This window comes from Rhineura floridana, chromosome 1, assembly GCF_030035675.1.
Source record: "Rhineura floridana isolate rRhiFlo1 chromosome 1, rRhiFlo1.hap2, whole genome shotgun sequence".
Lineage (NCBI taxonomy): Eukaryota > Metazoa > Chordata > Lepidosauria > Squamata > Rhineuridae > Rhineura > Rhineura floridana.
The window spans coordinates 219,690,128-219,751,075 of NC_084480.1; the positions used below are offsets into that span (position 1 = coordinate 219,690,128).

At 41.9% G+C, this 60,948-nt stretch overlaps 1 protein-coding gene across 9 annotated transcripts; it reads left to right on the forward strand.

Moving 5' to 3' along the window:
* Nucleotides 1-42,793: 42,793 nt before the first annotated feature.
* Nucleotides 42,794-54,786, forward strand: NRSN1 (neurensin 1). Of its 9 annotated transcripts, none has more exons than XM_061589168.1 (6): nt 43,210-43,416; nt 43,636-43,674; nt 44,418-44,462; nt 48,536-48,679; nt 51,439-51,639; nt 53,072-54,786. In XM_061589168.1, exons 5-6 carry the CDS (start codon nt 51,448-51,450, stop codon nt 53,468-53,470), a joined length of 591 nt encoding a protein of 196 aa, XP_061445152.1. In that variant the 5' UTR covers nt 43,210-43,416; nt 43,636-43,674; nt 44,418-44,462; nt 48,536-48,679; nt 51,439-51,447; the 3' UTR covers nt 53,471-54,786. The 9 variants fall into 9 exon arrangements, with proteins under 9 accessions (XP_061445324.1, XP_061445483.1, XP_061445152.1 ...); XM_061589255.1 differs by having other exon boundaries at nt 43,639-43,674; XM_061589340.1 differs by lacking the exons at nt 43,210-43,416; nt 43,636-43,674 and adding an exon at nt 42,794-43,078.
* The last annotated feature ends 6,162 nt before the right edge of the window (nt 54,787-60,948 follow it).

Sequence of the window (60,948 nt, forward strand, 5' to 3'; positions counted from 1 at the left end):
TAGCCCTAATCTGCACCCTCCTTGTCCTTTTGCATGGCTGGAATGTGTCCTTGAAATGGGATGATGCCTCCTGCATGCCTGGATGAAAACTGAAGAGAGGTGTGCATGGCTGTGTGTATAGGAGCATTTGACTTTTGCATGGCTTGGAATGTAGCCTACTGTACAAAGGTATGTTTTACTGTACATCTCTTCTTCCAACCACCTTTTTGCCTCTGACCCCACCCATTTTTGCATCTGCTTCCCGCCGGCATGTGGAGCCCAGAAAGTCACCCTCTAGTGATTATGGCCCTTGGACTGAAAAAGGTTCCTACCTGCATTGATTACATTGGGAAAAGCGTATAAATTGTTTTGTTGTATAAGAATGGTTTAGACAAAGAGATTGGAGTATCTGGTTTCAGGTATAAACTTTTGTTCACCTCTGACGGTTAGAAGGTCCTACTGCATGCCTACTGTAGGTTTGATTTTATATATGAAGATTCATGTATTGTATTTCATGATGCCTACTGAACATTTGAATCCTGCAGCATCACCCATTAGCACCTCAGGACTTTCAAACTGTGCATCTGAGTAGGAGGGGCAGAGGAAGAGGATTGATATTATGATTGATTAAAATTGTTTATAGACTGCTTCCCATCCAAGGATCCCAAAAATACTTGGGGGACTCTCTCCCAAGCAAAACAACAACGCCAGAGTTTCTCGAAGTACAGTATGATACTTTATGGCCCTTCTGAATAGGGGTACCAATTCTGCTGAGAAAATTCCTGAAGATTTTTTTCCAAACTGAAATCGAATTTCTACATGTTGCTTTAAATGTCTAAATTCACGGACCCAGTTTCACTTCTTTAATTCACTGTTACTGTTCAAAACCAAACTTGGAAAACCAGACCTTTAGAGGCCAGGGAGCACACCCTTAAGTTTGTTCATTTTATATTATTTTTGGGGTTTGGGGGTTTTCTTCTCTCAGTGTACCCTTGTTTTCTTTCCGCCTGTCATTTTGTTGTCATTCTGTAAAAAGAAAAAAGGAAAACCTTTAAAATAGAGTATTTTTTTTAAAAAGTAAACCCTGTGGAGAGTCTCCAAAGCCAACCACTAGTGGCAGCCATTTCTGTCACCCTCTTAAGTTTGTTCTATCTTCCCTCTATGCAACTAAGTAGCCAGCATGACACCTTCATACTAAATTATTTGACATGTAATATGATGCTTTTACCTTACAGCTGAGCTGGCTTGTCCTCAGCTTCCTGCTTTTTAAATTTATATTTGGGCTGGTCTCTTGCTGTTTTTGACAGATCCAGATTCTTTAAGACGTCTAGAAACTCTGCACAGGTCATGTTAAAGTTCAGTTTCTCCTGCAGCTCAGCCTTCACAATGCTATCAGTCAGCCTGTTTCTGTCCTTGATCCACGGTTGTGTCATTAAGCTAAAAACTCTCCCACAGTAAGCACTAGACACCGGAATTTTTTGTTGTTATGTGCCTCCAAGTCGACTACGACTTATGGCTACCCTATGAATTAGTGACCTCCAAGAGCATCTGTCATGAACCACCCTGTTCAGATCTTGTAAGTTCAGGTCTGTGGCTTCCTTTATGGAATCAATTCATCTCTTGTTTGGCCTTCCTCTTTTTCTACTCCCTTCTGTTGTTCCCAGCATTATTATCTTTTCTAATGAATCATGTCTTTAGAAACTGTGAAAGAGACCAGATTCTTCATTTGGCTGCCACTACCCTTTGGCATTTGTCTGAATACCTCTACCCATCTTTGATCGCTGCCCACACAATTTTCACACATTGTTCTCCCCCCTCTGAAAACAAGTATGCTGTCACTACAGGCCAACACTGTAGTATGCATTCAATAGCAGGTACAAGTTACATCCACTTGTTGGTACATGCCACAGCACATCTTTGTATTCCATTTCAAAAAACTAAAAAAAGGCCAAAAAAGACTCTGCCTTCTTGGCTAAGAAGCTAAACTCACTATATACCCTGAGGATAAGTTTTTCTATATCAAAACTCAAAGCCTTCATCCCATATTTGAGGCAATTGTGGATAATATGACATTTGCATCCCACTTGTATCAAGTGATTATTAAACTGTTTTTATTTCTGACACACTGACTTGTGTTTTCCATAATTTACAGAGACATTGTCAGCCACATAAGATGATACACTGATAATGCTAAGACCATTCTGCAGAACACTGGAGATCTGTGTCGCAAGTGCCTCACTTGTGTCATCATTGTCACTGTAAGAATCAAGCAAGCCATGCTTAATTCCCTCTGTCACAGAATAGTAATATACAGTTAACGGGAAGAATTCCCTGTGGCCTTTGTTGGAGGTGTCAACTGGAAAAAACTGAGCATTATCCAAGTCCTTAAACAAAAGTTCTGGCAATTTTGGTGCCAAAATATCTTCTGCTAGGCTGGTTGCTTTTGTCCACCCACAGGAAATTTATTTGGCAATGTCAGAATCAGACAATATTCTTGGAAGCATTTTGTTTGCAGTCTTGGCTTGTGTAACTTGAATGGTGGGAAATACTGTGGTAAATGACCTTACTTCAGCTATTGTCACCTCATTTTCTTGGGACAAGTCTCTTTTGTTAAAAAAAAAAAGATAAGATTTGTGGCATTCTGTTCTGTTGCTCTAATTCCTTGTGTTTTATGCTTTCAATATGGCATCTCACTGCTTTTCTTCCCTCATACTTAACTCAAAACCCTTGATGGCACAGAATGCATTTTGCTATAAATGTATTGACTTTGTGAAGACAATTTTAAAATGCATCTTTCTTGCACTATTTATCATTAAACCACACAAACACTCTTTTTTACTGCACCACTTTCTGAATGCCCTTAACTATTACCATGTCATGATTTGAATGTTTTTGTTGAAATTTAAGAAAGAAAAATTGTATGACTAACCAGTATAGTTCAGAAAGGCCTTCTGGCTCAGCAGGCAGCTGCAACATGCTTAGCTACAGAGAGATATGGGGAACTGTTCTTGAATACACAGCTACTCTTCTCTGTCACTCCTGTCTCTGCACTTCTCCCAGCTTGCTTAGGTGTCACTGCTTTTATTTGGCAGGAAACTAATACTTTTTTTAAAAAAAAAAGTTCAGCAATGGCCAACTGGTTTTGACCATAAACTATTATATGGGGTGTATATATTTTTACATCTCAAGTGTGTATGTATATGGAATATTTCCAACAACCCTGTGAGGTAGGGTGGGAAACCAAGTCAGCTCACAACAAGAAATAAAGCCATTTAAAATCCAATAACCATAAAACAAGTATAAAACAGTTGCAAAACAGCTTAACGTGGCATGATTCTGAATTTTGGATTGGGTGAGTGAAGTTCCTTATCATTAAAATGCAGTCCTGTGCATGCTTCTCTGTCTGAGTAAGCCCCTGAATACATGGGGACTTGCTTCTGAGTAAACATGCATAGGACTGCACTATAAATAACTTTACATGTTGTGTAAATAATAAACATCTTTGACAGTTGTGCTTATGTAAATATTTCTTCATACTATGTCTTGATATGTATCTGATTTCTCACTATGGCTGTACAATATTATTTACAAAATATTATTTCCTCTGCATTTTGTGCCCTTCTTCCTTGGTGTGGTCATGGTCCCCCTCTGTTGTTTTCACCCTGAGGGCTGAGAGATGGTGTATATATGTAGGGAAAGTTTATGAAGTAGTGCAGATCCACATAATACATTCAAAGCCAATCCAACTCGCATTTAAAGTGCATGACTTCCCCCAAAGAATCCTGGGAAGTGTAGTTTCCCCCACCACCACATTTATAGCTCCCACCACCCTTAAACTACATTTCCCAGGATTCTGTGGTGGGATTCATGTGCTTTAAATGTATGTTGAATGTGCTTTAGATGTATGTTGAATGTGCTTTAAATGAATGGTGTGGATCTGCCCTAGTATGCTGTGCATTCATTAGTGAACTGAAAATAACAATTTTAAAAGAAACTTTTTTTAAACAGGGCTGTAGCTCAGTAGCTGTAGCTTTGCATGCAAAGGTCCAAATTCAGTCTCTGGAAGAGACTATTGCCTGAATCCTGGAGAGCCAATGCTAGTCCATGTCATCAGTACTGAGCTAGATGATATCAAATGGCTTGGCTTGGTATAAGGCAGATGCCTTTGTGGTTAAAAGAAGAAAGAGACCCAAGGGCCACAGTGACTCCAAAATTATGTATCTTATTTACAACATTTATATACTGCTTTATTGTAAAAAACCTCAAAGCGGTCTACAGAAGGAATTAAAACAAGAAAATTATTGGCAAAAACAGTTAAAGACATGTATTTAAAAATGTTCAAAATAATAAAACCAACAATGAGTTAAAAACAGATAAAAAGCATAATAGCTTCTACATGCTTGGGTAGGCTTGCCTAAACAAAAATGTTTTTAGCAGGTGCCAAAATGAGTACAATGAAGGAGCCTGCCTAATGTAAATAGGCAGGGAGTTCCAAAGTGTAGGTACTGCCACACTAAAGGACCGATTTCTTACAAGAGCAGAACAACTGCTATGTGGCACCTGTAACATGGAAAGCACACCTTGAACTTGGCCTGGTAGCAAATTGGCAACCAGTGCAGATTTCAAAGCAAAAGTATTATGTGCTGATAGGGTCTCAATCATGTCAGCGATTGTGCAGCAGCTTTCTGCACTAACTTCAGCCCCTAGGACAGGTTGTGCTCCATGGAGATTTCTGTGACCTTGGCTGGCTGCCAGGATTTTTGTAGTTTTAGTTAGGAACCCTAACTTATTACGGGATGCTGAGTTTTCTGTCTTACTCATAGGAATCTTGTTGCGGTTGGTATGGTATTGCATTTACTGTCTTTTGTTTTTGTTTTTCTATTTGTACTTCATTTACCTCCGACCTTACTCCCTTACATCCATAGAAGCAACAACAGTGGTTCCATGTTGTCAGCTCAACCACCTTAAGCCCACTGATGATGCACCTTGTTATTTGCATGATGGTTTGTTTCTTGCCCAATAGTGGTAAAAGAGAATTCACATACTGGGAAGTGTGGCTTCAATTGCTGTTGTTCCCAATCTACTGCCTGTGAAGGTAGACCAAACCGTGTGTGTTTTCTCTCTATCAGTTATTACTCACTAGAATTGGGTTGGCTGTCAAAGTGAGTTTATAGCAGCCCACAGGGTAGACAGGAAAGAGTAGAGAATCTTCTTATTCATTTCTCAAACCTCTCTCTGCAGTGAAGGGTCAAGTCTGTAAAGAAGTTTGGAGCAGCCATGTTAAAAGGCAGGCAGGGCATTCCACGCAAGGGGCTGCCAACCCTGCTCTGATATGGATATCTTTGCAGAGGATCCCTAGTCAAGCTTTACCAACAGCACAATCCTAACAATATCTACTCAGAAGTAAGTCCTGTTGAGTTCTGTGGAGCTTAGTCCCTTAGTAGTCCCTGTGTTTAGAATTGCAGCCTTCAGGGCATCCATCTTTTCTCCCAAGTGCTCCCATCTAAAATCTCCATAACATGAGGCTTTCTTTCTACAATGGCCTTCTGGTGACTGGCCTGGCCTGAGGGCACTTAAACCCTTCTTGTCAGAAGCAAGTAGGCTAGATTAAATGTTACTTACCCAGGTGCTCTAACCAGGTGAGAAGGAATGATCCCATGATTTCCGCTGGACCTGGAAACACCCTCATTTAGCTAAGATTTCTATCTTAATTTCCAATCAGAGATTTTTTGTTTGAGTGGTATGCTCCAATCAACTGTGGTTGGTGCTTAATGTATCATGTTTAATGACATCACTAGGGCCCGCCCCTGAAATCTCAGGGTTTGGGATGCTTCTGACCTAGCAACCCTAACACAGACCCCTTTGTATCTCCTGCACCTTCCCACTCAGGCCTTCTGAGATGCAGGCTGGTGTGAGACCACAGGGGTGGCTTGTCACACCTCTAGTACTGGCCTCAAGAGGTTCATGGAAATCAAAGGCGGGAACAGGCACCAAACTGAAGACAAAAAGGAGAGGCAAGTTCTGGTGCCAAGTAAGATTTATCGTAGTGCTCTATGCATTTCACAAATTCTTTCCTTCCTCAGGAGCTAAAAACATTCAAACAAACTCAAACTGATGTCGTGGAGACAACACCGTGGTCTTCAACATCAGCAGAGTACTTTTAGAGACCATATTCTATATAAATCACTTAAAAACATTTTTAAAAAATTCCATTATGGTATATCCTTGATCATTAACATCAGACTGGCATCTTATAAAACCATACTGTATGGCTCAAATTGAACAGAATCTTGTAATAGCCATTACAAAGCAGCTGAACCAAAAAACTCTCTGGTTCCCCCCAGAAAAACACAAAGACATTGCCCTGTACTGACCTGTGGAGCTATATTTCCTTAGCTCGTCAAAGCAATGCAAATTCTTTGTCCAAGCCCCACACGGAATACAAACCAAACTTACAGGCTGCTAGTATCCATACTAAGTATATAAATCAGCTCAGCTGCACAATCACTGCATTTGTGAATTTTACTAATCCAGCTGGTACTTATAGTGACTAACTAGCATATACAGTTAATACAGACAGTAAACCAAGTTTCATATAGAACCCTAGTTTCTTATTTTATTTAAACTCAGAAAAATCCAAATCCTCATTTAACCATAGAGGTCCCAGGCTTTTCAGAGAAATGATCCAGAATAACTCTGTCTTGCTGAGTAATCTATCATTACCCACAACTCTTTCAATGGCCCAAAATGTTATATCATTTGGCTTATGTTGTTTCTCAACAAAGCGTCTGACCAACAGAGCACCCATTCTTTGGTGTCTTAAATTGCAAAGATGTTCCCCAATTCTGGGTTTTAATGGTCTCGATTTCTTCCCAACATAAATCCGATTACAGGGACAAGAATTAATTAATTAATTTGAGTATGTTTGACATTAATTTGAATTTATTTGAATGTTTTTAGCTCCTGAGGAAGGAAAGTATTTCCGAAATGCATAGAGCACTACAATAAATCTTACTCGTCACCAGAGCTTGCCTCTCCTTTTTGTCTTCATAGAAATCAAGGTCAATTCCTGGACTCTAGGCTAGATCTGGCCGGTTGGCAATTCTCCTGTAGATAGAGCTCGATTCCTGGTCATTCCAGGCCAAACCTGGACGGTTAGCAACCCTACATTCTGAAATTTCTGAAAGCATCTCTTCTTTCTGCACTAGTGAAACAGTTCATCATAAAGTGATGAAGAGACAGATGGGTACTTGCAGACACTGGAGCATTATTACATCAGATGAGCATGATCAGAGAGAAAGAAAATTTGCAATGGTAGATGACTCTGGGACATCTCTCATTATGACTACAAATCAGCAACTGAATAAGGAGATAGCTCCGCTCCCTCTTAATATATTAAATATTGCAACAATTTGGTGCAGAGCCAGCAAAAGGCAATAACCAAGGAACATTCCATTTGCAAATTAAAGGAATCTCTCTTCCCAAGCTCCTGTAGTATAACTGTAGTTTTAGGTTAGATGCTTCTACACCAACATAACTAAGACTGCATTCTTATGCATACTTACCCAGGTTTAAGTCCCACTGAACAGAGTATGACGTACTTTTCGTTAAACTTTCCTAGCCCTGGGCTATATGATATTCTGCTCATTTAAATACAAACATAGGAAAAATGGAACACGCAGGCATATTAACTCTGTGTTAGTCATTTGCACCTACAATCCAGTTCCTTTTACAAGGAAGCAAGTTCTGACAGACATTCATTCTAGAGTCTGAAAAGATAATCTTGCTTGCCTGGATGAAGACTGAAAATCTCTCTCTCACACACACACACACACAAGCACACAGTATCATCTCTACTCAAAAGAGGTTTCAAAGCATAACAGGAGGGGTGTTATCCCATGACTACCACAGCCTAAGATATTTGTGAGAATAAGTGCTGGGTGCAGCCAATCCTACAGACACAGATCCTGGGGAAAGGTGAGAAGAGATCATTTCCAACAGGCTTGAACCCATATCAGTGGAGCATCTTTTCTACCCATCCTAAAGTAGGGTACAGTATGTTACTATTTTGTCTGAATGCACATAACACAGCACTGGGCCTAGAAATGAGGTCCTTGATCATTTCTCACTTTCTGATAAGTGATCTGTGTGGAAAAATGGCACACAAATTGAAATTATTATTATTGCTACTACAACAGGACAAATGCATTTCCCTCAAAGGATGTGCCTATCAGTATTTTGCCTTTGCCACAAAAGTAGCACCTCCCCTTCAATGTGCCACAGACTGGGTTATCAAGATTAGTCCACTTCCCCACACTGCCTCACCTTTTAAGTGCTCTGGTGTTCAGGGTTTATTTCTCTCCATCAGTGCCCATGGTAACATCCAGAGAGAAGGCAGCAGGTGCTAGATGGTGGCTCTGCAAACCTCTCCAGATGTGAAATCTTGCCAGCACAGCTATTGTGTTCTTCTGAGATTATATACAATGGCATGTTCCACACAGATAAGGCACTATGATTTTCCAGTTTTCAGTGAACCTCAGGTAGACGTGCATGATCCCTTTCCACACCAGTTATTTTTAAGCATATTATCTCCAACCACAGGTGTGTGAGGAAGTCATTTCCAGTAACAAAGAGCAAGATACCTACTGCCAATTAGCAGATGAGTGGCAGCTCTGTGCATTTTGCCAGAAATGATCCCCCTATATACTAAAAGGAAAATGGTATGCAAGAAAGAACAAAAAGTCATCTTATTTAGTATTTCTGTAGTGACATTTAGCATTCAAAGTGCCTCACATAAGTTAACAAATGTATCCTCACAACTACATTGTGTGGAAAATCATTGATACTCCCGTTTTACAGATGAGGAACCAAGACGGACGGTCTGGTCCTAAACATATGTACTTGTAAGCAAGTTCCACATAGTTCCTAGTGAGGATGCACATGATTGCTGCACAAGATCCTTATGCATCCAATAGAAGTAGAAGGGGAAAGCCCTCTACAAGCAATCAGTTCAGACTTTGACAAGAGTGGTCTCTCCCTCCTTTATTTTATTTATTTATTTATTTATTTATTCAGCTTGTATACCGCCCGACTAGCAATAGCTCTCTGGGCGGTGAACAAAGTATAATAAAATCACAAATACAATAAAATCGCAGAATACAATGTAACAAAGCATATAAAAACAACACAACTAAAATCAATACAACATAAAATTAACTTAAAATAAGATTAAAATGCCTCGGAGAAGAGGAAGGTTTTAACTTGGCGCCGAAAGGATAATAGTGTCGGCGCCAAGCACACCTCCTCGGGGAGACTATTCCACAGTTCGGGGGCCACCACTGAGAAGGCCCTAGATCGTGTCAGCACCCTCCGGGCCTCCTTATGAGTCGGGACCCGGAGGAGGGCCTTCGTAGAAGACCGTAGTGTACGGGCCGGTTCGTACCGGGAGAGGCGTTCCAACAGGTATCGTGGTCCCGTGCCGTATAGGGCTTTGTAGGTCAATACCAACACTTTGAATCTGGCCCGGAAGCATATTGGGAGCCAGTGCAGGCGAGCCAGAACAGGTGTTATATGCTCAAACCGCTTGGTCCTAGTTAGCAATCTGGCCGCCGCATTTTGCACTAGCTGTAGCTTCCGAACTGTCTTCAAAGGTAGCCCCACGTAGGGTGCGTTGCAGTAGTCCAAACACGAGGTTACCAGAGCATGAACCACTGATGTGAGGTCCTCCTTGCTCAAATAGGGACGTGTAGCTGGGCTACCAACCGAAGTTGGTAGAACGCATTCCGTGCCACCGAGGCTACATGAGCCTCGAATGAGAGGGAAGAGTCTAAGAGGACTCCCAGACTATGAACCTGTTCCTTTAGGGGGAGTGTAACCCCATCCAGGGCAGGATATGTATCCACCATCCGATCAGAGAAACCATCCACCAGCAGCATCTCAGTCTTGTCAGGATTGAGCCTCAGTTTGTTAGTTCTCATCCAGTCCATTGTTGCGGCCAGGCAACGGTTCAGCACATCGACAGCCTCACCTGTAGATGATGAAAAGGAGAAGTAGAGCTGCGTGTCATCAGCGTACTGATGGCAACGCACTCCAAAACTCCTGATGACCGCACCCAACAGCTTCATGTAGATGTTAAAAAGCATGGGAGACAAAACCGACCCCTGCGGAACCCCACATTGGAGAACCCACAGCGTTGAGCAATGTTCCCCAAGCACTACCTTCTGGAGACGGCCCACTAAGTAAGAGCAGAACCACTGCCAAGCAATGCCTCCAACTCCCAACTCCGCGAGCCTCTCCAGAAGGATACCATTGTCGATGGTATCAAAAGCCACTGAGAGATCAAGGAGGATCAACAGAGTTACACTCCCTCTGTCTCTCTCCCGACATAGGTCATCAAACAGGGCGACCAAGGCCGTCTCAGTGCCGAAACCAGGCCTGAAACCCGACTGAAATGGATCTAGATAATCGGTTTCATCCAATAGCGCCTGGAGCTGGCCGGCGACCACTCACTCCAAGATCTTGCCCAGTCTACCAGGCAAGGGGGAAGACAGAAAGGGGGTGACAGAAAGACTAAGGCTCCTTCTGTACTATACATTTAAAGCAGTGTCATGCTACTTTAAACAGTCATGGATTCCCCTTAAGAATCCTGGGAACTGTAGTTTGTTAAGGGTGCTGAAAGTTGTCTGGAGATCTCTATTCTCCTCACAAAGCTACAATTCCCAGAGTGGTTTAAACAATCAACCCATCTTCCCAAGGAACTCTGGAAACTATAATGCTGTGAGGGAAATAGGGGTCTCCTAGCAACTCTCAGCACTCTTAACAAACTACAGTTTCCAGGATGCTTTGGAGGAAGCCATGACTGTTTAAAGTGGTCTGATACTGCTTTAAATGTATAGCACGGATGAGGCCTAAATGATGCTGGTTCTCAACAGCAAGCAAAACTGTGGCTACCATAAGAGTGCAATAAGAGAAACTAAAATATGGACTCAAACCTGCTGCTGAAATTTTTAGAGTTGCATAAATGATAGAATGCATTTAGTCAACAGAACTGCATGATGGAGAGTACGAGGGCAGTGGCTGAGCAGCTGTGTGATAATTTTTATTCATTAGCACTGCAGAATAAATAAGAGATGATTAGCTTCCCATTGGAAGCATACCACCTCCTGTCAAAAGTGGCAGAGAACCACAAATTGAGTTGCAGCTCAACTAAATTGCATTCATGGCAGTTATAGATGAGCATTAGATGAGTGCAGCTGACCCAGCATCAGAGGCATTTTCTAATAGAAAATGTAAGAACAGAGAGAAAACAGAACAGATAACAAGTCTGGATGGTTCTGCCCAACTATGTCAGGAATGCAGAAAAAAAGCAACAACCGAGTGCTGCTACAGGAGCAAATAAGAAAATTGCATTTTGTTGCCATGGTTGTCTGCAAAAGTCTAAGGAAGCGTATAGGCTGGGAAACCATAAAGCACAGAAAGGTTAAATTTGATACATGAGCAGAAACAGCATGACATTATGCCAAGAATGAGATAGAAAAATCAAAGAAAAGAACCGCTGAAGTATAATCTGAAGTAGAAGTAATTCCTTTCTTCTTACTAGAAGATGAAACATAATGGAGAAAAATAGTGTTGAGGATGTGCTATAGCTAATGCCTGAATACCTTGAAGTAAGATGCAGAAGAGACAGGGCCGGCTCTGTTATTAGGCAGAGTGAGGCAACAATCTCAGGCAGCAGATCAGCGGGGGGGGGGGAGATGGACACCAGCAGCTCCATAGCTGTTCCTCCTGAGCTCTCAAACTGTACCCTTCTGTGCATGACCTGTCCTGCACCCCCATAACTACCCTGCTGCTCTCAGATGAGGTGGGGAACATTGTTTTAGTATCTACCTCCCTTTATCTGAGACATAGATACTACAATTCTTGAGGGGAACTTTATTAATCACATCCACATTCTTGACCTCATCTCTTCTGTCCTTTGCTCCCTCCTTCCTAGCTCCTCTCCTCATTTACCTGCCCCTGCTCAAGATAAACTTCTTAAAGTCACACATTATTAACAGAATACAACAATTGCCCCATTGCCAGTATTGAAATAATATGCAACTGCCTAAAGTACTGGAGGCACTCTCTTGTTCTTCCCCTCAGGCAGCAAAACATCTTTGGCCAGTCTTGAGAAGCAGCATCTGCATTTTGCCACCCCCAGAATTACATTGGGGTGGTTATCCTGTGCATACTTACTAGGGAGCAAGCCCCACCAGAGATGGGTGAATCTAGCCATGTCACTTTCTCATTTTTCCCATGTTCTGTTCTCCGCAGTTTGTGAATTTGTTAAGTCCTTGTGAAGATCAATCAGCATTTTAGTGCAACTTTATCCTGAAAGTGAATTAAATTGGGGGACACAACATAGGTTAACAGGCAAAACCACCCAGTTCTCTTTCCTGGTGGTAGCCATTGTTTATCAGATTGGCATCTTACAAAACTAATCTTTCTACAGCTGACAAAACAGGAAATTATTCCTACCGTCTCTGGAGAGAGAAAAGGGTTGAATGGTTGGGTTGCTAGGACAACCTTAAAATCAGCAGTCAGCTATAGCCCAAGTTCACGGAGGGGAATATGGGCAAGGGTCCAAGCTCAGAAAGTTCTCAATCTGTTCTACTGGTGTTTTAAATACCGTTAAATCCTATACCACTTGCCTTGGAGCTAGGGATGGAAAGATCTGTCAATTTTGGTTCTCTCAGTTTCTCACTTTTCTAATGTTAAATTCCATTCTCTACATTTCTGCAGCAATCTGCGATTTTTTTTAAAAAAAATCCTCATGAAAATCTCCAACATTTTAGTGCGAATTTCTCCAAATAAGCACATTTTTGTAGGCAGTTTTGACAAAGGTACCCATTTTGTAAGCCATTTCTCATCACATCATGCCTTTTTGTATGTTATTTTCACTCATATATTCATGTTTATGCACACTTTCGCCTAATATATGTATTTTTGTAAATATTGGTTAGTAACCCAAAATTCTAATAAATGTGAGTTTCGAAGGATGGCTGTGTTTTGGTTCTCATATTGTTTCGGAAAGAGTGAATTTGATAAATTCTGCTTGAAATGCAAACTGAATCACAATTCTCACCCAGCCCTACTTGGAGTGAGCTCCATTGAACTCAGTGGCTCTTATTTCTGAACAGACAAGCTAAGGATTGTGCAGTATATGTTTCACTGGGATAACTGTAGGAGTCCAAGCAGCCCTGTAGCCAGCCTTCCTTGTTAGGTGGAGCACCATATTTCTAGGTGGGGCATTGGGGGGGAGGTGCATAGAGCCAGCCAAGCCCCACCCCCACTGGTAGAGAAGATGTGAGGGCCAGGCAAGGGGAAGGCAAAGGCAGTGACCTTCCCCCTCACCCCCCCATCCAGAGAGTGTGTTAACTTACATGAATGAAGTTTAATCTATTGAATTGTCTCATCCTTTTTTGAGAGATCCACAAGAATATCAGACTCAAAATCTTGACTTTGCCTATAGCTACAGTCCCCTTTTGCCTGTGGTCTGTCCCTGTGGTCTGATTCTTCATGAACTGAACAACTTTGGTAAAGACTGAGCTCCTGAACTTGGCTTTGATGCTGGATTAGCAATCTCAGTTTTAGATTCCATCTGAAAACTAAATTTGTCCATACTACAAGTTTAGGGTGGGGCAGAGAGGAAACAAAAACTTTAGGGTGTGTTTGTTAACTCCTCCTTGAGAGTTTCTCCTTTGGTCCTGGCCTTTAGATTTTCTTTCCTATTGGACAGTCAAGGGAAAATATTTTAACTGGTTGCTATATAAAGGATGCACTAAGCAACTGGAAACAATATGAGCTGCACATATTTAAAAAATCCTGAGTTACAGCCTAGGTCTTCAGCCACCCAGCTAACTAACTGTAGTGTACACAGAAATACTTCTATTCCTCTAGGGCTTTTTTCGTTCTTTGCCGTCATGTAATCAAGAAAAAGAAGAGTGTTGGACTATGACCTGGGAGACCAGGGTTCGAATCCCCACACAGCCAAGAAGCTCACTGGGTGACCTTAGGCCTCTCAGCCTCAGAGGAAGGAAATGGTAAACCTCCTCTGAATACTGCTTACCATGAAATCCTTATTCATAGGGTGGCCATAAGTCGTGATTTACTTGAAGGCAGTCCATTTTTTTTCATGATTGTGAGTATAGTGAGTGCTTTAAAACAGTAGCCATTTTTCTAGATCACTTTAAGTTATTTCTTTATTTCACCCTTTAGTAATAAGCACCCAATCCTGCTCTACTCATTATAACAACTGCAGAAGAACAAACTCTTACTTCTTACTGTGGGCAAACAAACATGCTTCTTTATTGCTAGCTTAGTAGATAGCACAACTGAAACTGAAACTGAAAAACACAGCAAAGGAAAGTCTAAGGGGTGGAGTCTAGCTTCTAATACAAAGTTCTAATGTTTAACTCTTGTTACTTATACTGGCTGTTTTTTTTCTAGATTGCATAAGTAATTATGGAGTGATTGTGATCATGAAAAATCCACCCTCAGACAGGGAAAGTCTTCAGTGAGCAGACTTTTGGGGGCTCTTCCAAATGAGGCCTTTGTTGTCCACTTGCCCTGCCTTATTCACTGAATATTTGAGATGGTCCTATTCTTAAATTGCTCCTGTTCTTAAAATAAGCTATCATTCTTTAAATGGGAGTTGTCGTTGTCTGTCATGTCACAAATGAAAAATACAACATTTTTTTTAAAAAATCGGGGGGGGGAGGTACCTCCACCAGCCCCTCTAGCTACAGACCTGTGTCTGAGGAATCTTCTACAGTGACTGTCAAAAGGACCATGTGGTATAAATAAGTAAGATCAAATAATCAGAAAGTCTAATGGAAGATCAAGCAATGGTCAAAAGCAGCACAAGTTACATCTCCATCTTCATCTTGAACACATATGCACACAGGATGGTAGGTGAAAATTTGTTGTTTGTTGTTATGTGCCTTCAAGTCGATTACGACTTATGGTGACCCTATGAATCAGTGACCTCCAATAGCATCTGTCATGAACCACCCTGGTCAGATCTTGCAAGTTCAGGTCTGTGGCTTCCTTTATGGTGGTGAAAATAATGCAGTGTAATTAACTGGTATGGGGATATTTTCCTGCTTAATAAATGCATAATTAGACTGAAGCCCTGAGGTACTTTCTGTGGGTACAACCTACACAGGGATAGGGATCAAAGATAATTATTGACAGTCATTACACCTAAATTAAATTATGTAATGCTTTCTTTTCAGTGAGTATAGGATAATTACACATGATTTCAAATGGAAGTTGAAAAGTCCAACAGTACCATCAGCTCTCTCATTTGTTTGCTTATTACATTGATGTTTGCAATGTAAAATAACCTGTAAGAGCCCCAATACAGAAAGAAAAGGGGACAGTGAGGATGGGGGGGGGGAAGCAACTTCAAGGTACAAACTTTTTCATGATGTTAACAGCATAAGAGCCTGCTGGATTGGGCCAATGGCCCATCCAGTCCAGCATCCTATTCTCACATTGGCCACCCAGAGGCCTATAGCCAGCAAGCAGGACTTGTTCTATAATAAAATTGCATAGCGTAACTGCAGGAGGCATTCTGAGAGGGGAGGAGCCAAATGACAACTGGGCCCAGCTAAACCGATAGCATGGGCCTGGTTCATTGGCTAAGGCTTAGCAAGGGCAGCAGAGCAGGGAAAGTGTGACATCCAGAGTCTAAAAACCAGCAGAATTGTTTGTGTTGTCAGAGCCAGTGCCAAAGGGCGAGCAGGGCAAGCCCTGGCTAAGGGTGCCTGCCGCCCACAGGGGCCCATTGTTAGGGTGGGAGAGTAGCGCTCCCCTGCCACAGATTGCATGGACAGAGCTTCCAGGCCGCCCTCCCATTCGCTCACTCCACCTATCTCCTGTGTTCTGCTGCTGCATGCTCAGGGTTGCCATCAACCAAGATGGCAGCAGAGGCTTCTTTAAGGGGCTGATGCCCCTACCGCCATCTGGGTTGATGTCAGGCATGTAGCATACCGCACATGTGTGCCATCAACCCAGATGGCGGTGGGGGCATTAGCCTCTTAGAGAAACCTCCGCCGCCATCTTGGTTGATGGCAGCCCTGCGCGCACAACGCATGAAGCATCAGCATACAGGAGAGAGGTAGGTGGAACAGGCAGAAACTGCGTGCCTGGGGCAAGCTGGTGCCCAAGTCATGCCTGGTGCTGGCCCTGTGTGTTGTTGTATTGTATTTTTTGAACAATGGCTTTTGAGCAGGAGCAGGCTGAGCATTTAGAGCTTGGAATTTCAGCAGCAGACCACTTAAAGATCCACAACCCCTCACACCTTACTCTATTGGGCTGATGCTGGGAGGAAGGGCGGGATATAAATCAAATAATAAATAAATAAATAAATAAAATATTGTTTCTTTTTTATACAAGCATTTACATACCACCTTCTCATTAAATATCAGGGTAGCGGACAGCAATATAACATTAAAAACCATGCAAAGCAATACAGCACAATAATTAAAGTGACTGGCTACTCTAGCATTGGTTCCCAATGAAGATGAGGTAGCAGCATAGAACTGGAGGAGTGCTGCACCTAGGACTATAAGCAAACCATTGTACTAAAGCAAAACAGTCTGGAAGGAGGAATAGAGGCAGTGCACATAACTTGAACCCCATGGTAAGTTTTAAAGCAAAACATTTCAGGGGGACAGGATTGCAGGCAGTAGAGATGTAAAGGTCTGGGGGGAAACAAAAAAGTTAGGAATTTGTTTCTGTCTTTCCTATATAAACTGAAAAAAACACAGGAAAAGTGGGGAAATGCTGGCTTTTTCCTAATTTTTCCTGCTTCTGCCCCCCCCCTTCTTCACACCTCTAGGAGGCCGTGCAGGGCCCAAAGACCACCTCCGAATGGAATCCGCCAGACAGTGGATTCTGAAGTGGACTTTTCATCCAATCTGGATCATGATCCACCCATATTAGAGCAGGTGAGCATGCTTTAGAATCTGAGTAGGGTGGATTCATCCTCCATCCCTAGTTTGGATATTAGTAGACATCATTTACTTAATTTGATATGAAGTGCAATAAAAGTAATTCCATGTTTTGGTTTTAATTATCAGTTTGGGGTTGTATCCAACATACACTACATGAATGTTCCATCAGTACCAGGATTTCCACTTACGCAACAGAACATTGTCTCCCTCTCCTTCCCCCACATACCCCTTGAATCTGTTCCAGAGTTCCCCCAATCCTCTGGAGCAGATTTGGGGAGGGTGCAGGGAGAGGCAAATGGAAATCCTTGCACTGACAGCATGCGTTAGTTGAATACCACCCTATGTTTTTATTTATGAAATCTGGTATTTAAGATAAACTTGTTTTCTGTCTTGTTTTGTGGTTATTTATGGAGATACATTTTTATAAATATGTCTTTGACAATTCTATTTTATAGAATTGTGTTTTAACAATTTTATCTGATCACCTCATGCTGGTCATTGACCGTAACAATAAATATTATTATTATTATTATGAAGATACTATTGGAGTGGGGGGCTGGGGGGCAGCTCTATGAGATTAATCTAGATGAGAAATCTGTACAGAAAGATTGCACTAAAGAGCTGATGCCTCTGATGTATCATAGTGTGTTATTGTATTTAAGTTTTATTAGCAATATGGTATAATATTATCACTGGAAAATATTCTTAGGAGTAATTTCTTTGGGGAAAAATATTCTCAACATTCTTAAATGCATGCTATTAGGTTTAAGGTGTACTTTTATAAACCTTCAGATTGCCTCAGGAAAATCCACCAGCTCCTGACTTTTGCTCCCAGAGCAGCCTTTTGGTACCTGATGAGGTGTTAAAAGCTTGCCAGATGATCACCTCCTGTAATCCAATTACCTTGAAGAACTTAATTATCAGATCACAGCAGAAGACTGAATTAGATCATTAAAGAAATCCAAGGCTTCTTGGGTTTTTCTGAGTCAACAGCTGCCTTCTTCAAGCAGCCCTAAAACCTAAGTAGGAGGAACATAAAACTATATGAAAGGGTTTGACCAGGGATGGGGGATTGGATCCAGACTTCCCCCATCCCCTGCAGGCCAGGTAATGGGTGGGGTCACCCACCTGTCAATCACCTGACTCAAAGGGACTTACTGTCCACAGCAACTGGTGCACACTTTAATCTCCCAATTGTTCCTTTGCCACCACATCTTTACCTGCCCCGCATCTGACATTACATATGATGTCAGATGTGGGGCAGATGGGCATGGTTTGGGAAAAATAGTCTTGCAGGCCAAATTAAGACCCCTTCCATGGCTAATTACCAACAAGGCTGGCAACCTTCAGGTTGGATTACCACAATGCACTCTATGTGGTGTTGCCCTTGAGGTTGGTTGGGAAGTATAGCTAGTGCAAAATTCAGCAGCTCAACTGATCTCTTAGGCAGGATATTGCCATCATGTTATGCTGCTGTTGAAAGAATTGCACTGGCTGCTAATTAGCTACGGAGATAAATTCAAGGTGCTGGTTTTGGTGTATAAAGCCATATGCAACTTGGGACCAGGATACTTGAAATATTATCTCACCCTTTATACCCTTTAGAGGAGAGCATTGATATAGTGAGCATAACGGAGACCTGGTGGAATGGAGAAAACCAGTGGGATACGGTTATCCCTGGATATAAACTATATCGGAAGGACAGGGAAGGACGTATTGGTGGCGGAGTCACTCTATACGTGAAAGAAGGCATTGAATCCAGCAAGCTCGAAACCCCAAAAGAGGCAGACTCCTCCACAGAATCGTTGTGGGTGGTGATACCATGCCCCAGGAGGGACTTAATACTGGGAACGATCTATCGTCCCCCTGATCAAAATGCTCAGGGAGACCTTGAGATGAGATATGAAATTGAGGAAGCATCCAAACTAGGAAATGTGGTAGTAATGGGTGACTTCAACTACCCGGACATAGACTGGCTGCATATGTGTTCCAGTCATGACAAAGAAGCAAAGTTTCTAGATATTCTAAATGACTATTCCCTAGACCAGTTGGTCATGGAACCGACCAGAGGGACGGCAACCCTGGACTTAATCCTCAGTGGGGACCGGGACCTGGTGCGAGATGTAAGTGTTGTTGAACCGATTGGGAGCAGTGACCACAGTGCTATTAAATTAAACATACATGTAACTGGCCAATTGCCAAGAAAATCCAACACGGTCACATTTGACTTCAAAAGAGGAAACTTCACAAAAATGAGGGGATTGGTAAAAAGAAAGCTGAAAAACAAAGTCCAGAGGGTCACATCACTCAAAAATGCTTGGAAGTTGTTTAAAAACACTATATTAGAAGCTCAACTGGAGTACATACCGCAGATCAGAAAAGGTACCGCCAGGGCCAAGAAGATGCCAGCATGGTTAACGAGCAAAGTCAAGGAAGCTCTTAGAGGCAAAAAGTCTTCCTTCAAAAAATGGAAGTCTTGTCCAAATGAAGAAAATAAAAAAGAACACAAACTCTGGCAAAAGAAATGCAAGAAGACAATAAGGGATGCTAAAAAAGAATTTGAGGAGCACATTGCTAAGAACATAAAAACCAACAACAAAAAATTCTATAAATACATTCAAAGCAGGAGACCATCTAGGGAGACAATTGGACCCTTGGATGATAAGGGAGTCAAAGGTGTACTAAAGAACGATAAGGAGATTGCAGAGAAGCTAAATGAATTCTTTGCATCTGTCTTCACAGTGGAAGATATAGGGCAGATCCCTGAACCTGAACTAACATTTGCAGGAAGGGATTCTGAGGAACTGAGACAAATAGTGGTAACGAGAGAGGAAGTTCTAGGCTTAATGGACAATATAAAAACTGACAAATCACCGGGCCCGGATGGCATCCACCCGAGAGTTCTCAAAGAACTCAAATGTGAAATTGCTGATCTGCTAACTAAAATATGTAACTTGTCCCTCGGGTCCTCCTCCGTGCCTGAGGACTGGAAAGTGGCAAATGTAACGCCAAAAAGGGATCCAGAGGGGATCCCAGAAATTACAGGCCAGTTAGCTTAACTTCTGTCCCTGGGAAACTGGTAGAAAGTATTATTAAAGCTAGATTAACTAAGCACATAGAAGAACAAGCCTTGCTGAAGCAGAGCCAGCATGGCTTCTGCAAGGGAAAGTCCTGTCTCAGTAACCTATTAGAATTCTTTGAGAGTTTCAACAAGCATATAGATAGAGGTGATCCAGTGGACATAGTGTACTTAGACTTTCAAAAAGCGTTTGACAAGGTACCTCACCAAAGGCTTCTGAGGAAGCTTAGCAGTCATGGAATAAGAGGAGAGGTCCTCTTGTGGATAAGAAATTGGTTAAGAAGCAGAAAGCAGAGAGTAGGAATAAACGGACAGTTCTCCCAATGGAGGGCTGTAGAAAGTGGAGTCCCTCAAGGATCGGTATTGGGACCTGTACTTTTCAACTTGTTCATTAATGATCTAGAATTAGGAGTGAGCAGTGAAGTGGCCAAGTTTGCTGATGACACTAAATTGTTCAGGGTTGTTAAAACAAAAAGGGATTGTGAAGAGCTCCAAAAAGACCTCTCCAAACTGAGTGAATGGGCAGAAAAATGGCAAATGCAATTCAATATAAACAAGTGTAAAATTATGCATATTGGAGCAAAAAATCTTAATTTCACATATACACTCATGGGGTCTGAACTGGCGGTGACCGACCAGGAGAGAGACCTCGGGGTTGTAGTGGACAGCACGATGAAAATGTCGACCCAGTGTGCAGCAACTGTGAAAAAGGCAAATTCCATGCTAGCGATAATTAGGAAAGGTATTGAAAATAAAACAGCCGATATCATAATGCCATTGTATAAATCTATGGTGCGGCCGCATTTCGAATACTGTATACAGTTCTGGTCGCCTCATCTCAAAAAGGATATTATAGAGTTGGAAAAGGTTCAGAAGAGGGCAACCAGAATGATCAAGGGGATGGAGCGACTCCCTTACGAGGAAAGGTTGCAGCATTTGGGCCTTTTTAGTTTAGAGAAAAGGCGGGTCAGAGGAGACATGATAGAAGTGTATAAAATTATGCATGGCATTGAGAAAGTGGATAGAGAAAAGTTCTTCTCCCTCTCTCATAATACTAGAACTCGTGGACATTCAAAGAAGCTGAATGTTGGAAGATTCAAGACATACAAAAGGAAGTACTTCTTTACTCAGCGCATAGTTAAACTATGGCATTTGCTCCCACAAGATGCAGTAATGGCCACCAGCTTGGACGGCTTTAAAAGAAGATTAGACAAATTCATGGAGGACAGGGCTATCAATGGCTACTAGCCATGATGGCTGTGCTCTGCCACCCTAGTCAGAGGCAGCATGCTTCTGAAAACCAGTTGCCGGAAGCCTCAGGAGGGGAGAGTGTTCTTGCACTCGGGTCCTGCTTGCGGGCTTCCCCCAGGCACCTGGTTGGCCACTGTGAGAACAGGATGCTGGACTAGATGGGCCACTGGCCTGATCCAGCAGGCTCTTCTTATGTTCTTATGTTCTTATACACCCAGTTGATCACTGCACCCTGCATCTTCCCAGGAGGTCCGTTCCGCATAGTAGATGAATCAGGCCTTTAGTGTTGTGGCACCTATTCTTTGGAATTCCCTCTCATTAAATGTTAGACAGACACTGTCTGTTTTCTTTTTTGTGCTTACTGAAGACCTTCCTTTTCCAACAAGCCTTTTAATTAGAGATATCCCCCAGTCTAAATCTGTATTGGAATTGTTTTTAGATTTTTAATTGTTTTATTACTTGTGTGTTTGCCACCCTGGCCTCCTTTGGCAGGAAGTATGGAATACTATTATTATTAATAATGGACCAGCAGTTCCCAACCATTCAACATCTGCAAATAAATCAGTGCTGTCCTAGGATCTAGCCTGTGAGCTGCTTTTTCTAGTAAATTTCTGTAAACTTATGTTTTGATGTGCTATATATTTGAAAAAAAGCTACGATTGTGTTGTTAATTTCCAATCACAAGGACCACCTGAGCCTTTATAACCCAGTTTGGTCTCAGAGATAATCCAGAAGAGCAGTGTTAATTGTCCCCCATGTTACAGAGGCCCAGTTGGCCTCAGCCAGAAGTCAGTGTTGCCAGCCCCATGTTCTAATACACCTTTCCAGCAGAGATTCAGCAGGCATCCTCTTTGGAAAGGCTTTGGCAGTTTTTTTTTTTTAAAGAAGTGATTTATTAGACAGTAACATTAATGATTATTTGATTTTAATGATGTTTCTCACTATTTACCACCCTGATATTTTATGATATGGCAGTACAGAAGCAGTTTTATAGCTCCCTTGTACATAGTCAGACTTTTGGTTTACCTAGCTCAATATTCAACACTGTCTGCTGGCAGCTCTCCAGGGTTGCTACAAGGGTGTCAATTTGCTAGCTTATCATGATATTTATCATCCATCACTTTGTGCACCTTGTGTAAAGTGGTTTTAAGCAGTTTTTTTTTAAAAGTTGGCTCCAGACTAAGAGTAATCCTATGCATGTCTACTTAGGTATAATCCTTTAAAAATTCAGTGTAGCTTATTCTCAGGCAAATGTGTTTAGGGTTGCACCCAATCTGGAAGCAAGCCCCACTAAAAGATATTGAAAGGCAATCACCAACAGTTTCAGGGGATTATGGCTTCAAATGCTTGCTATGTGGATTAGTGAGTCGCACGATTACTGTGGACAACACTAATGTAGAGGGTTGGAGGACTGCAGTTTATATGCCGAGTCAGCGAAAAAGTATTAATCCTGATTCTGTGATAAATTCAACTTTTTTAAGAAAGAAAGGGGGGAAATTAAGTTTCCATGGCCTAGGGAAAAACATAGCACTCATTTTGTTTTGGAGATAGATGAGTCAGCAAATAGGAAATGGCTCCCAGTGGTTTCCGGTTACAGCCTCTGGGACTCAAGCAAAAGTCTGCATCGCAAAGGAATTTGTGTGCATTTCTCAACACTTTTGACAGATTGGGGAGGGGGGGAATAACTGATTCCTTTTAAGGTTTGGCTGGCTAAGAGAAAGCTTTGCAGTTCCATTTATTCATCTTTTTGAATCCCGTTGGGTAGAAGCATCTCAACAACAGAAAATACATCCTTGCATTTTTCATGGTTCATTAGAAGCAACTCATTTGTAAGGGTGAAATGTCCACAGGGCCAGCACTGCCATTAGGCAAAGTGAGGAGACTGCCTCAGGGGGCAGATGCTATGGGGCAGCTGCAGCCCTTGCCCTCTGATTCCTCTTAAACCCCCTGCCATTCCCTTCTGTTTAGAGGACAGAACACGGTCTGCTACCTGGCATATTCTAGCTCCTCTGAACTAGGCTGCTGCTGCCTCAGATATGGGAGATGGATACTATCCCATCACCAGTGTAAAGTGAAGATTCAACTGCCAGCTGAGTCAGCTTCTATATGTGGAACAGGGAGTGGCCCAATCTTATCCTTCACTGCATCACATTCCAGGGGGTTCCCCTCAAGGGCTAAGACCCAGCCCCAGAAATATCAGCCTCTCATCGAAGGACTTATCAGTACAGAGTGGGGTTTTGGTGCAAGACACACCAAACAAAGCAAGGTCACACTGACAGAACCCATATAAGTCAAAACATAACCCAGAAGCAATGTCAAGAAACAGTTGGAAGTCAATACCACAGGGTAGCCACAAGGTACACCACAGCAGGCACCATAGCTAGAGCCAGGAACCAGACTAAAACCGCCAAGGAGCCAGAGACCTGTGTTGCCTCCAGCAACTAGAAGGCCCAAGAAATAGGTCTTTTACAGTGGACTTCTAAGCTACACATTAACCCCAGCTGCTAGCAGTGAGGGAGTATGTGGGATTGCTTACTCATAAGCAGACTGCTGCGTCTGGAGCTGCTTTCACACATGGGGCTAATAGCGCTAGTTTAATGGATTTAAAAAGTAGCGCTTCTGTCCCGATTTCTAAAATCCCTTTCACACTGCAGTACCTCTTGCGATAAGGAACAGTACTTTTTCAGCCGATATAGCGGCATTTCGCACAACTGTTTTTCACACAGCTTGTTTTCGTCCCTCACCCATGTGCACTGTTCCCCACTGTATAGGAGGTCGAAGACCTTGTCCCGTCGCCATGCAAGCCCTCTCCCTTTAGGATCTGACTTTTTAAATTGTTTTAGTTGTATCAAGACGGGTGTGTGTGTGAAATGCTGCTGCTTTCTGCGCCGATGCCAGAATACCAGTACAACGTTCATCAGGAAAGGGCGCACTGCATGCTGGGATGCCTGTCACATGAGTGGCAGCAGCTAGCAAAACACTCCCGCGATCTTCCGGGTTCCCAGCCTTGCTAACAGATTATTTCTGGTATCATTTATTGTGGAAATTAGCGCTACACTTGCACTACATTCCACCAGAATTCTGGTGCTACCCAGTATGTCATGTGAAAGCTCAAATATAATGCGCAAATTACCAGGTAAGAAATTGTCAGAATAATGGAATAAAGTGCAGGGTGAAAGCACACTGGGTCCGTAGGTGTGTACTGTGATGTCATTCTTCAGCCTGGACCTGACATTTCTCGGGCTGGTGCTCCTGAGGACTTGGGGGGGAGCAGCTCTACCTCCTCCGCTGACGTTTCCAGAGATTTTTCCTCAGGTATTAACCCAGAGGACCCCTCAAAAGGGTTCCTTGGCACTGGATCCAGGGGACATTGCCTGCTTCTCAATGTCCCTGTGAGGCATCGTCCTCTGGGGACTGAGGGTCTGGCACCAGGTCAGGGCTAGGCATGACACACCTCGTTCCGCAAAATGTCTTGGGCCAGCCTTGAAAGACTGCATATAAAGCCCACAGGCATTATAAAGATACAGTCATTAAGAACCTATAAAGGCACTTGTTTGGCACAGCACATTTATTATTCAACTTTTATCCTAACATTAGACCCAACATTAGCCTACCATAAAATGGCTTACATAAAATAATGTAATGGTATTTAATATGCAGTCAAATACCATTTAATCAGCTTAGAATGTAGAAGCCCTGATCCAGCTAAAGTCAGTCAAGATGAAGGCTGCAGTTTTATACAGACTTACCTAGGAATGAGTTTTATTGAACTCAGTGGGGCATACTTCTGAGTGAACGTGCATAGGATTGTGCTGCAAATCTCACTAAGCCGTTGAATGGATTTATCCATATATAGTCTCCAATATTTCACAGATGAAAAGAGGAACCACTCTTGTGCATGAGTGGATGTGCATGAGACACAGTGGCGGGCCACCCTCAGCTTGGCTCAGATGCAAGTCAAATACATATTATGTGCACATATGTGTTGCCTAGGTTGTATTCATACAACTTAGAGGATATTGGCCTCATTTTATAGCTGAGCAAGGCATAGCAACAAATTATTAGTCAAGGAACAACCAATTAATCCATGGCACCAAATTTTTATGGATAACAATCTGTAAGAGTCCTCCTGAGCATATGCCAAGTATTTCCCCCTCACCATAGAGCAGCCCCTCTCATCATTTAAAATTAAGAAACAGGGTTTCCACTGTTGTGAAAACTCTCCAACACATATTAAAGTACCAGCCCAGCACCTCCCCTTTTTGTTTCAGAAATGAAGTACTGATCCCACGTTTTTTGTTTTACAGATTACAGAATGGCACCCCCATTCCCTCTTTCCCAGCAACTCTTCACAAAACAGGTTTTTTCCCGCAGCAACTCTGCACATTTCTTGCTGTAGGTAAGCTCCGTTCTGCATATATGCCTGAACTGAGTACTGAACATCCTAATATAACAGTAAACAAGAAAATGAACATTACAAATACATTTTTAAATGCCTCCATGTATAAGATTCATAAAGACTGCCATTCTCACAGTGCTTTCTATAGTATATACAACTTCCATCTTCTATGATAATTCATTCAGTGCCTATGTTGGTTTTCTTATATAAGTACATCCAATTTATTTTATGGGATTTCCTTATTTAAGAAGAAAGAGATTACCAGTCATGGAATTTCCTTATTTAAGAAGAAAGAGATTACCAATCATTGCAATTTGCCCATCATTCCATCATTGCTTGAACCATTTCCAGTCTTTCTCAAAAGTGGTGCAGGTTCACTTCCGGGAAGGGTGACTTAGCCTGTGCCTGCTTTTGGGACGGGCTCCCGCCGCAAAAGAAGCTTATTCAGATATAAATCAGTCAAAACATTTTTTTTTTGACTGATGAAACTTCTCCCGGGCAGGGAGAAACGAAGAGATTAACCTCAAAGCCTATTTTTGTTGGGAGGACTAGATTTCATTGATTTATGAGACGAGGTCCAGCCAACAAGGAAGGACGGATTTTCAACAAGCTCTATCTGATAAAGCGACACGTTCATCTTTTCTTTAGAGAGAGAACGGACTAACAGGCAAGCACCCTTCTTTCTATATTTTTTTACTTGACTTAAACTGTTGCAGTAAAAGGAGATTTGCCAGATGGATCGGTTTTGGACATCTTTTCGGTGAGCTATAACTCTTCTCTGCTATGCACTAATTAACAGCTTATCTCTGTTTTTGTTGCAAAAAGCTGTCCTGGATTTGCATTCTAAAGATATACACAGAAGAGAGATTTCTATTCCTGATTTCTATTCTGAAGAATATTATATTGTCTGAGATTACTCTCTTTTTGGTTTATTTTATTTTGACGAATCTGTTTCCTGACGACGCCATTAATTGTTTCGATCCTGGGAACTACATTTTGTTTTCCTAAGCATAGTGAGATAAGGCTGGCTGTTCTGTTTATACTGTGATGTCATCAAGTTTGGAGTATTAACCCAATTGTTGCTGAAATAAGAAGTGGTTCTCTTATATTTTTCTTTTAAAATGGCAATCAAGAAAGTGGCTGAGAATCTGGAAGTAACTAGGTTTCAGAAAATAATGGATGAGATTGAGATAACGAAACGAACCCTGCGACAGGGTTGTAAGGAGCTGAAAATTGAATTGTGCAAAATGATCCAGGAGTTTAAAGAAATAGGGGTCCCTGTGAGAGAGGAGACCCTGGAGCCTGGAACAAACGTGGAACAGGAAAAAGATTTGGAATTTATGGATTTTAGAAATAAAATCTACTGTTTGGAATTCAATGTTATCTCTGAAGAAATTAATGAAGATATTGGAGATAAGGTTGTCAATGGCATGGATAATCTTCTGGACTGGAATGATGTGATGGAGCCTAATATGGAGAAGACCTATGGAATTAACTGCAGCCATGTGACAAGGGAAAAACTTTCAAGAGATGAGCCAGTACATTTTGTAAAAAAGAACAGAGATATGTTTTTACTGCAGTATTCCAGCAACCTATTCAGAATGGATGGCAAGAAAATATTTGGGATAGAGGAAATTCCCATTAGACTCTTACTATATGACTATGGTTATGACAGCAAGATTATTACGGAATACTGATAATGGAAGATTGGACACTGAAATTACTGGAGTTAACAAGACTATTGAAGATGGAAGATGGAAGATGGAACTAATAGGGATAATAGAATAATGGCTATTGAAATTATTGAACCTAATAGACTCTGATGAGATGGATTAATCGAAATGTTTATTTTGACTATGGTTATGACAATAAGATTATTATAATTATTAATGAGATGGATTAATCGACATGCTTATCTGGAGAAAAATTGATAGATATATTTCTTAAAGAATTGAAACCTCTCTTTGACTTTTTGTGGAAAGAATAAAGTAATGTTTATGAGATTTGATGATTAAGTAAGATAACTACTGGAGGAAAGTGATTTTATAATATGATTTAAGAGACAGGATTGTTATACATTGTAGACCTATAACTGATTTGATCTGTGACAAATGGGAAGTTAATATTTCTATGGTTATGACAGCAAGATTATTACGGAATACTGATAATGGAAGATTGGACACTGAAATTACTGGACTTAACAAGACTATTGAAGATGGAAGATGGAAGATGGAACTAATAGGGATAATAGAATAATGGCTATTGAAATTATTGAACCTAACAGATTCTGATGAGATGGATTAATCGAAATGTTTATTTTGACTATGGTTATGACAATAAGATTATTATAATTATTAATGAGATGGATTAATCGACATGCTTTTCTGGAGAAAAATTGATAGATATATTTCTTAAAGAATTGAAACCTCTCTTTGACTTTTTGTGGAAAGAATAAAGTAATGTTTATGAGATTTGATGATTAAGTAAGATAACTACTGGAGGAAAGTGATTTTATAATATGATTTAAGAGACAGGATTGTTATACATTGTAGACCTATAACTGATTTGATCTGTGACAAATGGGAAGTCAATATTTTACTTTTTATTTTTTTTTGTCTAACTATTTTTGATTTTGTTTTTTGTCTTTGAATGTTTTATGGTTTTGTTTTGTATGTTTTATGAAAATCTGAATAAAAATTATTGTAAAAAAAAAAAAAAATCAAAAGTGGTGCAGGTTTACAGTCGGTGGCCAGTTCAATGGCCCAAGCCAATTTGTTCAAAATTGCAGCATGCCAGCATTTGGCATAGCATTCTCTGAGGCTGTGAGCACACTAATTGCTTCAAAAGCAGCCAGAATAGTTTTTCTGGCTGCGTTTTGAACAGTAGTGTAGTGACAAATTCAGAAGTGCAGGGTCCCTTCATGATAGTCACATCAAGCCCCCTCATAGCCACATCCCCTCATTCACTTGCTTGCTGTCCATCGTCATCTCCACACTCCTCAGTCCTTCCCATGTGCACCTTCTTCCAGAACAACAGATATCCATAGGAGCCAATTAGCATGCAAGAGGAAAGTGTTAGCTACTGAGAAGGGTCTTCTCAGTGGCTGGCTCACCTCCTTTCACTCTGATTGGCTCCAATCAGCAGGAAAGGACAAGGAACCATGTAAGAAGATTCTTCTCAGTGCCTAACACACTCTCCTTTCATGCTGATTGGCTGATAGGACACTGGAGAAATAAGGACCTTGCTGGGACCCTGCTCCCAAAATAGTAGGGGATCTAAGATACCCCCCCAAGACCCTGGACCACTACACACCTGGCTTTGAAGCAACCCTGCCCTCTGGTCATCACACCTCCCTTCCCCACTGCTGACTTCAGACCTTTCAGGACCACCAACAACCAAGCATCACTGTCTCTGAGCCTGCAGCAAATTGTTTCCATTGACCACACCTGGAAGACAAACTTAGCAGGGTACTTAAAAAAAAATCCAGTGAAGAGCGGAGAAAGGGAAAAGAGGCCTAATTATTCTCTGTAGTGAAATCATCAAAATGGCTTCTTCTTTTTTACAAAAATTACAAACACTACTATGAAATTGGAAATGCAAATAACATTCCCCCCAAATTGACTATCATCACAATCCTAAGCATATTTGTTCAGAAGCAAGTCCAATTTATTTCAATAGGACTTATACCCTGGTACAGGGGTAGCCAATGTGGTGCCCTCCAGATGTTGCTGGACTCCAACTCCTATCATTCCTGACCAGTGGCCAGGCTGCCAGAAGCTAGAATCCAACAATACCTGGAGGGCTGTACATTGGCTACCCCTAAGACTTAAGCCTTTATTTCAAATATTCTATAAGATCCAGGGTGTCCTTTAAAAACTTTCTTCCAGCTGTGTAGGAGCTGCTTATCTATGAGCAGATCCCACTTTGTTTAATGGAGTTTTAAAAAAAAAATTATAACAGACTTTTCACCTTCATACAGGGTTTGCTCAAAGTGGCTTGCAGATATAAATGCAACAGTGTTTCAATCATTAAAACACAATTTTTTAAACTAAAAACAGTTGCTTGCAGCTGTGCTTAAATGAGCCACACGCTTGGGCACAAGGCTGAGCTCAGGGGTCTTTTCTCATAAAATGGGCCAATTCTGTGGGAAGGAACGGAGGCAAAAAAAAGGGGGCCCTTGCCCAGGTGGCGGGGTCATTTAGACCAGGGGTAGAGAACTGAAGCCCTCCAGATAACTTCCATCACCCCAGGCAGCATGGCCAATGGTCAGAGATGATGGGAGTTGGAGTCCAACATCTGGAGGAATACAAGTACACTACTCCTGATTTAGAAATTCTTTCATATGTGTGAGATCTGCTCCCACACATCAAGTTAAGCAGAACTGCCTGAGAAATGTGAATAAGGCCTAGTTCTCACCTCATGCTACAAGCATGGACTCACATAATTGAATGTTTCTCTTCAGGAAAAATAAATTCCTGCCATATAACTAGCATATTAGGGAGCAGGGTTCAAACCCGGCCTTTTCCTTGACATGCTTGTTTTTTTTCTGTGAGGTAGGGAATGCTTTTGTGGTATGGAGGAGCATTCCATCGTGTGAGCATTTCATCACCTGCACAGCTTACTCATAAAATCACAGAGTTGGATGGGACCTTGGAGATTATTTGGCCAACTCCCTGCTCAAGTGCAGATAGGGGAAGGCAGATGAAAAAGAGGCTCCTACACCTCGCACAGAAGAGGACATTTCAGCAGATGTTGCTATCATAGCAGCAAAACAAGCACATGGGGGACTTAACAATTCTTCATTAGGTAAAATACGCACTCAACCTCCCATACCAGCTACTCTCTTATTACACCCCATCTCTGAAAACCTAACAAGGATTCTAGCCAGTAGATTGATCTAGATCAGCCTTCCCTAACATGGCACTCACTGGATAGTTTGAAGTACAACTCCTACCATCCCTGACCATTGGCCATGCTGCCTGGGACAGATAAGAGTTGTAATCCAAAACATTTGGGAGGCACCGAGTTGGGGAAGCCTGATCTAGACTGTGGGGGCTATTAAGATATTGGAAGCTGCCTTATACTGAGTCGGACCTTGGGTCCATCTAGCTCAGTATTGTCAACACTGAATGGCAGCAGCTCTCCAGGTTTTCAGGGAGGGCGTCTCTCCCAGCCCTACTTGGAGATGCTGGGAATTGAACCTTGGCTCTTCCGCATGCAAAGCAGATGCTCTACGACTGAGCCCTTGTCCAAAAGTAGCGAGTAATGCTACATTCGGACAGAGGAACAGACAAAATGGCCTGAATTCACTTTCAGCTCTACAGGTCTTTGAAAGCTTGGCTACCATCTCACTTGTTACACTCCAGACTGGAAAGTGGACTCTGCTTAACCAAAAGGTACTTCTGAATCCAGGGTGAAACAAAGGAAGGTAGTAAATACACATTAACCAAGTCAAAACCTACCATCATGTTAATTACCCAACATGAAAGGGGCCTCAAGCAGCAGGATTTAATTGCATTCTCTACGGAGCCCACTACTGTGCAATTCAACGTACAGAAATGAGGCAATTAAGGCTTGTTTTTGAAACACTAATTAATTATTTGGCAAAGGCATAATTCTTATGAAGTGACATTTAGTACCTTCCACTAGAAAACAATAACAACAACAAATGAGACAGCCTCTGGAGAAACCAACAAAATAAAAGCCATTTTTACCTGGTTGTTTTAAGGCTGCCTTGTTCTGGAGCTCTAGAAAGAAATAACTAAAGTCCTTAAAATCCAGAAACGTTATTATGATGTTAAGATTCTTCTCTACGTATGCACTATGGACAGGATTACCAGGAAACCTTAGAGCAACTTCCCCTCATCTGATGTTTTGGACTACAATTCCCATCAGCCCCAGCCAATGCAGACTACAACCGATGGGAGTTGTCCAAAACATCCCGAGTGCACCAGGCTGGGAAAGGCTGAAGTGTAAAGTGCTTAGTGGTGCTGCCTGTTTGGAGCCATTCAGTTTGTTCTCAGTTTGGTATTTTTCCATACTAAAACAAAGCCAAATCATGTGATGGAGAACCTATGGCACGTCACATGTTGCTGGACTACAACTCCCATCATCGCACTCTGCCCATTGGCCATGCTGGCTGGGTCTGATGGAAGCTGGAACCTAGCTACTTCTGGGAGCCACAAGTTCCACATCCCTGGCTATGAAGCTCACTTGGTCTGTGTGACATCCTCTCCTGCTGTGCTGTTTCACTGCTGTTGTTACTTCCGTTTCTATTGAAGTTTGATTTTAACATAAAGGCAGCATATCAATGCCCAAACAAACAAGCAAATGGGCCAGTCAGTCATTAAGAAACCTATGAAAAGGAAAATTGCAAAACATGCCTAGCAGAGGGCCATGACACATCATCTTGGAAATGCAAGCCCCCCCCCATGATCATATTTCTGTATCACCGCTGAAAGTACACTGAGCAATATCTGTACACTGCAGCTATATTCTCTGGTGCTACAGATCTAGGGCAAAGAAATCACCTTATGTACTCATACTTACCTTGACATTCTCTGCCAACAATGTATCTTATTCTTTATTTCTCAGATGACTGTGTTACTTCCCAGCAAAGCCCTTGCCAAGATCTTCTGAATATTTTACCGAAACATTTTTAGCTCCTCATGAGTAATTTGACTGGAGGCAAGAAGATACTCTGAAAAAGTCTATTTCACAAAGGAACCTCACTTAGCATCAAGATACTGTCTTTGACGTAGCAGTGTTACTGTTCTAAAGCAAACTCTTTTGAAAGAGAATAAAAAATTATTTCCCAAAAAAGCCTGGATGTATATTGAGCATCATTAAAAGAGGCAACAAATAAGGTCATTTTTAGTACTTTTGGCAGCTGCTCTGCTGAAGCCGCTTCCCAATTGGGCTTCTTAAATTAATGTCACTAGTAGTACTCTACTCCTAAGCATGTTCACTTGGAAGTAGGTCCCATTGAGTTACACTTCCTAGTAATTTGGGCTAAAGTCCTTGAAAGGTAGTCTCTAGGTCTTTTGGGGGGGGTACAAAATTCATTTTCATACTAGGGCAGGACAGGTCAGGGGAACCTTTGGCTCTCCAGTTGTTGCTGAACAGCAACTTCCATCAGCCTCAGCAAGCATGGCCAATGGCCTGGGATGATGGGAGTTGTAGTTCAGTTTGGAAGACCAAAGGTTCCCCACACCTGTACTAGGGCAAGAGTTATATAAGATGAACCTTGCTGGAGCAAACATATAGTCCATCTAGTCTAGCGTATTATATCCAAGAGCAACCAGCCAAATGCTTTGTGGATGCTTAAAAGCAAGGTGTTAAGGCAACATCTGCTGTTCATTTCCACATCTGATATTCCGAGGTTTACTGCTTTCACATATGGAAGTTCCATTTATCTATCATGATGAATTGACAGACCAGTCCCCTGAGAATTTGCCCAATCCCTTTTTAAAAGTTACTCTACTATTTATTAGTTATTTAATTGGATACAATTACCTGTTGTTGAGACACAGGCCAGGAAGCAACATACAAAAACACAAATGCCAAATATATATCAATATAGATCTGACTGGGAAGTCTGTGAAGACAGTGCCTTGCTCAGAGAATAGGATGCCCACTTTCCAATCCACAGATGTTTGTCCAACTGTACCCTGAAGGCCTCCAGGAAAGAAAATCAGCTATCTTCCTCTAACTCAGGGTTAGGGTACCTGTGGCCCTCTAGATCTTGTTGGACACCAACTTCCATCAGTCACAGCCAGTATGGCCAATGGTCAGGGATTATGGGAGTTGTAGTCTGGAGGGTCACAGGTTCCTCATCTTTGTTGTGCTTAAAAGAATACTTTGCATATCAACAGCTACTTTACGCACATTTTCCTGGAAAATGTTCAGACTTTGGTGAACATCTGAAGTAATTAAAAATTGCACTGCAGATATGCAAAGTGATGATCTCATGAGCCATTCTGATTAATTGCATCCCATCAGAGATGTCTCCCTGATAGGTTATCTCGATGTAAGAACCCATCTAGACGTGCTATCAAACACATCACTGGAAGTTGCCTTATTAGCCCACCAAGCTCAATATTATCTACACTGATTGGCAGTGTCCCTCCTGGGTTTCAGAGAGGGGGCTCTCCCAGCCATACCTGGAGATACCAAAGACTGAAACCTTCTGAATTCAGGGCATGTGCTTTGTCACAAAGCTACATCCCCATCCCTTTTGTTTTTACTTTTCATAACAACCCATGTGCGTGAGAGAGATTCATCAGGACAGTGTATGGGGAGGAGGTTAACCTTTTCTTTCCCTGCCAGGGTCCTGATGAAAAATATTATTAGCCCTGGTGGGGAGAAGGTTTCAATTAAGCAGCCCGACTTCAGTGCTTTGGGCTTCAATCCTAATCCCTGGCTGGCAGTGACAGGGCTTGATGAAGCAGCTAAAACACCCAGCTGAAACGTGGGTAGAACTGGAGCCAATGTGGATGGAGTGACCCTCTCATTTCTCTCTCATTCTGCCACCCCCATTTCTCTCTCTCCTTGTCACATTCTCTCCTCCCCCTCTGTCTGCCATCCCCTTTTCTCTCTTTCTCACCTCACCCCCATGTCTTCCCTCCTTGCCCCCCATGTGAAATGATGTCAAGGGCCATATGAAATTAGGCCAGGGATCACATATGGCCCTAGCCGCATAAGTTGTTGTTTCACCTGTGGTTTATAGGAAGAGCATAACCTGCTCTCTTTTGCAATAACATGAGAACACTCCCCCTGGCTGTTCACTAGTGCCCAGACTAAACACCATTAGATTTCTGGATAGAATTATACAGCCACAAGAGTGGCTGTATAGTATAGTCAGCATGGATTTTTCACATTTTGCAATGTGAAATTGAAAATACCCCCATGCCATTCCCATGCTTCCCATAAGCTCATTTCAAAACAAAACCTTACAAAACTTATAGTCCTGAACTCAGAAATGCTTGCTTAACAACCCTCTAAATTTTCGTGGTGATACACAAAACAGTCAGAGAGTTGAAAGTGTAAAAAGAGGAAAAAACCAGACCCCTTTTGGACTTCTTTCTGTCAGAGTTCTCATAATCTATTGAAATTCATTAAAAATCAGCCATGTTCACAGAGTACCTGTAATCCATTACCGGCCTTGCCCCATACTCTGACCTTCATCTCCTGCAGTTTAAATGTTAAATAAAATGCTTGGCTGATTTTTAATTAATTTAAGAATTTAGCATTGAACTCAATGACAAGGCCGAGCATGCTCAGTAAGAACCAACTTCAGTGTTCAAAAAGCCAGACTCCCAGCTGCTGGACTTCCCAGTCATGGCTTCCCCCAAAGAATCCTGGGAAGTGTAGTTTATGAAGGGTGCTGGGAGGAGATTCCTATTCCCCTGACAGAGCTCCAGTGGCCAGAGTGGTTTAACAGTCAGCCACTCTGATTTAAGGTCTATGAGGGGAACAGGGCATCTCCTAGCAACTCTCAGCACCCTTCACTAACTACACTTCCCAGGATTCTTTGAGAGAAGCCATGACTGTCTAAAGTGAAATAAAGGTCTGGTGTGGATGTGGCAAGGGACAGCTTTGGTTTAAATTTGGGTGGGAGGCTGCATGTGCCTGCTGTAGAATAAAAAGGTGGGGGAAATGCTGAAAAGCAATGATATGGTTCACAATGTTTTCCTTTTGGAAAGGAAAGGGGCTTCCCCTCTGCCCAGTGCCCATCCATCCAATCTCCTCCCTTACCCCTTCCCTTCCCAATCCTGCTCTCCTCCTCCCCTCCCTGCCCCTCCCCCAGGTCAGTGTCATCTATCCTAAGCATGATTGCACAGGAGTAAATCCCACTGAACTCAAAAAGCATGCAAATGATCAAACCTGCCCTCCCTCCCTCCTTCCCTCCCTCCTTCCTCCCTCCTATCCCCTCCCTCTTGACCCTTCCTCTTGCCCCTTCCCTCCTCCACCTCTCCATTCCCCTCCCCCATCTCCATCCCCCCTGGGCAGTTTTACCTATCCTAAGCATGATTGCATGGGAGTAAATCCCACTGAACTCAATAAGCATGGAAATGATCAAACCTGCCCTCCCTTTCACCTCCCTCCCATCACCTCCCTTTTGTCCCTTCTCTCCCCCTTCCTTCACCTCTCCCCCTCCCCTTCCAAGCCCCTCCTTCCCTCTCCCCCTCCTTCTACTCCCCTCTCCCCCCTTCCTCCTTCCCTCTACTCTCCCCTGCTCCTTTCCCATGGTCAGTTTTACCTATCCTAGCCATGATTGCATGGGGATAAATCCCACTGAACTCAATAAGCATGCAAATGATCAGACCTGTCTTTCCCCTCCTTCCTCTCTCCTCTCCCTTCCTCCTACTTTCTTTCTCCCCTCCCCTCTTCCTTATTCCTCCTCCCCTGCCCACTCCAGGCCTCTCTCCCCATGGTCAGTTTTACCAATCCTAAGCATGATTACAACATTTTATTTATTGCATGATCCATAGACCTCAGCAAGTAACAACAATAATCGACATTGGTGCAATATAACAAAATATAGTTTAAAACAGTAGAACCATGAACCAGATCTATTTATATCAAAAAGGCTCAGGGCCCACATAGATCTTTCCTAATCTGCATGGCTTGATTTATAAATTTAGCCACGGACAGGGTAATTGATGCATTCTGGCCTTGAAGAAGGGTTGCTAATAAAATATCATTGGATCTACCCGGAAATTTTAAAAAGATTGGGAACAGGAGATCTTTCCTGATCCGATCATATAAATTACAATAAAATAGAACATGAGAAATGGTCTCAATCTCTAAATTCTTACAAGGACAGTATCTAAGAATTCTTGGTATTTTTTTAAATCTGCCTTGTAAGAGGTTGGATGGAATAACATTGAAACGAGCCAACGTAAAAGCACGTCTATATTTTGGAACTGTCAGCCAATATAGATATTTCATCCCTTCCGGGCGAGGGAGAATATTCAGACCCAAGGCCCGAGGGGAACAAGGGCCATTTGCCAAACTCATTGATATCTGATTATCTATATCGATTAGTCTGCGTTTTACGGCCATTTTAGCAGAATTATAATCCATCTTTAACAGCTCAGAAGAAGAGAGGCCAATTGATGAGATTTTCTCCTTAACCAGCTTGGACCATGAAGCATTAAAAAAGGGATCATTTAAAAATCGCACCACATAAGATTCAGAAGTTAGTATCTTACAACATCGAATCCAAAAATAAATAGTATGGAGCCATGTTAAACAGTTTAGAGAATTTAACCCAGCTTCTAGAGATAATGAGGTCCCAGAAACACATCTAGGGACCCCAAACAGGGATTTCAATACTGGGTGGACAATGCAATTTAATTGACCTTTGTAGTAAGGGGTCCAGATAGGGGCTCCATACAGCAGCATTGGGATAATTTTATGTCTTATTAGATGTATGGCAGCCAGGATATAATTTCCACCACTAGTGAAATAAAATCGAGTGACTGCACCCATATTTTTAACTGCCTTCACTTTTAGATATGCAATATGTGAATTCCACGATCCCGTTTCTTGGAACCAAAGCCCTAAATATTTATAAGAGTTGACTTGCTCGATTTTATTAGAGCCTAGATGCCATGAGAATCTAACATTTCTCCTTGAAAAAATCATAATCTTAGTCTTTGCATAGTTTATTGTTAATGAATTATCTTGACAATAGGTCTCAAAACATGATAGTAATCTTTTTAGACCTAATCTGGTTTGAGATAGTAGCACCATGTCATCTGCGTATAGCAGGATTGGCACCTTATCAGCTCCTACTTTGGGGGCATGAGAATGAATATCAGCCAAAACAGAAGGAAGATCCGCCAAATAAAGATTGAACAACATTGGGGCAAGAACACATCCTTGTCTCACTCCCTGTGTGGAGCATATTTCCCAAGAGAGGTGACCTGAGTGATTACAACGGACCCGAGCCATGGTATTTTGATATAATGTTACTATCAGCCGAAGTAGTCTCCTATCAATGTGAAGAGATTCTAACTTATTCCAGAGCCGGCCACGTGGGATGGAATCAAAGGGAGCTTTGAGATCTATAAATGCAACAAATAGTTTGCCTCGGCTTGGCTTAATGTACTTATAGGAGAGCTGAGACAATAACAGGCAATGATCCAATGGAGAGTGCCCTGGTTTAAAACCAACCTGTGCTTGACTCAATATATTATTGGAAGTAACCCATAAGTTCAGGATCTTACTCAGGAAACTGGCATAAACCTTTCCCACTACTGACATGAGACTAATGGGGCGATAGTTGTTTGGATCATTTCTGGGACCTTTCTTGTAAATCGGGATTATAAACGCCTTAAGCCAGGAAGTGGGAATTCTTCCAGAACTGTTGATTAATGTAAAGGAGGCGAGCATAGATGCCCACCAAGTTATATTACTTTTAAGTAGTTCGGGGGTAACACTATCCGGACCAGCTGCTTTACCATTTTTTAGGTGTATAATTAATTCAGCAATGTTATCTGGTTCCACTGGAGCCCACTCTGGCGTGTCTAATAGATCCGGGAATGAATACAAGATATTTGCATCATCCATGCTGTTAAACACAGCACGAAAGTGTTGTTCCCAGGTGTCTGCAGAAATAAGGCAATCATAAGTCACATTTTGTTTTCGAAGGGCACCTGAGACTATTTGCCAAAATGTCTTGGAATTACGGGTAGCAACCGCAGCCTCAAGAATGTTCCAGGATTCCCTCATTGCCCCCTGCTTCTTATTAACAATAAGTTTTTTATATTCCTTACGTAATGTATAATATGTATTTGGTAAACAACGTTCATTATTTCTTCTGTATTGGCAATAGATGACTGACATCGTCTTCCTTACGTTTCTACATTCCCTATCAAACCATCTATTTCGTGGGGCTCTAGAGACTCCAGATTTGGATGTATTAGATCCATATAGCTCGGAGATGAATAGTTGTATCAATTGCTCATAAATAACTAGACCTTCAGTTGAAGAACCTGTCATAACCATTTGAGATACCAGAAGAACTACTTGAGAAGAGTTTACTATTTGAAGAAATTTTGGGGTTAATTGGGGAGACCATTTAACTCTTTTATAAATATCTAGTGTTGGTGGATGTGAATTTAGCATAGGTTGAGTTGTTAAATAAATTTTCCCTTTAATAGTAAAAAAGAATTCTAAAGGTAAGTGGTCGCTATCAATGCGATCTGCTATTTTGAAAAAATGGTCTTGGTATTCTCTCATGGAGGAAATTATTATATAGTCCACTACACTGGACCCTTGGGGGGAATGAAAAGTAAATTCTCCCCAATCATCCCCGTGGGTGCCATTTAAAATATATAGTTGATGTTTAGAAACAAAATGAAGAAGAGCAATTCCAGCTAGATTCAGTAAGGTATCTTTCGAGTGACGAACCTTACTTCTCAAATGCTTTCTGTCCGCATTTATAAGAAATCCAGAATGTACGGCTTCAACTTCGTAAGATCCAGTTCTTGCATTAAAATCTCCAACAAGAATTATATATGCTTGTGGGTACAAGGACGTCCAGTAAATATACATAGATTCAAAAGTTATCCAACTTAGCATAGTATCTTCCTTATTCAAAGAGGGGATAAAGTATACGTTAAATAATAATATAGACATTTGTAATGATCTAAATTCTAAATATAAGATAGATACCATAAAATCGTTTCCCTCTAACTCAGGAGCCGAGAGCTCAGTGAGCTTAACATTTAGCTTTGACGAGATCGAAATACTCAAGCCTTGTCTAGCCCTCCCCTTTCTACCTTTAGGTAGAGCTGGGGTGCTAAAGGTAATGAAACCGTTGATGTAAACCTGATCCTCACACCAGGTCTCCTGGAATAATATTACATCAAATTTATTTAAATATGCCAGGAGGCTCGGTTCCCTAGATTTAGATTTCCACCCCGCGATGTTCCATGAAAGAATTTTCAAGGGAGGGAAAAAAGGAGGGCTGTTCAGTCAGTCACACTCTTGAATATCGTCTATTAAGATCGCAGGTACGACACAGCAGTTTGCAAGTGGAGCTTTTAACGGGATCTGTATTGGAGTTGTTGGAGTTGATAGACGACTCATTCTACCTGGCGAGCCGATCTCGTGTGGTTCCAAATAATGTACTGCCAACCAGTCATAAGAGTGTGGAACCGGGTTAGAATAATCATAGTATAGCTCACTTTGAGGGGTCTCCTCTATTGGTTTTAGGCCAAGTTGTTGGAGTAAGGATATGGAGTCGTCTTGATCAATTGGAGGGAAGTCACATATTTGTTGAGCATCTAGGTTGGAGTTAAAGTCAGGAACCCCTAGTGACAATCGATCCACACTTATATGATCAGCTACATGAGAATCTTCCTTCTCAGCACTGTTCATCAGGCAGATCTTACAGGAAGATTGATGGTGTTGTTGTGATTGTTGTGGTTCGTTGTCTGTGGCATTTCCGGCTTTCTTTTGGATCAGCAATTCATGCTTCTGACTTGCGGTTTCGTGGCATATTGACAAGGACTTCAACTGCTTCTGCATATGAGTATCAAACAGCCGAGCGATGAAATTCTCAAGTTTTATTATAACATCCTTCCGCTCACTAAAAGGCAGCAAACCAAAGGAATGTAGCAGTGATTGTTCCTCATTGTGAAAAGAGTCGCTAACCCATCCCTCAGATTGATGTCCTTCCCGAGGTTGTGGTACCATACTACCCACTAAGGTCTTAAGGTCAAGTTTCTTAGTAAATAAATCCAAGGGGTCTAGATTGGTTGACGTGTCTATCTTTGAATAGGCCTCAGGCTGGGGGCTTTCATTTTGTGAATATAGATCAGATAGTACTTCGACTAGAGGAAACTGCAATTCCAAAGAGCTTAGTATATCTTTTCTCCTGTTAGATAGCTTCGACTGCTCCAGGTCAATCAAAAAATTAGAGTTAAATTGTGTCTCTGTTTGATGACTCTTGTTTTGTAAATATAGCATTAACTCCACAGGAGGAGCCTGGTTTTCAAAAAATCTTAATACCTCCAAACCCTGGTTGGCCAATGCCTCCTTGTCTTGTCTAATAAGCGTGGCAGTCTCTTGAGAAAGAAAGGTTACCACAGCACGAGCCCTGTGACCGTTGTAATATAAGTATTCCACTTTTTCTACATCGTATAAATTAAGGGGCATAGATAGAGCACCTTGTAATATCTTTTTGAGATGTCGTTTTCTTTCTTCCGGCAAAACACAACCCCTGGGTTTGGGGTAGTTTGCAAACACCAACTTACGGGCATTCAAAACCAGGTTCCACTGCGGGATCATCCTCACTGCAACCTTAGCCACTCTTGCCTGCTCTTCCACAAGCACATCATGCCACGGATCCTGTTGAGGAATGTAATCACCCAGTCTAGTGATGGGAAGAATGGTAGGTACTAACACAGAAGGAGAAGGAGAAGGAGGGCAGAGGTGAAGAGCATTCCCGAGAAGAGTAGATATATCATCCTTGGTAGTCTTCTTTACTGGGGAGAACCTGAGTTTCTTTTCACTTTCCATTGAAACTTTATCCAACAAATCGAACAGTCTCTTAAAATTCATTTTATTGCCTTTTGTACATTTTTGAGATTTTATATTTTTGCTTTTTTTGGTATTAATTACATTCCGCCTACCTTTTCTGGTGGTAATTGCTTTCATCTTATTGGACTTAATCCTAGAGGAGGCCGCTAATGAAGTGACTTTTATAGTAGAAGACTGTTCAGTATTCGACGATGGTAAGGGGGCTGAAGTTTTTTGTAATTTCACTAATGTTGTTAATAAGTTGTTACATTCTGCTAGAAAGGTTTTTACATGTTCCAACTCAGTCGCCAGCATAAATAGCCACCCTTTTAAAGGAAGATCCTGCCCCAAAGGATCTGCTTGTGAAAGTTGGTAAAATGACTTCAAAGGAGGACTAGGACCCTTCACAGCTTCAAGGGTTTTTCCTGTTAAGGACTCCAACAGGGTAATTTCTGGGAATATATCATCCTGATCCACAGAACCTGCCTGCATTAATACAGCATTGTCTTTTACAGAGGCATCAGCATAGTGATCATTAATATCTATTGAGGAGAGCTTACAGCTGGTTCCTTGGTAAGTTGTCTTGCTTACATTTTGGCTTTCGGCCAGAGCTATTTCATCGGCCAAGCTTAAAGCTGTAGATTCCCTCGTTATTCCCTGCGAGATGCCCTTAGTAATAATAGACCAGTCCAAGGGAGGGGCGGTTAAAGACGAAGGGCCTGTCTCGCTGTGATGTTGAAGAATAGTATGGAAGAAATTTGTAATTTTTTTCTACGAAGCATGTCCAATGGCCAGGGATGATGGGAGCTGAAGGTCAGCAACATCGAAAGGGCCAAAGGTCCCCCAGATCTGCTCTCTGTTTCCCAACAAGAAAGCATGTGCCATCTCTTCCCACTTACTGGCCCTGTCTCCCTTAGTGGCAGAGGTGCAGCTGCATCACTTTAGACTCCAGACTTTGGGGAGGGGGCTCTTTAGATCAGTGATGGGGAACCTGTGGCTGCAGATGTTGTTGGACCTCAAGCTCCAGACAGCATAACCAATGGTCAGGGATGCTGGGAGGTGAAGTCCAGCAAGGCTTCATTTTCCACATCCCCGATTTAGATGGCAATGTGTCTTACTTCACTTGCTTCAGGATGTGGGAAGGCAGCCCTGCTGCACTGGGGGAACGTTCTGCTCATTCTGCTGCGTGAAGCCCTGGACTTCTGCCCCCAGTGTTCTGCCCTCAGGGCAGTACTATAGCAGCAAATTCAGAAGTGCAGGGTCCCTTCATGATAGTCATGCCACACACCCCTCATAGCCACACCCTCTTTTCTACTTTCCTTCGCCTCCCATGGTCTCCCTGTCATCTCACGAGCTAATAGGCATGGAAGCAGAGACTGTGTGTTAGCTATTGAGAAGAGTCTTCGGAGTGGTTGGCTCACTTCCTTTCATTCGGATTTGCTCCAATCAGCATAAAAGGACGAGGACTTTTCTCAGTGGCTAGCACTCTCCCTTTTCATGCTGATTGGCTTTAGCGCATGCATAGGGACGTGGCCTGGGCCCTGCTCCCAAAAAAGTAACGGGTCTACGACCCCCTGCGTCCCTGGACGACTACGCCCCTGCCTGAGGACACCACTGCTTGGTAGCGGTATAGTATGAAAGGATTGGGCTGAAGTGGGGAGTGCTGCCCCCCAAGGGCGAATCGTCTAGGGGCCACTATAACCTGACCCGATCATGGTGTCTGTAACTAAAGGCTGGACGCAGCAGGTGACCGAGAAGGAAGCAGAACAGCAAGCAGCGGGCGGATTCCCTCCCAGCGCCTTAAAGCCCAATCCTAACTATGCCTACTAAGAAGTAAGTCCTACTTAAGTCGGTGGGGCTAACTCCCTGGTAAGCGGGGTTCGCATTGCAGCCTTAGACACGTCCTTTAAGCGAGGCCTGAAGCCTGCGAGTAGCTGAGAGAGCGGATGAGCTCTTCGAGGAAGCGGCGGCGGCAGCTCCTCCTCCGCCGCAGAGCCCGGCGGCTGCGCGGCTCTCAATGCGCAGGCACGAGTCGCGCCGGGCTGTCGATAATACGTGGCATCTGAGGCTGGAGCAGCTCAGAGAAGAGATGGGAACCGCGCGAGAGATCTGCGGCTAACCCAGCTGCATTTGCTCACCCGGCAAGGAAGGTCGAGGACAAGGCGCATCAGGTAACCAGGCGCTTCGTCCATCGCAGCCTGCTCGCTCCTGTCGCTTTCTTTGATTTCTTGTTAGCCCTGCGAGTTACTTTAAAATCAAAATAAACGCCCGAACCTCTGAAACAGAGCTGTGTCCAAAAGGAAGCCCGGGGGGGGAGGAGAGAATCATCCCGTCTCTGCAAAGTGTTTGTTTGAGCGTGTGCTAATTGCATGTTGCATCCTTTCTCCTAGCAGTTTTGCAAAAAGGGAAAGAATGAAGAGGGCAGTCAGGTGAGCTGGTCGCTGCTTTCAGAAGGAGGCATGTCTCTTTGCAACTTGCGCGGGGTGTTTTCGTCCGGAAAAGCTGCCCCTTTGGGAGAAGGCTTAAAAAAAAACAACTTCCGGGCTGTCCAAAGGTGGAGTAGCCATGGCGAGGAAAAAGAGATCCAAAGCGGTGGAAACAGAGGGCTGCGCAGGAAGCGTTGGATGAAAGAAAGGGGGGAAAGTACACTCTCATGTTTTTAGAAAGAGAGCCCTTTGCTTGTCAGGTAGAAAAAGGGCAGGTTCTTCAACCATAATAATCGAATACGTGAGTCTGCAGGGAGAGACTGGGAAGCTGAATCTGTTGGTTGGCGCCTTGCTGGAGTTCAGCACCGTGGAGAGCTCCCTCGCGGAAGCAACGGGACAGCCGTGCAGGACACGAGCCGGCAAAGGCCCCTCTTCACGTAGCCTCAAGGGGCCTATGATTTATTAGATAGCGTGTCCTATCTGCAAGAAACGTTCGTCAACGACATGCCTATACATTTTAAATAATTTTAATATTGTCTTTTTAATCCGTAACCCGCCCTGGGACTTCACGGTGAAGGATGGGTACCATCTTGATGCTGATATTAACAGAAATCGCATCTCTAACTGCCCACCCTCTACCCCATTTCCTACCTCCCTCCTTCCCTTATTCAGGGGTAATAGTTCATTGGCTCTTGCCTCCCATGTCTTCTAACCCTTTAACATGACATTCCCCCCCCTCTTTTCAGTCTTAGTTCTGTGGACCAGACCCAGAAGGAAACCGCCAATCAAAGGTATATCATCCTGTTGAGAAGGATACCTACTGTCTTTTCAAAAAATGAAGCTCGTGTCTCTAAAAACATGGCTTCTGCTTATGATTTATTGGTAACCATTTTAGTACCTTGTCAAAGAAATATTCAGCAATGGCCTGCCTATCCATTTTTAAAAAAAACTTTTGAACGGGCAGAAAATAAGGTTCCCCCCCCCCAAAAAAAACACAATGGTTTGTTAGGTTGATGCTGTACATAACAGAATAAAACATTTTGCACAATCCATTGCCAAAATGTTTGTGGCAAATGTTAAAATGCCTTCACATAGACAGTTTAGCATGTGTTTTCTAAAAACCTATGGTTCCCAGCCTAATTTCTTGCTGCCTGGACCACCCCTCTGGGAATCACTTCCTGTTCTGCACTGTGTGCAGGGGTGTAATCGTCCAGGGTCTCGGGGGATCTTAGACCCATTACTTTTTTTGGAGCAGGTTCCCAGCAGGGTCCCTCTGTCTCCAGCATCCTATGAGACAATCAGCATGAAAGGAGAGTGTGTTAGCTACTGAGAAGAGTCTTCTAACTTGCATCCTTATCCTTTCATGCTGATTGGAACCAATTAGAGGGAAAGGAGGTGAGTCAGCTACTGAGAAGACTCTTCTCAGCAGCTAACAGTCTCCCTTTTCATGCTTATTGTCTCCTAGGGATATCTAGTGTTGTGGGAGAAGGTTTAAAAAGGATCTCATTCTTAACCCAACAGCAAAAAGGGGGGCATGGCTGTGACTAACATGAAGGGACCCTGCCCTTCTGAATTTGCCACTACACTACTGACTGTGTGTGTTGGGGGGCACGGAAGCAGAGAAATGTGGTGCTACACAGTGAGTTTGGGGGAAGTAACCTTGCAGTGAGTTGCAGAATTGTGAAAGAGAGAGAAAAGGGGGACAAGGAAATGGACAAAGCCAAAAAGATAGATTGATTTTGGAGAGGATGGGATCTGCTCCAAGCTTGTGTTAACAGAGAAGGGGAAATGGATAGAAAAACCAAAATGGGTGGAGAATGGGAGGAGGGGAAAGCACAGAGAGAGCTATGCAATGCTACAAGCTCAACAATAGTCTACATTCATCCGTGGCAATGGGCTAGTAAGGCCTTGCCCAGATCAGTGTTTGGAGAGATGCATGTGGTTCCTCAGGTGTTTCAGAGCATCCAAAAGGCCTCCCTTGAGGAAGTGCAGCTATTACAGGAAACTGCATTTTCCTAGCAATAAAATACAACCTGCTGGGGAAACTGTGATCACTCCTGCTAGCATTTCCTCTGTGATGGTAAGTGCTGTGCAGAACATGGCAGCTCATGTAAGCATGGGCATGAGAAGTGACAGGCAGCCTCTCCCCACCACTCCTCAAGGCCCAACCAAATGCAGCATTTGGGGTTATGTTTTACTTTGTTAGATGCTAAGTGCTGCCCCTGTAACAGTAAAGTTTAGGAGCACTGAAACTTATGGAAACCAGCAAGACTACTGTCTCCCCTGCATGAGCAACAAAACACCCTGCCATTCTGGAAACTGTTTTCTATTCTTTTAAGGCTATATGCGTCCCGTCTCTAATGCAAGAAAACTTGCCATTAAAAAAAAAACCTCCAGAAAAATGCTGCCCCCTCACTTGCTCTGTCTGTTTATGGTTCTGTTGCCCTTGGAGGTATCATTTTACATTTAAGGCCATTTATCTGATTCATGTCAATAAAGGGCATCTGAACACCTAGCCATTTGATGAAGGTGTAAGGGTGAAAATGGCCAGGATTGTGATATTGGGGTGACTTGTCCTCAGAGAAGCCACATGGCTAAAGAAAATTAGTGTCAACCTTTCTTTTACCTTCAAATATAAGAAAGTGAAAGGTTATTATAAGTTTCATGCTATCTATGACTATGAAAACAAACAATAACTAATAATTTGCTCAAAAACTGCATGTATAAAATAGAGGATATTTTTAATTTTTTTATTATAGCTGCATGCAACCTTTAAAAGATTCTCATGAGCAAGGCTCACATCAAGTTCAAAATTTAGAAATGCTTAAGCAACTGACTGATACAGTGATCAATTCACTCTTGTTCTCTTTTTCGGGAATAAAAATTACCACAACAGGCAATGTTCTGTTTAGAAAACATGTCTTGTATCATCACAATCTCATAGTACTCATAAAATTAATGTAAAGATGGGCAGAGCAATACTATCCTTGAGGGAGAAGGAGAGAATTTGTGGTGCAGCAGCTGGCCCAACCATAGCTCATTGCAGCCAGAGCAGAATCAGGACCAGTTTTGGCCTAATATTGTGAGGGTGTCAGTGAACAAGGGAACTTTGGATCCTGCATATTCATGTCCCCATATTCCTCTCAAACACCCCATTGTGCTCCCTCCCCCACTGCTGAAACACCACCAGGAGGACAGCTGCACCAGTAGAGCTTTCCGTAGGCATACTGGGGGGCTTCCAGCAGCACAATCCCTTCCACAGACCTCCACACATAGACCCCTTGCTATGGCTCCTCAGCCAGACCACACCTATAGGATGGCTGCCTAATTTTTATTTTCTTTGAGTTGTTTTGTCAAAACAGAGATCATTTGCATCTGCATCTGTTCTGCTTAGAAAAATCATTCTGTGAACTACTGATGTGCATCAACATTATTTGCACTAAAAGTCACTGCTTGATGTTGTCGGTGCTTTTAGGCTATGATCAGAAAATGGTCTCCTAGAAAGAGCTCTAATTTTTCATATTTCCCTGGCTGAGACAAGTATCACTATTTTTCTTCTGTTTGTTTACTGTTCACATACTGGTTACACACGCTCGATTACTCATGAAAATATCATGAAATGGATTAAACATTCATTCAGTACTTTTTGCAGCCATGTTCTCAACATTTTATCTGTTCACAAATCTGATCACACCTGCAGTGTACTGCTGGAATGTAATAGACCCCAAAAGCCATGCAAGGCAGCCTTTACCATGGCAACCAAAGTTGCTAAGGGATTGCCTACCAGGCAGCTGCATGTTCCAAAGATTTGATTGCACATTTTCTTTGTTTCTTGATGCTCTTGTTCATTAAACAAAGCTAGCTATTCTGCTGTGAAAAGTTTTGCTGGCAGCTATAACTTTCCAGACAAGTTAAATCTTAAAACTAAAGGAACAATTTAGTTGTTCTGAGGCAATCTTAGAAATGTGAATTGTATCCAGTAATAAATGAGATACAAGCAATTAATCTGTCATATATCAACATTCAGGTAGTATTCATTTTGTAAAAAGAGATGTCTCCTGAAGCCTGCTTTCTCCATTGCTGCTATTAATAATATTTGTTCTGCTTTATCCTTCCAACTTTCTTTCTTCTGCTAAAAGTACTAATGTACTTTTGTGCTGACAGCTCCTGCTATGCTATGTCAGCCCCAGAGAATAAGAGGAACCAGTTTCATAACTAGATGGCCTCTGAGATCCCATCCTGTGATTCTGTGGGAAAGCTTGTAAAGTTTACAAATATATTTATATTTTGAACTGGTGAAATGCTGTGTGATCCACCTCATGCCATGGATGTCTCCAACAAATGCCCATCTGTAAGGATGAGGGCAACTGCTCTGTGGTGATTTTCATAAAACTGCTTTCTGACCCATGGCTGCCATTTCAAGCATTAGGCTGTGAATACCTGCAGTGCCAGGTGGATGTTTGTTGCTGGGTTGTTGTTTTGTCGTATCAGCATCAGTGCCTCTTTGTCAGGAGGGGAAATGGGAAATTGAATTAAATAAACTAGCCAAAGCAAAACAATCAAGAAAGGGAAGGACAAGAGACTAGATTGTATATTAGTAGAAAGGAAGACAATGTGTCCTTCTGAATTAATTGCTTGCTCCCCGTGAGATACCTTTATATTTCAAGGATGTTCCAACTGGCCTTCAGATTGTAAAGATATCCATAGCTATTACATCAAGAAGAAGGCTTGTAACTGACACAGCTGTGGTAGCATTTTAAAGGGGTCTGTTTTGCTATTTCCTGTTAGTTGTTATTCCATTTTTTAATAATCCACAGTTGCAGTTTGTTTGTTTATTAAATTTATATCCCGCCCTTCCTCCCAGAAGGAGCTGTGATCCAATTAAGGCTGTGATCCAAAGAAGAGGTATGCACATATGTGAGAAGAATAATATACTACCAAGAGCTTCACCACCTGTTTCCACTACAGTTGATTCTATGGTTGAAGAGACAAAAGCTTTGTTTGGATAGTAAGTGATTCTCTCTTCAGCAGCAAAGACTGCTATAGCAGAAACTATCAACAAATCTGGCAAATTCTACTCTCTCCAGTTTATGCACATAACTTCAGAACACCGCTAAAGTCAGATTACATTGACAAAAGTAGCACCATGCTGGTTGAAATGAATTCAGTGAATCATTATTATTTCTGATGTTATCTTCAATATTTATAGAATATGGTAGAATATGACAGATTACAAGGCCCAGGAAAATGAAGAGGTCTTCTCCTGGTGCCAAAAGAAAACCAAAGTCGGTGCACCAGGTGAGCCTCTGACTCCTTAGGTACCTTAGTCTTACCTGCATCCAACTGATTTCTTTCATAAATCTGTGCCATTGGCTGCTTGGTGTGACATGGCAATGCTGTAGATAGTGGTGGTGGCTATTGCCAGTGAAGAAAAGAAGCCAAAGATGCTTATCTTAATACAAAAAACAAAACAAAAAACCCAGAAGGGATTGTTGTGTGCAAGGTGTAAATAAATCTTTCCAAAAATTTGGAATACTGCTTCAACTCTCTTTTGAGATTCCCAATGTGGGCCAGCTGGTATAAACTGGCTTGCCAATCTGACACCATGTCATAGGTCAGGATTGGAGAAGCTGTGGTTCTCCAGATATTTGACTATAACTCCCATTGTCCCAGACTGTTGGCTATGCTAACTAGGTCTGATGAAAGCTGGAGTCCTCCAACATTTGGAGGCCACAGTTCCCCACCCCTCTCATAGACCATAATGTTGCATCGATGCCTGCCCACAGTGTTAGGCCATAAAAGATGTAACAGTGCTATTTATTTTTACCCTGTAAATGATGGACATGATATTACCATGCTTAAAATGGGCTCCTACTGGGAGGAAGGGTGGGATATAAATTTAATAAATAATAATTATTATTAATAAAATAAAATTAGCCGTCTCTCTCCCTGGCATGTGAAATGTTACACTTGGGGGGTGGGGCTTCCAGGATATTGGAATTCTTTATTGCACATGATGGGAAAAAATAGCCATGAGGGTCTTACAGCAGAAAACCAAATTTCATAAAGAACTGACATTATTCAGCCAGAAGGAAAAATACCACACACAGCAGGTAGCAAAAAATAATATGTAATGTACCTTAGCCTAAAACCCTGAAAGAATTCAATCCGAAGGATATGGGGATTGTTGTCATAGTGATGAAAATAGCAGCAGCAGCCAGTCTGTGCCTGGTTCTGTCACTTTAATGTGACTTCCTTCTGATTTCTATGCAATTTAAATAGGAAGGCTGAAGCTCTTCTCTATCATAGGTAATGAATGCAGAGCTAATGTTCTGTACCTGGTTGCTGTAATGAATTACTTAATGAGAAAAGGACATGAAACCTTATCCACTACAAGAAATTAAATTTAGAAACAGGAGTTGTAGAGAAGAAACCTTGCTTTAGATCAAAGTGTTTCAATGAGTTCTATACAAGGAAACCACATTCTATTTTTAGGATGTCAGGTAAATTTATTCTGTGCTGATCTTACTCGCACTTTCCGATTCATATAATCCTATTAAATGCATCAAAGGAAGAAAAGTCAAGCTATGCAGCAGATGCTTCTCACTGGCACTGAGCAATTGCTCATGGCATAGTATATTAGAACAGCTGTATTGCATTACAACTACAAGAATTTCAGCAATGTTGCTTCTGAATTCTGCATGGATTTAAAGTAAGTTGTTTGGAAAAAGAAGGTCTGGTTTCAGTTAGCTAGTTCTACATGTTAAAGACTATTAGGTGCTACTAATTGTTGACGACAGATATGTGAACTTGTCTGTCAAGCAAATATTTATTTCATAGGCCTGATCATTCTCTTCGGGCACTGTTGCCATAGTATGAGCCCATGAAGAAAGGCAGCAAGCCAGTCAATTTGAAACTTTGTGGGAGGTGCTATGAGCAGAGCCAGCAGAGTTTAATAAGTGAGAAGGGATGTCAAGCTCTTTATGAATGTGGGAAATGCGCATAGGAAGCTGCCTCATACTGAGTCAGACCAAAGCTCAGTAATGTCTGGTCTGTTTGGCACTCACTTCCAAAGACCTTAGGCAGAGATCCTTCCTGGTCTAGCTACCCAATTAGCCAGAGATCTTCTGCATGCAAATCATGCACACTACCAGTGAGCTATAGCCTCACCCTAGCTGGGGTGGTGAATGCTTGCAACAGACAGAATGCCCTTTGTGTGATGTGTAGTTAGGTGCAGAAATTCAACTGTGGGGAAACTGAGGATCAAAAAGACATTATATGCATGATGTGCAATAGTACATAAGATGGAACCATTACCAAACTTTTCTGGTGTTTCAACAGCACACCTTTTTGTACCTAGCTATTCCTGCTTTCTGTCAATGTTTTTCCATGCATATGTTACATGAGAGGACACGTCCTTATTATTAGAGTTTCCTTGCAAGAATCAGATAATCTGACTGCAGTCTTTTCTAGGGCTTTTCTTCAAATGGCTACCTACTGTCAATGTTTCCTGAGCACTGTGGGAGATGGAGAGTTTTTACTGGAGAAGTTTGATTTTGTACAGGTGCTCTCATTGTGAAATGTTAAGGGCCAGCTACTATGGTCAGGACACTGATCATGAGTCTGATCATACCATTTACTGGAGGGTTTCCTTCATGGGATCTCTTCCCTATCCAAAGGCCATCTCTGCTTTTATGTTGCTTTCCTGACTGTGGCAGCTACACCATAGCTCAGTAGAACTCCATTGTCCGATTTTTCTCATTGCAGGTGAAAAGTATGAGTGCTTATGCTGACATCTGTGCATCCAAGCAGACGCAGCAGGGTGCCACAGAGGGTGGTTACCAGCGCTATGGAGTTCGCTCTTACCTGCATCAATTTTATGAGGACTGCACAGCATCCATTTGGGAGTATGATGATGATTTTCAGATCCAGAGATCACCAAGCAGGTGGAGCTCTGCATTCTGGAAGGTACTGCTATCCAATCAATTTCCTGTAGCAGGTCTGCACAAGGATGACCTGAAAAGCCAGATGCAGCCCCATCAAACATGTATTGTGGCCTTCCAGATACATGACAGATGTTTTTGCAGTCCTAGGCAGGCAGCAAAATAGGACATTTATTGAGTCCTTGATTGGCTGCATTTGGCCGGGTGGTCAAATGTTGGGTAGACCTGCATAACACTCTCAGTATACTGTAAGGTGGTGGAGTACTCTGGACTGTTAGAAGAACAGGAACAAATGTACCAAATGGAGAGTTAGAAGAGCAGAAACAAACAAATTTCAAAACAAATCTCTGGCAAAAAGTAACCCCAAAAAATCAGAATTAATTGATCCAAACTGCTGAGTTATTGCCCTCCTGCAGCTTATAAGATGATGATGATGATGATGATGATGGAGGGTCACTTTTTTAAAAAGTAAAGAATGTGTCTCCCCCTCCATCTTCACATATAGTAACAGATTGCTATTCAAGGCAATCATACCATTCCATCAGGTTAAAATATTACATGATTACAGAAGGAACACTCGTTTTCCTATTATTTGAAAGTTCTCTCACACACACACACTCCCACACCTGACGAAGAAACTTAATTTGTCTTCCTTGGTATTCTTTTATTTTTCCTATTTAAAAAGCAAAAAGTAAGATTGTGCTGAGTGCACCTTATGCCACCATAAGTATATCTCACTATGCACTGGGTTGTAGCCTTCATGTGTAACGAAATGTATCATACTCATCCATGTAACAACCAATGGCATAAATTATTCCATCATTTTACAGCTAGGGAACTGAGTCTGCTCAACAGATTCATGCTTGACAGGAATTTGAACACTGGTCCTCCAAATTCAACATTCACTTAAGCTTGCTTCACTCCAAGATATTAGAAAGAGTTCTAGTTCTCAACAAGACAGGCATATCTTCTTGTCTATAAGATCTGGGTTGGGGAAAGCTAATGTCAAGAGAATGAAGGTGATTGGGTGAAATATCTGCCACTTAAAACCCTGTTTGGTAAATCAGACTCGCAATTCTGGGATCACAGGAAGCATTTAAATGACATTTCCTATGCAATGCCAATTCCCCTCCTCCCAAGATTGTGTTTCAGACCCCCATTGCTCAGGAACCCATGTATCTCTAAGCCTAAAGATGTCTGGCCACATCCCTGTAGAATCTTCATTGCTGATGTATCTATTGACTACTTGTGAATACAGCTAACGTTGTGAAAATCATCTGTCTACTCAAATTCGACATGACAGAAGCCTCCAGGGGCTCACAGTGCTGCACGTTTCATCGGAGTGATGTCAGATGTCAGTGACATGTCATACAGATTTAATAGCTAAGACTAAAAACAGTCAAATGAAAAACTGCTGCAGCAGTTTTGCTGATTTTTCACTCTTCTTTGTCTTCTAGGTCGGACTCATCTCGGGGACCATGTTTATGCTGACAGGGATAATAGTTCTTATAGTAGGTTTTCTTGTGTCCCCCAAAATCGAAGCCCTGGGAGTAGAAGATTTTGTGGTGGTGGATGCACGTGCTGTTCAGTTTAACAGAGCCCTTGACATATGTAAGTTGGCCGGAGCAATATTATTTTGTATTGGAGGAACCACAATGGCGGCCTGCTTGCTCATGTCTGCATTTGCTAAAAGCTACTCCAAAGAGGAAAAATACCTGCAGCAGAAATTTAAAGAGAGAATTGCAGACATAAAAGCCCATTCACACCCCATCACAAAAGCCCCAGCGCCTGGAGAATCCAAGATACCCGTCACGTTGTCCAAAGTTCAAAATGTCCAGCCGTTATCTGAAACCTGATGTATGTTTTTTTCTTTCCTAATGTACCCATCTTGTGAATTTGAAAAGGTCATTTTTGGCCTGTGTATGAATCTGCGTTTGCAATGCAACATACCTGCACTCTACACTCTACACCCAGTAGGGAAGAAGGTAGAAGTGGCCTGAAGGGGAAAGTTCAGCTACCCGTGGATTGAACAATGCATTAATATATGAGTTTTGATTTTTTTTAAAATTGTGTTGAACTATTCTGATCCATCAAACCTTGCAAAATGCAGTTTGATTCCCCTTCCCAGCTCTGAATGTGTTTTTTTTTGTTTCCAGTTAATTGGCATATTTATACCTGTTTTATTATGGAGAGCTTCAACTGCAAGTTATGCTCTCTTCAAAAACCATAGCCAAAGTCCAACAAAACTATATAGAGGCATGTTGGAGAGAACCATCATGCAGACAATGGGAGTTCCTTGTCATTTCCACCACACATGCTTGTACTGCTGGAGAAGAAAGCTGTCCTGTAAACAAAAAAGCACTTTGTCTCTATAACAGCATGACCTGCTGTGGTGGGAAAACCAACCAGCTCCACGTGATTCTCATCCACATTACTCGTAGAGTTTTACTGGATTGTTTCTAATGCCCTCACCTGATTGTTTGATTTTTTAAATATAAATGGCAGATCATCAACTTCATATTCTATATTATTCCAGTCCTGTTATAGAAGAGTTCCGTCCAGCTCTTCTTTGTAAAGAAGTCCCTTCATTCCTGTCATCAGAATAAGAACAGCCACAAAATTGCCTTAAGATTCTACCAGTGCAATCCCATGCATGCTTACTAGAAGGAAGTCACATTGAGTTCAGTAGACTTCTTTCCATGTAAGTGTCAGCTGAAGTAACCAAGAGTGAATGTACACACACAAAGGAATACATGCCTAGTTCTGCTCCCCTCATTGAAGAGGGCATTAAAGACCCCATCCCTGCAGCAAGGTTCTGGATTGGGGAATCTACAGGACAAGTTTCTCAATTTTCTTGCCCAGCTTCCCTGAATTTCAGTGGGATGTATGCAGGAAAATTTCCTGGTGGATCATGCATATCTTTAAATCTGAGAGAGTCTTCATTCCTTAAAACTCATTGCCTAACCTTGAAAGAAACTATTAAATGTGATGCTTCTATTTTTCTAGATAATAGAGCTTATCCTTAACCATAGTACAGCTGTGTCAGTGCTTACCTACAGATTTGTCCTTTCCACTAAAGATATAAACCATCTTTGTCTATTAAAACAACAATTCTCCTCCCTTTAATCTGTGGATCTAAATCAAGACTGTGTAAAGAGATGTGAACTTTATATTCTTTGACAATATGTGCCCACCTTATAGTTCTGTCTATTTTTTTGAATGGATTAAATAAAATTATTAAGAACTGGAGCTGTTGATGGAAAATGTTTCCTTTCAAAATATTAAGTGGCCACAATGAGCTGGATGGCCTAATACAGGGGTGAGAAACCTGCAACCCTCCAGATGTTTTGGACTTCAACTCTCATCAGCCCCCACCAGCATGGCCAATGGTCAGGGAGAGAGAATTCACAAAATATAGGGCTGACATTGCTCTCCTGACAGACACCTCCAGAAAGCCCACACAGACCTCCTGAGGCAAGGATTCAAGACCCACCCAGGGAGGAAAAGACCCTTTTGTCCAGCAGCCAAAAGGAGGGAGGGACCAGGAAATACAACAAGGATATGCAGGTGCACACATACAGACACACTTTTCTTTAATAGTGTCTGTTGTAGAAAATTCTGCAAATTCAGAGGCCTTAATTCAAAGTTGGGATTACAATGAAGTTATGGGAAGCAGTTATTTAGGGAATAGATGACAGGAGGCTCACTATTTTCCTACCTTCAGTTTAGACATATATATCTTCTAAAATCAGCTCCAGTATGGAGTGGTGTGTATAATTTTACCCTTTTTCTTTTTGGTTCAGATATATGAAGAGATCTGAAATTAGGAAGGTTTCCAGATCAAATACTGTAGGTCCAGCCTAAAGACTTTTAAAGAGATGAAGCATCTTTATTTCCACTCTAGTGAGATGCAGTACCTGGAATCATGACGATAACATTCCTCTATACCCCACAGACTTCTTTCTCTTCCATCTCAGCCTCTCAAGTTGTTCAGCTGTTACTCTCACCCTGCTATGGTGTAATGCAAGAATGAGGAACCTGTGGCCCTCCAAATGTTGTTGAATTACATCTCCTGCAATCTCTCATCATTGGTTATGGTGGCTGTGGCTGATGGGAGTTGGAGTTCAACAACAGCAACTGGAGGACCACACTTTCCCAATCCCTGGTGTAATGGTTTAAAACAGGATGGGAAACCTGTGGTCTTCCAGATATTGCTGGCCAATTTTTATGGATTGTTGCAAGTTACTGAAATAATGTAAGTGAAGTGCTTAGAAAAAGCATTCAGTAAACTATTGTTATTCTTTTATGATTACTTGCATAATAGCCACATTGTCAAATCTTAATGAAAGGACTTTTGTCTTGCTCTTTTCATATTGGTAGAAAACTTGTTTATTGTAGGTTTGTTTCACTACTGTCAAGCTAGGAGTGTGTGGGCAGCAGCAAGGCAGGGCACAATGACCTTTCCAATGTGAAGTTTAATTAAAGATTGTGAAGACATTTTCAGTATTGCAGTGTGGCTTGCTGAAGGACATTTAAAATGATGGTTGCAATATTCACTAGTCTCCTTCCATGTTCCCCACTTCTCTTTTGATAACAGCATTTCTAAAATCAGATTGAAAATCTAATTTATATCCATTTCCAGAAAAAAATAAGCTAAGATGCTTTGTCTAAAAAACTATTGTTCCGAAAAAGGCAGACCCAAATGTTATCTTGCAGTGACCTTGCTGAGGCTGAGAAACTCGCTAAACAATTGGGGGGGGGACAGTCATTGGTTAATGCAAAGAGTAATGCTTTCCCAGTTGATGCAAATTTATTATTATTATTATTATTATTATTATTTACCTGACCTTCACCCAAGGATCCCAGGGTGGGTCACAACAGTTTTAAAATACATCATTAAAAACAGTGAAACAACCTGTAATAATTCCAGGTGGGGAGAGTGCTCTTGCACTCAGGGCCTGCTTGCAAGTTTCCCATGGGTATCTGATTGGCCACTGTGAGAAGAGGAAGCTGGACTAGATGATCCAGCAGGCTTTTCTTATGTGCTTATGAGGCCCGATTAGCTTTTGGCATTCAGTGGTATGCAGGGTTGTGTGAAGGAATGTAGCTCAGTGGAAGAGCAACTTGTTGATCTCAGGTTCAGTCCCCGGTATCTCCAGACACAGCTAGGAAAGACTCCTGTCTCATGCCCTGGAGAATCACTGCTAGGCAGCGCAGACAATACTAAGCGAGGGAGACCAAAAGTCTGACTCAGTACAAGGTAGATTTCTGTGTTCCAATGAATGAGCCCTGATTATCTTTGGGAATGTTTGGGAACCCTTGGGGAGGGGAGGTAGCTTTTGAGCATTAGGGATGAGCTGTTGTACAGCATGTCTTTCATTCTTCATTTGAACTTATTTTGGTTTGTTTCACAGTGATATTATTTTATATAGGTTTTAATCATATTGTTACATATTCTGTCAAAGTAGGGAAAGCATGTGGTACCCATTTGACCCTTTGTTAAACATAACACAAATAAAATTGGAGTGACACTACTTGATTCAGAGAGTACTGCTTTAGTGCCCTAAAATTATTCCTATTTTTCTGGTCCATTTCCTGGCCTAAAGAAGCTGAGCAGCCAGCTTGCAGGTGATTTCCCCACTAGTGCCTGAAGCTGAAATGTACATAGGGGACAGTAAGAAGCAGCAGCTTGGTAGAAAGCAGGAATGTTGAGCCTCAGAATAAGAGGCAAATATAGCCTTGAGGATGAGGTGGGGGAAAAGGAATGCTGTTACCAAGGCCTGGCATGGAAAATCTGGCTTCTATAAAGTACATGTAGCATAATCCAAGCTTTTCCAGTAGTGGTCTTCACCCCCGCTTTGCTTCCCCAAAGTTATTAAACAAGTGTCACCTGGGGGGAGGTTATAATTCTCTCTACACTCCATTAAACATCTCACATCAACCTCTTACGTAAATTCAGAATGCTTTCCTTTTTGCTTCTGGATTAGAAACCCCAAAAGCCATTTTAACAGAGTAATCACACATGCAATTTGTGCTGATATCAGATTTGGCATAGCTTGATTGGCAATCACTGCCTTTTATCTTGTTCGTATTTTCAGGATGTTTGTGTCTGCTGCTTCTCTTCTGATTTGCACAGCCATTTCACTCTAGCCATCTGGTTGTTCTCTATGGGCTGCCTTGACCCCTCTCTTTGCTTTTTATTCCCATAGCGCAGTGAGTCACAAATTAAAGGCTGGGAAACACATGTGCCCTCTCTTCCTTAGCAGTGTGCAGCAGAGTCTCCATTCTGGGTTTTGGGATAAACCTAATATGACTCTTGTGTAGGACTGAATCCCTTTCCTGGAAACAAAGATCAGTAGCTTAGAAGCATCTTTAGTGCTGGTCCTGTTTTATTAATTAAAACAAATAACTATTATTTATAGAGTGCTATCCATGGACATGTCACATCACAGCATTTCATAAGCCAGAAAGACAAATCCCTGCTTTAAAGGGCCAAACTAGGAGCAGCTACATTTGTTTATTCATGGGTCTGCTCCATTCTCTCATTTATTATTGGTGTAACAGATTTTTCATCTCACCTTTTTGAGCTTAACTGAGGCAGCCTTCAAGAGAAATACATAAAAATCGAAATGAATAGTAGGTAAATTGGTGAAAATCACTAGATTAAAATGCCTGGGTAAATAAAACCTTTCTAAAAAGATCTGGTGCCAAAAGGTCATGAGTGTTCCACTACAGAAAAGGCTGCACTCCCCACTAACTGCCTACTTGATCTTAGCAGATAGAAGAACCTGGAGAAAGGCTTCGTAAATCCTAAAACAGGCAGGTTCATGCAGGAGGTGGCTTATTCACAAGCAAAAAGAACATATAAAGCAGCCGATAAAGGTTACGGCTGAGCAATAATGACCTCCCACAATTTTCCACCCTATTTGTGGGCAGTAGATGGGGGAGGGGCATTTCCCCAAATATTCTCCAGGGAAGGGCAGAATTCTCTAATAGATGGGGGAGGAGGACATTTCTCAGAAAATTCTCTTCAGAAATTATGTCAGCTCAGTTTAATATTGAATGATATTCTACTTAATTTATACTGGTGGATGAAAGAAGCAGTGGGTTAAGAGGAAGAGGACTGGAAGGAGTAAGGGTCAAGCCATGCATCCTTTAACAATATTAAAATTATTTGGGTTGTGTTTGAAATTCTCCACTCTCTTTGCAGGTGGAGAAAACTGGGATGGGATTTCAGTGGATATTTTCAGGATAGGGGACTGAAATTCTCCAGCTGTTCAAGGGGAGCTCACAAAAAAAGAAAATACTCAGAAACCTTATCTGAAAATTCCTTACTAAGAAATAGTGGCCTGGCTCAGGGGTGTGTGTGTCTAATTTTTACCATACATGCTGCTGAAGAGAACAGAGCCCTGCCCCATCCAACTTTTTATTTCATTGTGCTCCATCTCTTAAGGCCCTCTTTTTCTCAGGCTCACTCACTACAAGGTCAAGAAAAAGCTAAGAGAAAAGAGGCTGCAGTGATGAAGCAATGAGGTATGGTGGGGAAAGGGAAAATTAGTCTCTCCATACTTACGCATTAGTTTTGTTGTAAAAAATAGACATACAAGCATACACATTATACATCCAGCTGTGTGAAAAGGAAACATCCCCTCCATGTTTTGTTTGGCTCTAAAATATAGATTTGTATGGTATATGTGTATACTTGACCATAGTGAGGTAGGGGCGTGTGTGTGTGAGCGTGTGTATATGCACGTGCAGCACTTGTATATATTTAAACATTTAAGATCAAGATTTTTGTCCCTTTCAACATAAAAAAATAACTTGTAGCCTCTGCAAGTCATTTTGTTTCTGTTTTGAACTTGTCCTGTTGAGGCACTCTGGGTGAACACATCTGGGCTTAAAGGAAGAGGGACATGCACGCAAGCCATGTGACCCCACATCCCTGTGCATGCTGGTTCCACTTTGGATCTTCCAGATCTTGAACAGATCTTCAACCAGCCTTTCAACCTGTATATGTCAGGGGCTGCATGAATTCAGGGGCTGACAACCTAAGATAGATTGAAAAAAAAGATCCCACATGTATTCATTTCCTCTGGAGGATTATGGAAACAAAGATATACTGTGCTGAGCTCAACAGTTTATTTCCCCGAGATAAATCCAACACTTGAAAATTTTGATGCAGATTTAATAAGAAAACGCTGATAAGAGCAACTAGAAACTAATGTACCAGTAAGCATTGTAAATCATTAATATACCCTACTAAATATACCCCTCTAAAGTGATAGCTGATATGGTTCAAGATTGTCCTTGAGCAGCAGTCTTGCTTCCAATAGCAAACACTCCTCCAACTCACTAAAACATTTTGAAACACATGTTGCTATGTTAGCAGATCATTCTATTCCAAAGCAGCAAAAAATGGTAGCTTCAGTAAATCTGTGTTTTATGCTTACATTTGGAATTTATTTGAAAAAGCAGAGTCTGCCACAGAATAGGAAATAAACCCTCATGCACTGAATGGAATTTGGGTATATTTATAACTCTTCTGCTAGCAAATATATTTGACAGTTCTGACAATATGGTACTTCAAATATATATTTTTCTTCTAATATATATATAAAGGTTTCTGTTACAAAACAACAACAGTGAAACTTTAATATTAGGGCCAGACACAAGATGCTGCTTCCACTCACCCACCTTAAGTACAAAGGCAGTACAGAAATAGAGCCAAGGCCTGAAAGAGGATGCAAAAGATCTTCAAAGGGCAGTCTGTCTTTGAAATGTCAGCATACAATGAATAAAAAGAACAGAATATCTGATGGTGAGGAAAGTGGGTATCGGTAGCATGGAATCCTTTTAGTACTTTTCACTGTTCCTTCCCTGTCATGGAAGGTGGAGGGTTAACTATCGATAACAGTCATCTGCCTAATGTCACCATTAGTTTATTTCAAATTGTGTTTCTGCGAATTTACACTAAATTAAAGAGGCAGATGTTGGAATGAACTAGATTCCTCCTGCTGATTCTATTCTATTTTCCAGAGCTAAAACAGTATCATTTGAATGTTATTACTAAAAAGAAGATGCAATATAAGGCTGAATGTGAGGACTGAAACTGAAACCACAGGTCAGCTTCAGTATTCAGAGAATTAGCACTTGAAATCAGATGCAGGGAAGCTTCTAGAGGAACTTTTTTGATCCCAAGAGCCACAATTTGATGGTGGCTGGTTAGTGGCTGGGGCCATTCACACACACTTTCATGGGTAAACCCTTCCCTCCCGCCCACCTTCCTACCACAACCATGTTCCACTCAGCCCATCAGATAGTGTTGGGTGAGCTA

Bases quoted from the DNA above. Each gene is read 5' to 3' on its own strand.
- NRSN1 (XM_061588917.1), top strand. From the start codon at position 48,919: ATGAAGAGGTCTTCTCCTGGTGCCAAAAGAAAACCAAAGTCGGTGCAC. The intron at 48,970-51,438 runs GTGAGCCTCTGA...TTCTCATTGCAG, and splicing joins AACCAAAGTCGGTGCACCAG to GTGAAAAGTATGAGTGCTTA. The intron at 51,640-53,071 runs GTACTGCTATCC...TTTGTCTTCTAG, and splicing joins GGAGCTCTGCATTCTGGAAG to GTCGGACTCATCTCGGGGAC.